The sequence below is a fragment of the Pelobates fuscus genome, chromosome 5 (assembly GCF_036172605.1).
Source record: "Pelobates fuscus isolate aPelFus1 chromosome 5, aPelFus1.pri, whole genome shotgun sequence".
Classification (NCBI taxonomy): Eukaryota; Metazoa; Chordata; class Amphibia; order Anura; family Pelobatidae; genus Pelobates; species Pelobates fuscus.
This window is the reverse complement of record NC_086321.1, coordinates 369,254,943-369,327,031: the sequence shown is the minus strand read 5'-3', so window position 1 is coordinate 369,327,031 and position 72,089 is coordinate 369,254,943. Positions and strand designations below refer to the sequence as shown.

The 72,089-nt window shown below is 42.5% G+C and overlaps 1 protein-coding gene across 4 annotated transcripts; it reads right to left on the bottom strand.

Annotated features, from left to right (window-relative positions):
- Nucleotides 1-37,430: 37,430 nt before the first annotated feature.
- On the bottom strand, nucleotides 37,431-68,992 carry CACNG5 (calcium voltage-gated channel auxiliary subunit gamma 5). Of its 4 annotated transcripts, none has more exons than XM_063456133.1 (6): nucleotides 68,783-68,991; nucleotides 46,260-46,494; nucleotides 43,803-43,913; nucleotides 43,051-43,191; nucleotides 41,577-41,722; nucleotides 37,431-40,985 (listed from the first exon to the last, which is right to left on the bottom strand). In XM_063456133.1, the coding sequence occupies exons 1-6, from the start codon at nucleotides 68,975-68,977 to the stop codon at nucleotides 40,728-40,730; spliced, it is 1,086 nt and encodes a 361-aa protein (XP_063312203.1). In that variant the 5' UTR covers nucleotides 68,978-68,991; the 3' UTR covers nucleotides 37,431-40,727. The 4 variants fall into 4 exon arrangements, with proteins under 4 accessions (XP_063312203.1, XP_063312204.1, XP_063312207.1 ...); XM_063456134.1 differs by having other exon boundaries at nucleotides 43,803-43,889; nucleotides 68,783-68,988; XM_063456137.1 differs by lacking the exon at nucleotides 68,783-68,991 and adding an exon at nucleotides 54,377-54,398.
- Between the last annotated feature and the right edge of the window lie 3,097 nt (nucleotides 68,993-72,089).

Genomic DNA, 72,089 nt, shown 5'->3' with positions numbered 1-72,089 from the left:
TAGGAAGGGTCGTTATATTTATCATCGCGCTGGCAACAGGAAGCCTGAGCGGTTTCTTTCCAAAACAGAGAGAAACAAAGGGAGAATCTCGTTGTAGAGCCGGATTTTGGACGAGTTAGGATTTTTATTTTTTTTTTATTATTGTTTGACGATGCAAATGTTTGATTTTGGATGAGTTACTAACGAACTATTTAATTGTGAAACAGTTTTCCCAATCCCATGACCCCCCCTCCCCTCAGCAGTGCAATCAGTCACATAATCCTCCCCGCTTTTATCTCCCTTCCTACTTCGATTATTGGCTTCCCACCAACATTCCGAGATCCAACACAGAGCTGGTAAGACTCTTAGTCCAACGTATTTTATTATATCTACACGTATGGATCTCAGTGGACAAGCCAACCCTGGCATTGTGCAACACCAAGCTGTCCCATGTATTTAGAATGGACTGGGTCGACACTTCTCAACATACAGAAAAAAAAGTTCCTCAACATGTTGTAGGAACTGGGAACTCTATATACAAAATATAGAGCACTTATTCAAAAAAACAGAGAGAGGAGACACTGAACGTAAGTGATGCACACTGTGCAGCACTGAAATAGGAAGCACCTCTAGTGGCCGTCTGAGGAAATGCAGCTAGCAGTGTTATTAGGCAGCAATGTAAACACTGCCTTTTCTCTATAAAGACAACATTTACATTGAAAAGCCAGCAGGGACAGACTATACACACCAGAATAGTGTCCCTTAAAGCCTTCCAACCAAGGTTTTGGTGCTGTGGAAACCCATGGGAACTGTGTTCCCTTACTATATTGTCAGAGGGAACGGAGTTCCCACCCCTGTTTGTGTCGGAGCAAGGAGTACAGCAGAGTACGGGAGTATTAATGTAAAGCTCTGTATATAAACCTACGTTTCTACCTTCTCCGTTCAGGAGCGAGTACAATGTAATTTTTCCATTTATGGTGAATATTGTGCAATGCCGAATACATGGATTTGAATTGTTCATAATTTGGTATTTAACTGTTAAACTCTCCCCATAACATTCCTTTCTATCCACAGCACATGTATTCATATTTTTCGATTTTATATGTAAAACTGTTTATTTATTCCATATTATTGATTCCTCGATACTAAACAAATTCCCCAAAAGATTTTTTAGGCTATACATTATATTTATATGTTCCTTTATACACACACACCATACCTGCACACAGGGGCAGCAATAAAGGAGATTGGAACGTTCTGGTTTGCCTACGGAGCCAATATATGGCTGGCCCAGTCTGTACTTTGGTTGTCTCTGCCTGGCATTGTTTGTCAGCACAGTATTATATGTGGATATATTATCACAGGATACACAGTCACACATTTTAATTTAGGGAATATTTTACAATGTGGGGAATAGGATTAGGAGCAGGTTGAGGTGGCAAGAGCAATGATGGACCTGAGGAGTACCTATACTAATTATTCTGGGGATTTACCACTGCTCCAAACTGGCCCTTTTCTGGCTACTACTAGACTTCCCTGCCCCCTCGTTTGCAGCACAAATGGTTAATATAAAATAACAATTTTTTTGCTCCTTGGCCGTGGCTCTCCTGTTTCTTCATTGTATTGTCAGAAAAATGACTGGAGGAAGTTGCTTTGCCAGCAATCATCTCCATTTGAATTGACGTTCTTTGCTTGGAAATGGGAGCAGATGAGATAATTTCCCTGAAAACGAGCCCTGACACATCACTTGCAATCTCCATTTCTGCCCATTGATGACAGAGCCCAGTGAAGTCTCCCTTATTCTGTGGGTTTTGAACGGGGCCCAGAGGCTTTCATTGTGAGAGACTGGGCCCCGGGAGCCGAGCAAGGTTCTTGGCTGATTTCTGGGCCTGAAGTCTCTGGGGAGGTTCTGCCAGAGGGCTTGTGTATTTCTTTCATGATCCAACACTTTAACATCACTCAGCAAACGTGTAGGTTCGGGATATTAGCTAAACGATCGTCCCTCTTTGCTCTCTTCCAGCCAGTTATACTGTGGTGGAAGGACTGAAAATTCGATTTTCTCCTCCGTTGAGGTGCAGTCATACAATAGCTGATCCTGCTGCTTGCTAAAGTTGCCATGGGAGCCATGTTTTCTAGACGATGCCTAGTCAGAGTTTGTGGCGTTGAACATCCGACACATACAGGTTTATTCGCTAACACGTGAGCATCCGTAGGTTCCCCTAAGCTAAGCCCTACTGTGCACGGCCAGCTCGTCAACAGAGAGTTTAAGCTCAGTGCCCCCACCTGATCAAGCTCTGTGCAGGAGCATCCGGCCAGCACATAGCGGACCCAGGTAAGTTGTCAAAACATTCCACATGGTTTAACGACTTACCCTGAAGGAAGGGCACTCAGTGGCCATTAGTGGATTAGCTTGGAGTGTTCCTTTTAACAATCAATATTATAGCTAGTGTCTATATTTATTGTCTCCTATTCCTCAAAGATAAGTCATTTATTAATCCCTGTATATGTATCTTACACTGATAGCTGATGATAGGAGTGATATAATGTGGAAAATACGGGATGCATGATGGGCCCATGCTTAGTAAGTTGCTCCACATGGCTGCCCTGAGGACCATAGCCTGTGACTGTCGTACCCATCTCCTTTTCATAAACTAAAGCTGGGTCATTCAAGTTAAGTGACGGTTATAACTGCGACTCTGAATTGTTACAGCCACAAGCATTGCTCATTACTCAGTGAGTGTATGTTGGTGCCCTCTGCTGGTCACTTTCTTGTAATGCAATAAAACCTCTCCGTGATCGAAATTTACAATTATCTCAAACCCTTTAACAAGGTGCATTAGGGTGGAAGTCCCTGAAGACCGAGGAGTGTCAGTATAAATAGGATGATTCTCAGGGTTTAAGGGTGTACATACCAGCCTTGTCTCGTCTCTGGAACCTAGAGAATTGGTGGTATTTCTATTCTAACAGAAAAAAAAATGATGGTGGGGCTATGTATGCAATGCAATTGTGAGCAATCACCATAGAAACCAATGGAATATACCTGCTGTTTTCTCCATGTTTAGAATGTAATCATATTTCTCCTAATTCAAGAACATGCAGTATCTAAATCAGAATTACCCCAGGTGATTACTAAAATTAAAAAAAAAAAATGAATAAGATAAAAAGGCCCATGGGTCCACCAGTCTGGGGTGTGAGTGCTGAGATAGCATTACAGAATGTGTTATTAATTAAACCCTCCACCTCACATTGTGGGTTCCACAGCCCAAGACAATGGCACGGCAACCCGGTATGAATCAGATAGCACATAATGCAAATGGGTATCATTAGTCAGATAGCGCCACGCGACAGCCGGGTATCAGATGGCGCACACTGCAACCAGGTATCAGATAGCACTACACAGCAGGTGGCCTCACGTGGCAACTGGGCATTAGTCAGATAGCACCACGTGGCAGCCAGGTATCAGATAACACCACACAGCAAAGGGGCACCACAAGGCAAGTGGGCACCCGTCAGATGGCACCACATCACAATGGTGTATCAGTCAGCACCACACAGGAACCAGGTATCTGTCAGATAGCACTGCAAAACAACCGCGTGTCAGTCCACACTACACGGCAAATGGGTTTTAGTCAGACAGCACAACGCAACAACAACCGAGCATCCACCAGAACCAAATAATTACAAAGCATCAATGTCCACATATAGCAAAACATTCCTTATATGATCCAATTTTAAACACATAGAAATATTTAGAAACACAATGTAAAATGTTCAATAAATAATTATGACGAAATAAAGGAAACTAAAATTATTACGTAAAGCAGCCCTCGGAGGAACAAATACATCTTTAGAAAAATATATAGAGCCCAATATGGTCCCTAAATTGCAAATATAAATTAAGAAATCAATATAATGTCTGAATACACATTTGTTATTCAGATGCAATGCTGCTTTCTTGATTTATTTTACTAATCTAGATTCCATATTCTGCTCCGTATATTTCTCTAAAAACTCTATTTTCAACCAATTTTAATAATCAGAACAGCAAACTAATAACCATGACCCCCACCGAGACAATTAAAACCAAAAGGCTTGTGTAATTATAATACAATTAGGCCAATGCTGCCAACGATTTCCATATACTAATCTGTACAGATAGGGGCATTTCCCCAGTCTTGCGTACAGAGTGTATTTGTCTTCTTCTGCAATGCCCAAGGCCTGTTTAGGGAGACGTCCTTCAATCTTCAGCTGTTTGTGCTTGCCCAGCCAAATTTCTGCACTTTTATTCCCAGATTCTCATATTCTGTTTATTTCTGTTTATTTCACCTGTTCCTGGAGACCATCTGCGACCGTTCCAAAAACCCTTCTCCCAGACCTCCCCTTTAGACAACTTTTTTTTTCAGTGACTGGCTAGATAGTGTACATGACTTACTCCTAATAAAAAAGTGTGTGTGTGTGTGTGTATGTATGTATATATATATTATTTTTTCATTTTAATTTATTATTTTTTATTTAATATATAAAGATAAAGAAAACGGCTCACTCCGTAAACAGCTTCAAAACTCACAATTAATGATAAAGAAAAACCCCAAAAACGAATTAAGCCAAAATAATGGGGACTTGGTTACAGTATATGAACATACATTGCATAAGCCTGACATTTTGGTCAACTTGACCGCTTGTAACAAGTTGGTTCGATCCTTGGGTACACACCCCTGGACAAAATTCACTAGACTTATTTATTTTTTTCAAACAATTATTCATTTCTAGATGCTATACTGGTTATTTATTACTCAATAACTGCCCAGGTCTTTCGTTCAGTTTTTTTCTGAAAGCCTTTCTCAATCTCAAATGCTCCAGACTAGGCTGCCCCCTCTTATATATCCCGGCTCTTCAACTTCCGTCTTTAGAGCAGAACTTCAAATATGAATAAATTACATTTCCACCCTCTCCGCACCCAAATAAGGCCATCTTGATATCCACTTGATGCTCACCAGTCACCAGGCCAGTCAAATTCCTCCCAGTTTTATGTAACTTGTTTTGGCAATATTGTGATGTGACATACTACAGCGCTAATAACTCCCTCGCTCACCCTTTCAACGTGCCTTTTCACGCAACATCAACAACATTCCCAGTCATTCTCTGATATCACTTACCTTGGTGTTTACATTCCAAAATTATCATCCCCTTACACTATTAAACGGTAAAGGTCTCTCGATTAGAGTTCGTCTGTATGCATAAGGAAGATGGGACTGATCTTAGATGGGCGGGTTTGTAGAAGTGAAGGTGATAGTTCTGCCAAAATAACTTTACATATTCAGAGGATGTTCTCCAGCTCCTCTCCAAAATCCAAAGTTGTCATGAACTCCGGAACCAGACACCGCAAGTGCAGTACCAGTCCTTAGAGTGGCCGGGCTGTGCACACAGAGAGAAGTCAGGATACAAGCCAAAGTCAGAGGGAACCAGAGAGACAGAATAATCGACAAGACAAGCCGAGGTCAAGGGTCAGAGAAAGCAGGATAAACGGTGAGACAAGCCAAGATTCGTTAACCAGACAATCAAACAGAATACACGCGCTATTGGGCTATCAAAAGACCACAACAGGGCAACAAGACACAGAAGAGGTAGGTTTAAGGTTTATGCTTAGGAGGCTTCTGATTGGCTAACTTTCGATTGGAATTATTATAACATGTGGAAAGTTCCACTTTGACCTGTGATGTAATATCTGCACGCCGAGTCAAGTGGCTGACTTGGGCGCCTACTTAAGAACGCTGCACACGAGCTTGCAGCATCCAAAACTCTGCCGGCGGAATTGGAAACCACAGCGAGCGACAAGCAGGTGTGAGAAGCCGCTGCTCGCGGTGGGCAGGAAAGAGAAGTCGCCACAAGCGGCGCACGGGAACCAGAAGCCAACGCTCGCAGAGGGGAGTCAAGTGAGGGTGCCGCGCGCGGCCAGTGGGAGCCGCCTCAAGCGAAAAGCCAGCATGGATCCTGACAAAAGTTAAATTACCATATTCATAAATGAGGCCTAGAAACTCAGGAGAAGGCTGTTCTACCCTGTGCTTTGACCCCGATTATGGCAGTCTGAAAAATCACCTATAACGGGTTGTTAAAAGAGCACTATAGTGTCGGGAATTCAAACATGTAGAGCGTGGAGATGCTGAACGTCAAGACTGCACACTATGCAGTACTGACCCAAGAAGCAACTCTAGTGGCCGTCTTAGTGACGTCCTGTTTTTCTCTGAAAATCCACTGCTTACATTAGGGACCGGCTATGCAGGGACCGGCTATACACACCAAAACAACGCCATTAAGCTGTACTTGTTCTAGTGACTATGATGTTTCTTTTTTACAAGATGCTCTGTTTTTCCTTTATGTTAAAGATTCTGCAAATTACATCACGAACCAGTCCAGTCTCTGACAAACTAGCAATAGTCATTTTTACTTCAATAATAATATTAAAAAGATTGAAAGAGAAGAAATTGTCAGATATTCTGTCGTAGCCAGTTTTATTGCCCTGAAATTTTCTACCATAACTGAAATGGTTAAACATGGGACCCTGGTAACTATATCTATTTATACATTTCTAATGAATTCCCATCAATCTGAATCCTTTTGCACTTAACGTATTGATTCCCAGACAGAGAACAGCGGCTGATGGCGTGTACACCAGCTATTGGCTTCAATTTAATAATATTGCTGCAATTTGTTACACGGAATTCCGGGTAAAACAGCTGTGACTATAGCACTCTTGGAGAATGTTTTCCAAATCTTTTATTTTAGTCTAAATTTTGAAATCTGCAGTGATTTAACCCCTTAAGGACACATGACATGTGTGACATGTCATGATTCCATTTTATTCCAGAAGTTCGGTCCTTAAGGGGTTAAAGTGGTTGTGGTGGTAGGAGTCAGTATGTGCTGTGCTTCTGTTTGAATGACTCCACACCCAGAGATATTTTTAATTGTGTTCCCGGGGTTAGTTGCACCCCCAGCATCCGTGACTTAGGCAGCCCAGAACTTTGTTTCGGGCTGCCTAATGTCAATTCTGTGCATTTGTTATGTCTGTCATCAGCAGGACAGCCTGATGGACATAATAATGTGTGTCCCCATATTATAATAATAATGTCCTGTCTGCCCTCCATCCCACCCCTAACTCCCACCTTCCTCAGTTACTCCTATTTGTTTTTTATAATAAAAAACTCCACCTCTCCCAAAATCCCTCCTCCCCTCGCCAACTCACATTGCACGCATGCACTCTATGAAAAGCCTGTGATTGGACTGCGCATGCGCAAGGCCCCTTGTGACATTGCACAGGGCTTCACCTCGCCCTGGATAGCAGCTAAGTGAAAACTTTATTTTATTTTCATGGTAGCAGCAATGCCTACAAGGACATAGCAAGCCTATGAAGGCAAACCGAGCACAGGGGTTAGAGCAATCCTTTAAGGGTTAATAAGAGTATAGGGGTTCATAAAAATACCCCTTTCTGTCTCATTAGAGAATTTGCCTTTTAGCTCAAAGTAGCGAGTTGCTATGACTTTTTTTTTTTTTAATTCTTTATTTTTGCACTCGATAGGGAAGGCAAGAGCAACACAAACTGGTAGGCTTGCGCAGAAGCCAAAATATGCAGGAACATACAATTAAATACAAATATAACTTCTCTAGCAAATACCGTAACTCACGTTATGCAGTCTGTATCACTCGCCCCCCTTCGAGGGTTTTTCTATTTTGTAGTAACATCAATTAAGTTCCTTATTAGGATATAGGAGAGGCATATCTAAAAGCGAGTTGCTATGACTTTAATGGCCATTGGCGTGATCCTAAAAACCTCCAGTTATTAAAATGTGCATAAAGATTTGGGATAGCGTGGGAGTAACTTTTATTTTTTTGTGTATATATATTTATTTTTATTGTGATTGGGGGTCCAGCACAGCAGAGGTCACTCTAACCGTTTCACTAACGATAGTTACACTAACCGTTCAGCTTTGAAATTGCTAATTTTAGGCAGAAAGAGTTGACGTGCTTCTGAGTCAGATCCCCCGGAGCCCTATGCAGGTTACAAGGGGCCACCATTCATTCTTCACATAGAGATGGTTAATGGGGCAAAACAAATTTATGTTTCTAGGTTCTTATCTAATTCGTTGGCCCTCAATGGTCACCTATGGCCATCTTATGGTTAATCCTGCTCTGATCAGAATTTTCCAATGTTGGCTATTTCCTCTCAAAATTTGCAACTACCTGTCAGTTCTCCACAATTCCCGTGTACTAGACCCCCCTAGTCTGAGAGGGGTCTCCAATTCAAGCAGTATATTGCATAAACTTGCTTAGAGCCTGATTAATATCACAACACTTCCAAATAAAAAGGAACTCACTAAAATAGCATTGGGACCTATTTTGGGGACCTGACCTTGGGGTTAAGAACCAGAGATCAGGTTTATTATTTTGGTCTTTTGAGCCGTATGAAGATCTCTCCTGCCCTCTACTGTCTTGACATCATAATTCAGTTCAGACAAAGAAAAGCCAGGACACACATTGCAAATGAAGAGGATAAATAGCAACATTATTTGAAAAAAATGTTTATAGCACCAGCATATTCCGCAGCGCTGTACAATGGGATTTCTCCCCTTCTCTGTGTGCTCTCTCTATGCTGATTGACAGGGGTAAAGGACTAAATTTATAACAGGGATTGACAGGGAGCTAAGATGGAGGTGCCCCAGTTGAAGAATAACAAATTGCTGATTTCTACATTTAACTTTTTTCACACCTCATCAATACATATTTGCTTATTGCAAGGGTTAGCAAACGTAATATTAAAAAAACAAATTAGGAAGTAACAGTTTCCCTTTAAGAATAATATTTGCAGCTCTGAAATATATCACTATACAATTGGGAAAAACAAAGTATCTGTAAAAAATGCAATTTGGGAAAATGTTATTCCTACTTTATACAGACTAGCACCCATTTGTGAGCACCGTCCAATCTAAATACACATTACTACTGTATAGATCATACCTCTGCAGTCTCACTGCTTAATTCTCCGCCATTTAGGAGTTAAATAACTTTGTTTATAGAGTCCTAGCCACACCTCCCTGCTTGTGACTTGCACAGCCTTCCATAAACACTTCCTGTAAATAGTCATCTAATGTTTACACTTCCTTTACTGCAAATTCTGTTTAATTTAGAATTTCTCATCCCCTGCTCTGTTAATAGCTTGCTGAGCCCTGCGGGAGCTCCCTGTGTGTAATTAAAGTTCAATTTACAGAGCAGGAGATAAAAACTTTTAATGTAAGTTACATCTGAATGAAAATGAAACCATTTTGCTCCTAAATGGCAGATAAATGAGCAGTGAAACTTCAGCGGCATACACCAAAACTGCTTCATTAAGTGTCATAAAGTGTCTTTAATGTTTTCTTTCGGTATCTAACAAAATACTAACATTTGAAGTCCATCGCTAGTGTCAGTGATCAGCAATACGCAAAAGATATATATACATTTATTTTTGTTTAGGTCCCTACGAAGATGTAGCTACCCCTGCATTCAGTGGCTTAACCCCTTAAGGACACATTACATGTGTGACATGTCATGATTCCCTTTTATTCCAGAAGTTTGGTCCTTAAGGGGTTAAAGAGACACCCCATTGCCCAAATAAAAAAAATAAACTGGTTTATAGATTAACCCCATGTAAAAATATTCATCCATTTAATTATTCATTTTACATTGGAATTAAATCTAAAAAACGCTTTTTAAAACTACAGCCTCTCTTTCTTGTTCAACTCAGACTTTCTGTAGCTGTTTAATCATAGACTTCCCAATGCAGCTAAATGAGAAATCTCTGCAAGGCAGGTGCTCTGGGCAATTGCTGCATTTCATGAGTTCAGTAAAAATAAACTAACCAAACCAGGAAGTTAAAGGACTGATTGTCTGATTGACAGCCAGGGGGGTGTAACTCCCAATAGCCAAAGTTGGGGCATCATACCATATACAATACTTTTGTAGGAAAAAAGGAAGCACTGAGAGAGAGAGAGAGAGAGAGAGAGAGGGAGAGATTCTGCTGAAAAGAAAGCATTTTTTTTGGACCATCCAAATTTCAGCCATGTGGTGGATTTGGCCCAGCTAAAGTTAGATAACCAAAAAAGATTTGGGAAAACAAACCAGACAAACAAAAAATGGTCCAATCAGTACTTATTATGTATATATAATTTACAGTACACTGATAGGGGCGTATTCCTGAAACTTGGTTCACAGATCAAATGAAGAAAATGTAACCAATAAGGGAGTAGTAAACAGAAAATCTATATTTATATAGTAAATATAGATTTAAAAAAATATATATAATAATAATTTAAGTGTTTCTCCTTTTTTAAATGTATTGGTCACTGCTTACTTGATCTGTAAATAATATCAATAATAATCTTTTACATTTCTTTTTTTTTTTCTTTTGGCTTCAGGGATGGAATTCAGACTCACAAATCAAAACGAACGTGCTCTGCCATTGCGTGTTTGGCTTGTTTCGTGAATTACCTACATTTTGTCTTGGAGTTTGGAAATCCGAGCAACCATGTGATCGGCACAAATTCGGACAAATTGTAGTCCGTAATCAAATAAGTCTACAAACTAATATTCTTGGGGGGAGATGGGGGAATCTAATTATTTATCAAATAAAAAAACTCTGCACAGCAAACTGCAATCTAACATTACTGCTACAAACAGAACGGCACTTTAAATACAACCAATAAATGTGTTGTATAGGGCAGCGTGCGCCTTTATCTAAAGCTGCACGCAATGCATACTGGGCCGTTCACACTGAGCTATCCTCCAGAACACAGGTTCAATACTACTTGTGTCGGTGGCTGCGATCAATGGAGATGGCTGTTGTTTGTGTCCAGCCATTGACCAGCCCTGTAGCTTTAATCAACTCTGTGTATCCGGGGGAGAATGACAGTATTCCTATCAATCTGCATCGTTCTTCCACCATCGCCCAGAGGCCAAACATTGCATAACTACCGTTTAACACCCTCTGCTCTGCATAATGTGATAAGCAAACCCAGCGTGAACTTGTAAGCAGTATCTGTGCCCAGTTACTATACAGGAGGGTGTATATTATCCTGCATTTATTATAACACCACCCGGTTATTATAAAGGCTCATTATAGAGGATGTATGTTATCCTGCATTTATTATAACAACCCCCAGTTATTATAAAGGTTCATTATAGAGGATGTATGTTATCCTGCATTTATTATAACACCACCCGGTTATTATAAAGGCTCATTATAGAGGATGTATATTATCCTGCATTTATTATAACAACCCCCAGTTATTATAAAGGTTCATTATAGAGGATGTATATTATCCTGCATTTATTATAACAACCCCCAGTTATTATAAAGGTTCATTATAGAGGATGTATGTTATCCTGCATTTATTATAAATCCCTCGGTTATTATAAAGGTTCATTATAGAGGATGTATGTTATCCTGCATTTATTATAACACTGCCCGGTTATTATAAAGGTTCATCAGAGAGGATGTATATTATCCTGCATTTATTATAACAACCCCCAGTTATTATAAAGGTTCATTATAGAGGATGTATGTTATCCTGCATTTATTATAAATCCCTCGGTTATTATAAAGGTTCATTATAGAGGATGTATGTTATCCTGCATTTATTATAACACTGCCCGGTTATTATAAAGGTTCATTAGAGAGGATGTATGTTATCCTGCATTTATTATAACACCCACTCGGTTATTATAAAGGTTCATTATAGAGGATGTATGTTATCCTGCATTTATTATAACACCCCCCGGTTATTATAAAGGTTCATTATAGAGGATGTATGTTATCCTGTATTTATTAGAAACCCCCCGGTTATTATAAAGGCTCATTATAGAGGATGTATGTTATCCTGCATTTATTATAACACCCCCCGGTTATTATAAAGGTTCATTATAGAGGATGTATGTTATCCTGCATTTATTATAACACCCCCCGGTTATTATAAAGGCTCATTATAGAGGATGTATGTTATCCTGCATTTATTAGAAACCCCCCGGTTATTATAGAGGCTCATTATAGAGGATGTATGTTATCCTGCATTTATTATAACACCTCCCGGTTATTATAAAGGTTCATTATAGAGGATGTATGTTATCCTGCATTTATTATAACACCCCCCGGTTATTATAAAGGCTCATTATAGAGGATGTATGTTATCCTGCATTTATTAGAAACCCCCCGGTTATTATAGAGGCTCATTATAGAGGATGTATGTTATCCTGCATTTATTATAACAACCCCCAGTTATTATAAGGTTCATTATAGAGGATGTATGTTATCCTGCATTTATTATAACACCACCCGGTTATTATAAAGGCTCATTATAGAGGATGTATGTTATCCTGCATTTATTATAACACCACCCGGTTATTATAAAGGCTCATTATAGAGGATGTATATTATCCTGCATTTATTATAACAACCCCCAGTTATTATAAAGGTTCATTATAGAGGATGTATGTTATCCTGCATTTATTATAACACCACCCGGTTATTATAAAGGCTCATTATAGAGGATGTATATTATCCTGCATTTATTATAACAACCCCCAGTTATTATAGAGGATGTATGTTATCCTGCATTTATTAGAAACCCCCCGGTTATTATAAAGGCTCATTATAGAGGATGTATGTTATCCTGCATTTATTATAACACCCCCCGGTTATTATAAAGGTTCATTATAGAGGATGTATGTTATCCTGCATTTATTATAACACCCCCCGGTTATTATAAAGGCTCATTATAGAGGATGTATGTTATCCTGCATTTATTAGAAACCCCCCGGTTATTATAGAGGCTCATTATAGAGGATGTATGTTATCCTGCATTTATTATAACACCTCCCGGTTATTATAAAGGTTCATTATAGAGGATGTATGTTATCCTGCATTTATTATAACACCCCCCGGTTATTATAAAGGCTCATTATAGAGGATGTATGTTATCCTGCATTTATTAGAAACCCCCCGGTTATTATAGAGGCTCATTATAGAGGATGTATGTTATCCTGCATTTATTATAACAACCCCCAGTTATTATAAGGTTCATTATAGAGGATGTATGTTATCCTGCATTTATTATAACACCACCCGGTTATTATAAAGGCTCATTATAGAGGATGTATGTTATCCTGCATTTATTATAACACCACCCGGTTATTATAAAGGCTCATTATAGAGGATGTATATTATCCTGCATTTATTATAACAACCCCCAGTTATTATAAAGGTTCATTATAGAGGATGTATGTTATCCTGCATTTATTATAACACCACCCGGTTATTATAAAGGCTCATTATAGAGGATGTATATTATCCTGCATTTATTATAACAACCCCCAGTTATTATAAAGGTTCATTATAGAGGATGTATATTATCCTGCATTTATTATAACAACCCCCAGTTATTATAAAGGTTCATTATAGAGGATGTATGTTATCCTGCATTTATTATAAATCCCTCGGTTATTATAAAGGTTCATTATAGAGGATGTATGTTATCCTGCATTTATTATAACACTGCCCGGTTATTATAAAGGTTCATTAGAGAGGATGTATATTATCCTGCATTTATTATAACAACCCCCAGTTATTATAAAGGTTCATTATAGAGGATGTATGTTATCCTGCATTTATTATAAATCCCTCGGTTATTATAAAGGTTCATTATAGAGGATGTATGTTATCCTGCATTTATTATAACACTGCCCGGTTATTATAAAGGTTCATTAGAGAGGATGTATGTTATCCTGCATTTATTATAACACCCACTCGGTTATTATAAAGGTTCATTATAGAGGATGTATGTTATCCTGCATTTATTATAACACCCCCCGGTTATTATAAAGGTTCATTATAGAGGATGTATGTTATCCTGCATTTATTAGAAACCCCCCGGTTATTATAAAGGCTCATTATAGAGGATGTATGTTATCCTGCATTTATTATAACACCCCCCGGTTATTATAAAGGTTCATTATAGAGGATGTATGTTATCCTGCATTTATTATAACACCCCCCGGTTATTATAAAGGCTCATTATAGAGGATGTATGTTATCCTGCATTTATTAGAAACCCCCCGGTTATTATAGAGGCTCATTATAGAGGATGTATGTTATCCTGCATTTATTATAACACCTCCCGGTTATTATAAAGGTTCATTATAGAGGATGTATGTTATCCTGCATTTATTATAACACCCCCCGGTTATTATAAAGGCTCATTATAGAGGATGTATGTTATCCTGCATTTATTATAAACCCCCCAGTTATTATAGAGGCTCATTATAGAGGATGTATGTTATCCTGCATTTATTATAACACCCCCCGGTTATTATAAAGGCTCAATATAGAGGATGTATGTTATCCTGCATTTATTATAAACCCCCCCAGTTATTATAGAGGCTCATTATAGAGGATGTATGTTATCCTGCATTTATTATAAACCCCTCGGTTATTATAAAGGTTCATTATAGAGGATGTATGTTATCCTGCATTTATTATAACACCCCCCGGTTATTATAAAGGTTCATTATAGAGGATGTATGTTATCCTGCATTTATTATAACACCCCCCCGGTTATTATAGAGGCTCATTATAGAGGATGTATGTTATCCTGCATTTATTATAACACCACCTCGGTTATTATAAAGGTTCATGATAGAGGATGTATGTTATCCTGCATTTATTATAACCCACCCCTGTTATTATAGAGGCTCATTATAGAGGATGTATGTTATCCTGCATTTATTATAACACCCCCTGGTTATTATAGAGGCTCATTATAGAGGATGTAATCTGTCTTGCATTTATTATAACACCCCTCGTTATTTTGGACAGTTGGGTAACCCTGTGTACATTAGAGGGTGTAGGTCACCCTGTATATAATATAGAGGGTTTAGGTCACTCTGTATATATTATAGAAGGTTTAGGTCACTCTTTATATATTATAGATGGTTTAGGTCACTCTGTATATTTTATAGATGGTTTAGGTCACTCTGTATATAATATAGAGGGTTTAGGTCACTCTGTATATATTATAGAGGGTTTAGGTCACCCTGTATATATTATAGAGGGTTTAGGTCACTCTGTATATATTATAGAGGGTTTAGGTCACTCTGTATATATTATAGAGGGTTGTAGGTCACTCTGTATATATTATAGAGGGTTGTAGGTCACTCTGTATATATTATAGAGGGTTTAGGTCACTCTGTATATATTATAGAGGGTTTAGGTCACTCTGTATATATTATAGCGGGTTTAGGTCACCCTGTATATATTATAGAGGGTTTAGGTCACTCTGTATATATTTTAGAGGGTTTAGGTCACCCTGTATATATTATAGAGCGTTTAGGTCACTCTGTATATATTATAGAGGGTTTAGGTCACTCTGTATATATTGTAGAGGGTTTAGGTCACTCTGTATATATTATAGAGGGTTTAGGTCACTCTGTATATATTATAGAGGGTTTAGGTCACTCTGTATATATTATAGAGGGTTTAAGTCACTCTGTATATATTATAGAGGGTTTGGGTCACTCTGTATATATTATAGAGGGTTTAGGTCACCCTGTATATATTATAGAGGGTTTAGGTCACTCTGTATATATTATAGAGGGTTGTAGGTCACTCTGTATATATTATAGAGGGTTTAGGTCACTCTGTATATATTATAGAGGGTTTAGGTCACTCTGTAAATATTATAGAGGGTTTAGGTCACTCTGTATATATTATAGAGGGTTGTAGGTCACTCTGTATATATTATAGAGGGTTGTAGGTCACTCTGTATATATTATAGAGGGTTTAGGTCACTCTGTATATATTATAGAGGGTTTGGGTCACTCTGTATATATTATAGAGGGTTTAGGTCACTCTGTATATATTATAGAGGGTTTGGGTCACTCTGTATATATTATAGAGGGTTTAGGTCACCCTGTATATATTATAGAGGGTTTAGGTCACCCTGTATATATTATAGAGGGTTTAGGTCACTCTGAATATATTATAGAGGGTTTAGGTCACTCTGTATATATTATAGAGGGTTTGGGTCACTCTGTATATATTATAGAGGGTTTAGGTCACCCTGTATATATTATAGAGGGTTTAGGTCACCCTGTATATATTATAGAGGGTTTAGGTCACTCTGAATATATTATAGAGGGTTTAGGTCACTCTGTATATATTATAGAGGGTTGTAGGTTACTCTGTATATATTATAGCGGGTTTAGGTCACCCTGTATATATTATAGAGGGTTTAGGTCACTCTGTATATATTATAGAGGGTTTAGGTCACCCTGTATATATTATAGAGCGTTTAGGTCACTCTGTATATAATATAGAGGGTTTAGGTCACTCTGTATATATTATAGAGGGTTTAGGTCACTCTGTATATATTATAGAGGGTTTAGGTCACCCTGTATATATTATAGAGGGTTTAGGTCACTCTGTATATATTATAGAGGGTTTAGGTCACTCTGTATATATTATAGAGGGTTTAGGTCACTCTGTATATATTATAGAGGGTTTAGGTCACTCTGTATATATTATAGAGGGTTTAGGTCATTCTGTATATATTATAGAGGGTTTGCTCTTCTTTGCTCCTCTCACCCCACCACTTGCCCGCTTGATCCTGTCCCATCTCACCTTATTAGATCTCTCTCCACTTGTCTCGTGCCTTCTCTAACACACATCTTCAACTGCTCGCTCTCTTCTGGCATCGTCCCTGCTGACCTTAAACATGCCACTGTAGTACCTATACTAAAAAAACCATCCCTCGACCCATCCACCCCCTCTAACTACCGTCCCATATCCCTGCTCCCTTTTTCCTCAAAGCTTCTGGAAAGACTTGTCTTTACCCGTGTGTCTCATTTCCTCAATTCCAACTCTCTCCTTGACCCCCTTCAATCTGGCTTCCGCCCTCTCCACTCTACAGAGACTGCCCTTATCAAAGTTACTAACGACCTAATCACAGCTAAATCCAAAGGCCACTACTCCATACTAATTCTTCTTGACCTCTCAGCGGCCTTTGACACCGTTGATCATGCTCTCCTTCTTCAAACTCTTCAATCACTTGGTCTCTGTGACTCTGTCCTCTCATGGTTTTCCTCTTATCTCTCCCAACGCTCATTCAGTGTCTCCTTTTCTAATGATACCTCCTCCCCCTTGCCCTGTCTCGGTTGGAGTTCCCCAAGGCTCCGTCCTTGGTCCCCTTCTATTTTCTCTTTATACTGCCTCTCTTGGCAAACTTATTACCTCTTTTGGATTTCACTACCACCTGTACGCTGATGACACCCAGCTATATCTCTCCTCCCCGGACCTCTCCCCTGCCGTCCTGCAACGTGTCACTGCTTGCCTTTCTTCCATCTCTGACTGGATGTCATCCCGCTTTCTGAAACTCAATCTCTCAAAAACTGAGCTCCTTGTCTTTCCTCCTCCTAATACTGATCCTCCTCTTTCGCTCTCCCTCCAAGTTTGTGGTACCAACATCAGTCCATCCTTGCAAGCACGCTGTCTTGGCGTCATACTTGACTCTGGTCTCACCTTTGAGCCTCACATCCAGCATGTTGCCAAATCCTGTAGATTCCATCTTAAAAACATAGCCCGCATCCGCCCCTTTCTTGCACCAGATACTACCAAGGAGCTTGTCCATGCTCTAGTAATTTCCCGCATGGATTATTGTAACCCTCTCCTGATTGGTCTTCCCAAAAGCCGTACTGCACCCCTACAGTCCGTAATGAACGCTGCTGCTAGACTGATTTTCCTCTCTAGTCGTTTCTCTCACACCTCACCCCTCTGCCAGTCCTTACATTGGCTTCCTGTATGCTATAGGAGTCAATTCAAGGTACTAACTCACACCTATAAAGCACTGAACAACTCTAGCCCCTCTTATATCTCCTCACAGATCCATAGGTATGTCCCTTCTCGGTCTCTCCGTTCTGCCCATGACCACCTCCTGTCCGTTGTCCGCACTCGTACGGCCAACTCGCGCTTGCAGGACTTCTCACGGGCGGCTCCCTTCCTATGGAATAGCCTGCCTACCGCCATCAGACTCTCCCCTAGTCTTGCATCTTTTAAGAAGTGCCTTAAAACCCATCTCTTTAGGAAAGCTTATGGCCTCCAAGACTAACCCTTACCTCACATACCTGTCTCTTGCCCTCTCCTAAAGGGCAGCCCACCTTATTTGATTGTAAATTCCTGTCCTAATGTGTTTTACACCCCACCTCCTATAGAATGTAAGCTCGTTTGAGCAGGGTCCTCTTCAACCTATTGTTCCTGTAAGTTTATTTGTAATTGTCCTATTTATAGTTAAATCCCCCTCTCATAATATTGTAAAGCGCTACGGAATCTGTTGGCGCTATATAAATGGCAATAATAAATAAATAAATAAATATAGAGGGTTTAGGTAACTCTGTATATATTATAGAGGGTTTAGGTCACTCTGTATATATTATAGAGGGTTTAGGTCACTCTGTATATATTATAGAGGGTTTAGGTCACTCTGTATATATTATAGAGGGTTTAGGCCACTCTGTATATATTATAGAGGGTTTAGGTCACTATGTATATATTATAGAGGGTTTAGGTCACTCTGTATATATTATAGCGGGTTTAGGTCACCCTGTATATATTATAGAGGGTTTAGTTCACACTGTATATATTATAGATGGTTTAGGTCACCCTGTATATATTATAGAGGGTTTAGGTCACTATGTATATATTATAGAGGGTTTAGGTCATCCTGTATATATTAAAGGGGGTTTAGGTAACTCTATATATATTATAGATGGTTTAGGTCACCCTGTACATATTATAGAGGATTTAGGTCACTCTGTATATATTATAGAGGGTTTAGGTCACTCTGTATATATTATAGAGGGTTTAGGTCACTATGTATATATTATAGAGGGTTTAGGTCATCCTGTATATATTATAGAGGGTTTAGGTCACTCTGTATATATTATAGAGGGTTTAGGTCACTCTGTATATATTATAGAGGGTTTAGGCCACTCTGTATATATTATAGATGGTTTAGGTCACTCTGTATATATTATAGAGGGTTTAGGTCACCCTGTATATATTATAGAGGGTTTAGGTCACTCTGTATATATTATAGAGGGTTTAGGCCACTCTGTATATATTATAGATGGTTTAGGTCACTCTGTATATATTATAGAGGGTTTAGGTCACTCTATATATATTATAGAGGGTTTAGGTCACCCTGTATATATTATAGAGGGTTTAGGTCACTCTGTATATATTATAGAGGGTTTAGGTCACTCTGTATATTTTATAGATGGTTTAGGTCACTCTGTATATAATATAGAGGGTTTAGGTCACTCTTTATATATTATAGATGGTTTAGGTCACTCTGTATATATTATAGAGGGTTTAGGTCACTCTGTATATATTATAGAGCGTTTAGGTCACTCTGTATATATTATAGAGCGTTTAGGTCACTCTGTATATATTATAGAGGGTTTAGGTCACTCTGTATATATTATAGAGGGTTTAGGTCACTCTGTATATATTATAGAGCGTTTAGGTCACTCTGTATATATTATAGAGGGTTTAGGCCGCCCTGTATATATTATAAAGGGTTTAGCTCACTCTGTATATATTATAGAGCGTTTAGGTCACTCTGTATATATTATAGATGGTTTAGGTCACCCTGTATATATTATAGAGGGTTTAGGTCACTCTGTATATATTATAGAGGGTTTAGGTCACTCTGTATATATTATAGAGGGTTTAGGTCACCCTGTATATATTATAGAGGGTTTAGGTCACTCTGTATATATTATAGATGGTTTAGGTCACTCTGTATATATTATAGAGGGTTTAGATCACTCTGTATATATTATAGAGGGTTTAGGTCACTCTGTATATATTATAGAGCGTTTAGGTCACTCTGTATATATTATAGAGGGTTTAGGCCACCCTGTATATATTATAGAGGGTTTAGGCCACCCTGTATATATTATAGAGGGTTTAGGTCACTCTGTATATATTATAGAGGGTTTAGGTCACTCTGTATATATTATAGAGCGTTTAGGCCACTCTGTATATATTATAGAGGGTTTAGGTCCCTCTGTATATAATATAGAGCGTTTAGGCCACTCTGTATATATTATAGAGCGTTTAGGTCACCCTGTATATATTATAGAGGGGTTAGGTCACTCTGTATATATTATAGAGGGTTTAGGTCACTCTGTATATATTATAGAGGGTTTAGGTCACTATGTATATATTATAGATGGTTTAGGTCACCATGTATATATTATAGAGGGTTTAGGTCAATCTGTAAATATTATAGAGGGTTTAGGTCACTCTGTATATATTATAGAGGGTTTAGGTCACTCTGAACACCCAGACAATGACCTAAAACATTTTACAGAATACATCCATATAACCATGTAACATAGTATAAATACCATAAACATTAACTTAGCCACCCAGGGCATCCATTTCCAATTGTAGGGGCATACCGAGACACCCCTACACCATTATCCCAGCCACCAAAGGCATCCATTTCCAGTGTAGGGGCATACCGAGACACCCCTACACCCCCAGGTTCGGAGCTACCGACGAGCTCGAACCTACCACCAAATCCAAAGGTAAGTATTCCTCCTGACCTATCCCACTTACCAAAAACCGACCTACCCCCCAATTAACCTAATCCATCCCCCGCCGCCGTGACAAAACGGGGAAGTCATACCCCTTGGCCATAAACAAACTGAAATTAGGGAGGGTGGGCAGGACAGCTACCAACAGGTAAGGGATTTTAAAATTAAAATGGAAACTGAATTAAAATGGTGTCTCATTATATGGGACTAGGCCACTCCCCCTAACTGACCTACACCAATCAAGCCACAACTCATTCATAGGCCTGCCTCCTAGCTATGCCAAGGCCCATTCCACCTAGCTTGCTGCTCCATGGGCTTCATGACATGCGCATTATCGTCTTTTTGGCCTATTCCTGTTATAAACCACTTAGAAACCTTCAAGAATTACAGACACATGATTTTTTTTTGGCAAAATATTCCACGGCTTTATTAAATATATAAATAATAAAATATAAATTTAAAAGGTCATTGTCAACAGCGATTAGAAAGACATCCCCCCAATTAACATAACTAAACACCCAGACAATGACCTAAAACATTTTACAGAATACATCCATATAATCATGTAACATAGTATAAATACCATAAACATTAACATAGCCACCCAGGGCAACCATTTCCAATTGTAGGGGCATACCAAGACACCCCTACGCCATTATCACAGCCACCAAGGGCATCCCTTTCCACTGTAGGGGCATACCAAGACACCCCTACACCATTGTCCCAGCCACCAAGGGCATCCATTTCCAGTGTAGGGGCATACCGAGACACCCCTACACCCCCAGGTTCGGAGCTACCGACGAGCTCGAACCTACCACCAAATCCAAAGGTAAGTATTCTTCCTGACCTATCCCACTTACCAAAAACCGACCTACCCCCCAATTAACCTAATCCATCCCCCGCCAGAGTACAGAGCTTGACCACCTCAAGCCACCTGGGCGCCCCCACCCCGAATGAACAACGCCTGTCTCAAACCATCCTGGAAGCCCAAGTTGAGAAAATCTAAACCCTCCTCGGAGAGATGCACGTCATCACGCCTGAAATATCCCGGCAACATATCCTCCAGCTCCCTATGTCTAACTACTACCCCACCAGACCTTTTAATAAAAATCGCCACCAACTTATTAAACTTGCGTCTACATCTTGCCATAGCTGAGAAAACCCGCGCATGGCGCCAATGGAAACGCGGTACCGTTTCCGACCATACAATAACCACCCTGGGGAAGTAAGGACCTCAACTTATCCACGTCCCTCTTTATACAATGAACTAATTCCCTTTGTGGCACCAGACCAAAATCATTCCCCCCTGCGTGGAACAATATGACTTCGGGAACCTCCCCCTGACCGATCTTCCGAAATAATTCCAAACATATGTCTCTCCAACCAAAACCCTGGAAACCAAACCACAACAATCGTAAAACATCTGTCGGAAAGCCAAGCTGCGTGCCTTGTCTCCGAACTGCAGCTCTCCGTTCCGCCCAGTAGACATAGGAATGGCCTACTATCCATGCGACTCCACCTGAAAATGAAAGAAATAACTTATAACCACCGGGCCATCGTAAGTGTACCCCATAACATCAAACTTGCTTTACATTAAACGATCAGGTCGGACATAAGAGCGGAACCTGAGCGATTCCCATCTCCCAATCTTTTTAACTAGATCATCACCTAGGCCCAACCTCGCCGCCTCCGTGGCAGCCCCGATCCTAAACGAGTGGGTGCCAAACTGCGTGGGGTCCAGACCCAAGCGTTCCAAACCCAACTTAAAGACCCTAGTGAACTGAAACTTAGACATCGCCGAACCGTCAGCATGCCGAAAAAACAAACCCTGACCCTTTGGACGAATCTCCACATATCGGCGAGCACAAGCCTCAACCTGAGGTAGTGAAAATAATTTAATCGTACAACCTCTCCCAAAGACATCTGTCTTCGAGTGCCGCAATCGAATAGCTACCTGCTCTACCCCCAATTCCACGTCCGCGAACTGAAGACCACCTTGCCTAGTTCTGCTGCCACTTACAATTTCACTCACCCGAAAAGCCCCGAAAAAAGCCCATACAAAAGCAACTGTAAATAACAAGACGTCAAACGAGGAGAAACATAAGCCTGGCAGGACTCCCAACAGTTGTTGAAGCAAGGCAAAAGACACCGGTCTCCTAGTGTCAGGTTCCAACTTACCCTTACGATAGCCCTTCACTGCCTGCCGCACTATAAAGGACTTTGTCGAATCCTCCCACCCATTGAGCTTGAAGAGGAAAGCCAACGCTGCAAGGTTCCGGACGACCACTGCCGGAGAAGCCCCTGCCGCGAATAGACGGCAAAGCAACCATAATAGTGTATCGAGACGTACCTCTGCAAAGACCAGATCCCCCGTACAGCCCAAAGCTTCGTCCCACCTTTTCCATACTTTACTATACGCTGCAAACGTGCCCGGAGCCAACGAATCCCTGATCAGTCCCCCAAGCAAGAGGTCCCGAGCCGCCACATGTGATCCGGACATGACAGGCCCTCCATTTGTGCGTTCGGAGCCTCCAACCGAAATCTTTCCCACTGAAAGCGAGAAAGCGAATCAGCAATTACGTTCAAGAATCCAGGAACATGACGTGCACGAAAAACAATATTCAACTGCATGCAATAAAAACCAAACCGACGAAGGAGTCGAACCACTGGGACCGATGAAGCCAAAAGATTATTCACCGCCTCCACTACAGCCATATTGTCTGTAAAGAAGACCACTCTCCTATCGCAAAATACCTGGCCCCACAATGAGAGCGCTACCACTAATGGGAATAACTCGAGAAAGGCCAAGTTCCGAATAAGTGGGCTGGCTGCCCAGTGTTCGGGCCACTTCTCCGCACACCAATGACCCGCAAAGTAAGCCCCAAAACCCATGCTTCCTGACGCATCGGTAAAAAGTTCCAACTCGGGGCGATTCAATACTTTTTTCCCTAAAGAAGACCCGACCGTTGAAATCCTTCAGGAAGGTCTCCCACACCCCCAAGTCCTCCCTCATCGGGGCTGTGACCCTGATAAAGTGATGAGGGGACCGCACTCCCGCCGTGGCCTTGGCTAGGAACCGGTTGAATACCCTTCCCACCGGAATAATGCGACATGCAAAATTCAACCGCCCCCCAATAAGGACTGTACAGTCCGTAGTGTCGCCTTTTTTGTCCTGCGCAACTCTGAAATGGCATCACGGAGGGCCTCCAACTTATCCAGTGGTAACCTGCATTCCCCGGCGACCGTATCTATTTCAAGTCCCAGAAAGCTTAGGCATGTAATAGGCCCTACGGTCTTGTCGCGAGCCAGAGGTACCCTAAAAACATGACTCACCCATTTGAGACACCGTAACCCGAAGCGACAAGCGTCAGAGCCGGCTGGCCCGACACACAAGAAATCGTCCAGGTAATGGACCACAAACTTGGTGCCCGCTTCCACCCTCACCACCCATTCCAGGAAGGTACTACATTTTTCAAAGTACGCACATGAAATGGAACATCCCATGGGCAAACACAGATCTACAAAATAATTTCCATCAAGATAACAGCCTAATAAATGGTGACATTTTGGGTGGATGGGCAGAAGGCGAAAAGCCGCTTCTATATCCGCCTTTGCCAACAACGCTCCCCGTCCTACTTCTTTTACCAGCTCGACCGCTTGGTCAAATGATGCATATGAAACAGAACAAAGAGCCCCGTCAATGTCATCATTGACTGATGACCCTTTCGGTACCGCCGCCGTTTTTATACCGCCGCCGTTTTTCTTCCTCTTCCTTCTTGGAATCCTTTTTATCCTCTTCCTTCAAGTCTGGGTATTCCTCTAATGGGAGAAGGGAGAAGATCTTCACAAATTCCCCTTTCCACAGTTTCTCTTTAACCTCCAATTTGAGATGACACCCTAGCGGACCCGCAAACGACACATGCACATTCTGCCGTGCTGCATCTGGTATATCACCCACTAGCAGGTCCCTCTCAGCCACCACTTCTGTGGCTACCGACCCAGCTGACGCCGCCATAACCTCCCCTGTACTGCTCCCTGCCCGTCCTGTGATTGGTTTCTCTCCCGTCCCCAGACCCGACGACCCTGGCAACCAAACCTTGCTAAAGGAAGCCCCCTTATCCAAACCTGAACTTCACGATGTAAGAAACGATTTTAAGCCCTCTAACAAATCTCCCGAGTGTGGTGTACTGTGGGACTCACCAACCAAACCCTGTGGTGTGGCCGATCCTGGGGCTGCTGCCCGAACTCCGCCGTGTGATGGTCCTGGCGAAGCTGCTTGGAAATCCCCGCCCTCCTGAGGCTTCCAGCGGCCCGCCGACCCGACATCCAATGGCCTGTGAACAAAAGAAGCAAACCTGGGGAGGCCGTCATCAGAACCCAGATCCTCCCTGACCTCACCCCTTGCGCCTCTATGCGGACTGCGCCTCCCGGCATCCTGACCCTTGCGGCCGTAACTATCCCCCGAAAATCTTCTGCCCCGCCTGTCGGGGGAGCCCCCGCTCACTGACCTGGATGCACTCCCCTACGAGACTGATCCCCTAACGGGTGAGCCACAGCAACGCCCAGCCACAGACTCCCCACTGCTACTGCGCTGCCTGCTCCGCCGGTTACTCCTGGAGCGATGTCTAGCCCTCCTGTCCCCCCCACTGGCTCTACGCCACCTTGGGGGGCTGGCTGCCCTATCCTGAGTGCGGCTGTCCCTGCCCACCCGCTGGTCTGTTGGCCTACAGCGCCCAGTCCCTGCGCCAATCCGGGAGGGGGCCATGCTGCTGCCTGCTGTGACCCCGCCACCTGTCACCAGCGCCCTGCGCACTGTGCTCTGGCCTGTCACCAGTTTTTTGATTTTTGTTGCCTAAGTTGTGCAATTATTTTTTTTTTAGCCGATCTGGAAAATTAATACGGTGGTCATGCAGTCCACGCTAATGAGCAGAATGGAGTGTGCTTTTTTTTTTTTTCGTTTAATGCTCTTTGTTTATAACAGTGATCTTTCAATGCGTTGCCATGGTGTTGGAAGACGCCTGTTGCCTAGATACGGGAAAGTCAGTAGCAATCATTGGAAAACTTCCAAGCTGTGCTAATTAAAGTGAATTTAAATGAACGGACCTTGAGGGGAGCTCAAATAAACGTGAATAGTTGATTTGCAGCTATCTGGTGTAATTTCCAAATTCCGTGAATTTGTAGGATGAAGAGAATGTTATGATTCATTTAACATTTTCTTCAATGAGTTATGGCATGGACTCGTTAGCCTGCATATCTCTTCCCACATGCCTTGTAAGATCTGGAAGTGATATTATGCACAGCAGAGATATCATGCCGCTCGGAAAGTAATTTCATTCCTTGAATAGAAGCAAATTTAATGGCTTAAATTTTAGAATCAAGCAGAGAGATTTTGGACAGGGAGAGTTGCAAAACTTGACCGATATACTCGAGGTCCATTCTGCTTTCATTTGATGCTTTTGTCCACAGAAGGGCCAGCGATTCTAACAGTCCTTTTATATCTTTTGTCAGCCTCCGCTGGACAATGATTAAATACGACATAATTGCAAGCAGTGATTAAATAAGGGCGCAAAGTTGGTATTCCAATATTAAATCAACGTACTGATTACAATGTGATCCTTTATTCCATAATTCCTTTGTAAATGTAACATATGCACGAGAGGCTGCAGTCAGCCTTCAATAATCTGTCAAACTATTAAAGGGCTAGTCTAAGCACCATAACCACTACAGTCAGTTACAGTGATTAAGGGGCCTAGAGGCTGCGGCGCCATTCTCCAGTTCTGTGTTTTCAAGTGGTTTGGCCTTAATCAAGGGTCCCCAGGAAAGAATCCTCCAGACAGGGGAAACAAATGGGTATAATTTGGAAGTATGTCAGGAAAGGCCATATGTTGTTGGAGCGTAATGTAAGCTATTTCGGGGGTCCTGTGACACAATAAATAAGCCCTATTGATTTTCCATTCAAAGAGACCCCCTGCTATTTACTATTAACCTGTTACCTGTCGCACATTAGGTGAGAATATCGTTATCGGTGGTTTCTCGAGACCCCTCTTATTTCATATTCCCCACCTACACCATACTTTTCTCGAGACTCCCTCCTCACCTGAATAAGCGTGGGACCCTTACTTAACTTTGGGTTTGGAAGATGTCATGGTTGCAGGAAATTTGGAACTACCAGAGGCCCCCCTGTTTTGCTTTTTGTTTTTAAACCCTGATCTCACACCAGTACTGTGTCCCCGTGGTTTATTTGGAGTCCCATAGGCCAAAATGTTTTTTGTTTTTAATACTGTGGAAATGTAACAAGGGGGTCTATTTTTTATAAATACATTAATACTAAATTCATTTTAATTCTGTCTTTCCTGTATAACCCTATAAATCAGGGGTAAACAACCATCAGCACTCCAGATGTTGTGGGCTACATCTCCCCTGATACTTTGCCAGCATTAGGGCTGTTAAGGGCCCAAGGCATTATGGGCAATGTAGTCATCATATGAAGTGTGGAGGTTGCTTACCACTGCTTTACATTTCTTTCTCCAGAAATTCGGTTTCCTTTCTTTAGTGTGATAATTTTATTAGAAGACAGAGGCGAATATTATGCTTATCTCTTCCTTTTAGAAAAATTGCATATACGGTACTTCATTAGAAATTAAAAAAACAAACAAACAATAACCCCTGCAAGCAGGGCCGGACTGGGAATAAAAAGCAGCCCTGGAAAAAAAGTTCTATACCAGCCCCATAATGCATCGCGCCAGCATAATGCGCAGATATGGCAGCGGGAAAAAAAACATAAAACTGAAAACTATCACTCAAACGTGAAAGAAAGCATTCATAGGGCTTGTTATAAGCAGACGTGCATTTGCATAGAATCAATGTTTCAGTCCAACTACCTTGACATATTAAGGAAAGTTTCGTAATTGGACTGAAATTGTGAATGTATGTTATTGCACAGCAGTAAAAAAATGACGTTATCTTGCTCATTCTGAAGTAACAAGAGTGTACTCTTCACTTTGGCTGACAACTGGATGATCTCAGTCAGCGCCAATTTAATTCCCATAGGAAAGCATTGGGAGGCTATTGCGCATGTGTGGCAAAACGCTGTGCTTCACCGCACCAATCAGTATCTCCTCATAGAGATGCATTGCATCAATTTATCTCTATGGGGCGCATTCAGCGCCTCCATGCAGAGCGTGGAGATGCTCAACATAGATGCTGCACACTGTGCAGCACTGGACTAGGAAGCAGCTGTAGTAGCCGTCTGAGTGAATGTCACTAGAGATGTTCCTAGACAGCAATGTAAACACTGCCTTTTCTCTGAAAAGGTAGCATTTACAGTGCTCAGCATACAGGGATAGGTTATAGACACCAGAACCACTACATTAAACTGTAGAAGTTCTGGTGACTATAGCATAACTTTAATACAAAATCTTTCTCTCACCGGTCGACTCTAAATTACAGTGAGAGCAGGAGACAGATATGAAGATGCATTTTGTTTGTGTCTTTCTTCCCCAAGCCCCTTTCGTGTGTCTCTTAGCCCCAGCCCCTTTGTCTCTTTCTACCCTTCCCCACCCCTTCTGTGAGTCTCTTTCCCAGGCCCCAGCACCTCTGTGTGTGTCTTTCCCCACAGCTTCTCTGTGTGTCTCATTCTCCCCTTCTCCAGCCCCTCTATGTGTCTCCTGTTCCCTTTTCCCAGCTACTCTGTCTCTCTCTCCCCAGACCCATCCATGTCTTTTTTTTCTCTCCAGCCTCTCTGTGTGTCTTTTTACTCTCCTTCCCCTCCATGTGTCTCATTCCACCCCCTCCAGCCTTACATGCAGGGCCGGACTGGCCCACCGGGATACCGGGAAATTTCCCGGTGGGCCGCGGCACCTGGGGGCTGCAGAGGTATGTGCCACCGGGTGGCCGGTCCGGTGGCACACTCAGAGGGGGCCGGCCGCTTTCCACGCTGGTGCCGCCGGGCCGGGTGGCAGCCTCGCCGGTCCGGCGGCACTTCTAATGCTGGGGACGGAGCGAGGAGGAGGGAGGAGCATGTCTCTGTACCATGCTCCCTCGCGGTTCCCACAATTCACAGCACAGGAACCGCGAGGGAGCATGGTACAGAGATATGCTCCTCCCTCCTCCTCGCTCCGTCCCCAGCATTAGAAGTGCCGCCGGACCGCCGAGGCTGCCACCCGGCCCGGCGGCACCAGCGTGGAAAGCGGCCAGCCCCCTCTGACTCACTCCTCTCAGGTAAATGGAGGGGAATTATAGAGCCACAAAGGGGGGGGGTGGAGGGGGAATTATAGAGCCGCAAAGGGGGGGAGGGGGAATTATAGAGACACAAAGGGGGGGAGGGGGAATTATAGAGACACAAAGGGGGGGAGGGGGAATTATAGAGACACAAAGGGGGGAGGGGGAATTATAGAGACACAAAGGGGGGGAGGGGGTATTATAGAGACACAAAGGGGGGGGAGGGGGTATTATAGAGACACAAAGGGGGGGTGGGGGTATTATAGAGACACAAAGGGGGGGAGGGGGTATTATAGAGACACAAAGGGGGGGTATTATAGAGACACAAAGGAGGGGAGGGGTATTATAGAGACACAAGGGGGAGTAATATAGAGACACAAGGGGAGGGGGGGAAATAAAACAGAGATAGGGAAGAAAGAGACAGTGGGAGAATAGAGAGAGACAGAGGGGGAGGGAGAGTGAGACACAAGGGGAGAAAGAGGGGGATAGAGAGATGGTAGAGAGGGAGAGAGAGACAGGGAAAAGAGGGAAAAAGAGACAGGGGAAGAGAGAGATACACAAGGGGAGGGGGAGAAAGAGGCAGAGGGGGAAGAGAGTGACTGGGAAGGAGAGGGGTGACATGGACACAGAGGAGCAGAGAGGGGGAGAAAGAAATATATATATATATAATATGACTGGTGGATCCAGGGGGGGGCAACGGGCAATTGCCCTTTCCCCCCAGATGCTCTCCCCTGCTGGCCAATGCAAGGCTGGCACTGTCCAAGCACCATGTGCCTTCACCGACCGGAGGGGAGATCAGAGATCTCCCTCCCTGTTCTGGAGGCACCATGCAGGCAGCCGGCAGGGGAGGGAGGAAGAGAGGACCCGGGAGCTCAGCCTACAGCTCCTCTGGGTCCTTCTTGTGCGAGTACAGAGCGTTGCCGCGGTTACAGTGGCAACGCTCCAGCTCTCGCGAGAGTGAACTCTAGCGCTGGAGCTACGGGCTAGAGTTCACTCTCACCACTGCGACCTCTAGCCCCATACACACACCCAGACCCCCCATACACACATTGCCCCACCCAAACACACATTGCCCCACACACCCTACACACTGAACCTTTCACACAAACTGCACTCCTCACACATTGCACCACTGCTCCTATACCCTACTACAGGCCCATATCCCAGCAGACCCCAGGTAAGTTGTCAAACTGTTCTTAAACAGTTTGACTACTTACTCTGGGAGCGGGTCCCAGCACTCCTGGCACCATAACCACTACACAGAGCAGTAGTGGTTATTGTGCATGGATTATTTCTTTAAATCTATAAGTGCCCCTCCCGAAATCAGGCTCTGGATCCGCCACTGGTGTGCGTGTGTGTGTGTATATATATATCATGTATATTAATGTGTGTATTAGTTATATATATATATATATGCCTATTATATTTACACATATATTAATGTACATATATATATATATATATATATATATATAAAAAATATATATATACGTAATACACAGAGAAATGCAATTGATATGTACCATATGTAATGAGCAGATATTGGCCCAGTCTTGTTGCTAGGTGCATACTCCAGCACAAAACAATATTTAAAGTGAAGAGTGCACCCACAGGACTTCAAAATAAACAAGATATCGTCATTTTTTACAGTTGTGCCCTACATACCATCACCATTTCAGTCCCATTACCAAGCTTTTCTTAATATGTCAAGGTAGTTGGACTGAAACATTGGTTATATGCAAAGGCACGTCTGCTTAAAATAAATCTGCACTCTTGGTTTTTTTTTAAGCCTATATGTGCTTTTTTTCACGTTGGAGTAATCATTTTTAATCTTAAATGATCTTTTCTAACGCTGTATTTGCACACTATGCTGGCGCGACGCATTATGGGGCTGGTAAATAATTTTTTTCCAGGGCTGCTTTTAATTCCCAGTCCGGCCCTGCTTACATGTGTATCATTACCCCTGCCACCCCTCAATGCTTCTAAATCCATCCCCCCAGACCTCCATGTGTCTCAATCCATCCCTCCAGACCTCCATGTGTCTCATTAGCTTCCTCAGCCCTTCAATGTGTCTTACTAGCCCCTCCATGTGTCTTATTAGACCCACAGCCCTCCATGAGTCCCATTAGCCCCCCCATGTGTCCCTATAGCCCCCCTCCCAATCCTCATGTGTCTCATTCCACCCCCTCCAGACTTACATGTGTCTAATTAGCCCCCCATCCCTCCATGTTTCTCAATCCAGCCCTCTATGTGTCTCAATCCATTCCCCCCAGATCCCATGTTCCTTATTATCTCCCTCAGTTCCTCCATAGGTCCCTATACCCCATCCCAGCCCTCCATGCATCCCTATACCCCATCCCAGCCCTTCATGTGTCCTTATCCCCTCTCCCAGTCCTGCATATGTCCCTATAGCCCCCCCAGCCACCATGTGCCCCATTAGTTCCCACCCAGCCACCATGTGTCATATTAGTCCTCCCCATGTGTCCCATTAGTTCCCCCCAAGCCCCCATGTGTCCCATTAGTCCCCCCCAGCTCTCCCTTCACCTTGCTGTAGTGTGGCCGAGCAGGCAGAACATGGTGGAGGAGCTCCTACTCACTGTGAGCACTTCCTGTCAGACCGGGTAGGTGAATAGAAGCTCTTCTACCCGCGGCCTGCCTGCTCGGCCACGCTACATTCTGTGACTGGCAGGAGGGAAGTGTGTCCCCTCCTGCCGGTTACTATGTAATTACGCCGCGTGGCCTGCAAGCCGGGGCGAACTAGATGGCCTCGCACTGGCTTGATAGTGTGCCGGCCCACCGGGAAATTTCCTGGTTTCCCGGTGGGCTAGTCCGGCCCTGCCTGCAAGGGTCAACCATAATACACAGTAGGACTCTGCACATATCCAACCATAAGACCCTCAGGTATTCCTCTTTCTTTGCTGCTGTCTCCTCACTAAGCACCTCACATGCGGCTCTGTCCTGTTTGTTCTATATTTTGCTGATAGAACATTTGCTTTCTATTTCTGTATTGCTGTTTTTTGCATATTTCCCTTTACCTTGATATTGTTATATTTATTTGTCTATTGTCCTTCTCGATTGTGCTTGCTCATATTAAGGGTTCACGCCCCCCTCCCATCCAGGGCTACCAGTTACCCCTGACCCTATGGGAGGCTGTAACACGATTTGTGTTTATTTTATTGTGCTTCCCCTACATGGCCGTATGTGCTTCGATGACGCTTGTGACGCTTTGATGATCTTGTTGATGGGAAGCTTGCTGGTGTCTCCCTCAGATGATTCTTGATGGAACACTCCGTGAGCAAGCCCATGGTTTATCCCATCTGTGCTAGTTAGTTAACTGTACTGGTTACTAGTGAGTGCCTGAGTACTACCAAGCTGCTAAAACCAGTGGACGCATTTCTTTGCAGCAGTGGCTTCATAATTTACCTGGACAAGCTGCTCCTTTCTCCCTGATAGCTCACAGTCTGCTCCATTTGATATGCTATCGAACCTCTCGGATCCATTCAGGACCCCTCAATCATGATTTTCGACCCTCATGGAGATGTCCATCAACATTCCAAGATTACTCCCTCTTTCTTTGGACCTCCTCTTGGACTCCAATGGGAACTCCCATTTCCTTCTGGGTTATGGACATCTCTGACTTTTGGCTTGGCCCGTCTCTGGGGATCCTGCTTTGTTTTGGACGTTCTACCGTCAACTATTGATGTATTATTCTGCATGATATCCTGCAAGCGGGTTTCAAATGCCCAAGCTATGGATATCGATGCATGTTCTTATACTCCTGACAGAGTTTCTTTGATATCACCAGACTGACTAAGATTGCAATTGAATCAGTCTTCTACCCTTGTTTTCCTCTCAAACTGAAGTTATGCCCAGTCTCCTGTCTTAGGGAGTATAAATTTCGAACTGCTGGTTTTTAAAAAAAAATCTTGCTTGTCCGGAGTTGCTCCTTGCTCTACAGAGTCCTCATTGCCTCGTGTCTACGGTCACTCTGGCCTGTTGGGTGCATGGGATCATGACATATGCTGGTGTAGCTACACTTCATGAGAGGTGCCTTGGCGTCTAAAGCTTTCTCCTTGTGTTGCTGACTGGAAGACCTTCTGAAAACAGCTGAGTGGTTGTGAAAATCTACTATTAGGGAGTGTTGGTTCCGTCAATCTCTGCATTTTACTCCTTCTGTTATTTCACAGCTTTGAACTAGATTACCAGATTTTACTATTAACATGACGTAAAGTCATGATTTTACTAAAGACACAGAGGCAAGTGTTAGCCCATCATGATTTTATGTTATTCTGCCCACCACCCTTCCCCATTATTATTACACCTTGTTTTACAGTAAGTCCATACTTGTACATGTTCCTCCTAAGTGATTGTGAAATAGCTTTGCTATACTTATGGTTACTTTAGAAGTTTTCAAATATTTCATCTCATTGATGTCATGATTAATATGATTTGTGGTCTTATTTCCACACCTCTGTTCCAGTTTGACCACATATCTGTCCTCTTGTTTCAGCTTGAGGTCCTGTTTCTGATACGCATAGCTCGTTTTCTCCTGCTGAGTAATTGACTTGGATCTCCATATTTACCTTGTTGGACTTCATCCTCTGTCTTCACTGGAGATTATTATCGATATTTGTTTGCATATTAAAAAAAAAATTATGTTCTTTGCCTACTGTGATATTATGGTTAACCCTTACTAGGGTCATTGGCTTTTGACTTGTTTTGTTTGTTTCTTATGAGTTTTTATAATAATATATATAGTATATATATAATTCTTTCTTTGCCGGTAAGGAAACAAAATAAAGAGATGAGCATAATATTCGCCTCTGTGTCTTTAATAAAATCATGACTTTACGTCACGTTCATAGTAAAATCTGGTAATTTACAAAGTGAAAAAACAAGGATTATTTTTACTTGACTATTATTACCAGCAGGAGGTATTGCTGTCTTTAAATTAATCGTTGAAGAGGCGTGAAATCTTTTCAATAAAAATTGTTTTGTATCAAATGTCGACGCTTCTAATAGCCCAGCATTTAATATGAAACTTAATTAGCTAGATTCATGCAGTGAAAGACGACTCTAGCACTAATATGGATTCCGATGAGGTGAATGGTGACATCAGCTGGAAGCCTGCCCATCTACACTGCGCATTTTATAAAAAGTCAGAATTTAGTTTTCTCACTTATGTATCATTGTATGTAAGAAGCAAACTTGAAAATGGCTGTAATGTTTAATTTAAAGCTCACTCTTCGTAACACTCTCAGCACGGTGCATGGTGTTTCTTGACCCTGATTCTGAAGTCTCGCGATGCACTGTTTGTTAGCCATCTTGTCTCTCTTTTGTGCAGCCATTCATATCAGTCGTTGGGACGCCATTGGGCCCTGTAAGAGTTAACGGTCTGCCTGGAGAATCATAAAATCTATAATGCGTTGGGAGAACAGAACAGACTGTGACCTAGATTAGCCAACCCTACATCCAAGCACCCCTGAATGCTTTCATCTAAGTGTAATCATCTTGCGGTCTGTGCACATGGAGTGTAATTTAACTTGGTGTCTGAAACATGACCTACTTCTCTTTAATAAAAAGCAAACCATGAGGTATTCCTTACTAGCTCAGTGCAACATGTAAATTTTATAGGGTAATTATTCATCATTATCCAGCTGTAGTCAGATTGAGTTGTGCTGCCGGGGATTTCACACATCTCCTAGCCGAGCACAGCCTGCGGAACCATGGATAGCCTACGGAACCTGGCCGTGGATAGCCTACGGAACCTGGCCGTGGATAGCCTAAGGAACCTGGCCGTGGATAGCCTGCGGAACCATGGATAGCCTACGGAACCTGGCCGTGGATAGCCTACGGAACCTGGCCGTGGATAGCCTACGGAACCTGGCCGTGGATAGCCTAAGGAACCTGGCCGTGGATAGCCTACGGAACCTGGCCGTGGATAGCCTACGGAACCTGGCCGTGGATAGCCTACGGAACCTGGCCGTGGATAGCCTACGGAACCTGGCCGTGGATAGCCTACGGAACCTGGCCGTGGATAGCCTACGGAACCTGGCCGTGGATAGCCTACGGAACCTGGCCGTGGATAGCCTACGGAACCTGGCCGTGGATAGCCTACGGAACCTGGCCGTGGATAGGCTACAGAACCTGGCCGTGGTTAGCCTCACCATGACATTAACTAAGTTAGTTAGTTGAAATAAATGGGTAATTATGGGTTTAGTATAACAAAGATGGTGGATAAAATGTCAGCTACACACTCCAGAATTCCCCAAATTAACTTTAGCTTAATGAAGTAGTTTTGGTGTATAGAGCATGCCCCTGCAATCTCGCTGTTGTTCTATCTGCCACTTATGAGTTAAATCACTTTGTTTATGCACAACTTTTTGCATGTGACTCACACAGCCTTCATAAACTCTTCCTGTAAAGCAGTGCTCGAGTCCTGCAGGAACACGTGGGAACGGGTTCCTGCACTTTTTTCACAGCAGGAACCCTGTTCCCATTAGTAGTCCTACAGGCAGGGCCCCTGTTATCATAATGCGGCCCTGGGGGTGCAATCTGCATGGGCGAGCGGGTGGACCGCGACCTACCCGGTTTGACAGGAAATACAACAAACTACTTCCTGTCAGACCAGGACAGGAAACTGGATCCTCCGTGGACTGCCTGCTCAGCCTCATCGATGGAGGTGCAGTGGACACAATGAGAGGTATGAAGAACGACGGGGGGAGGGGGGACAATAACTGGTATGGGAGGGGGGACAATAATAAGTAGATAAGCGGAGGGGGGCAATAAAAGTCATAGGAGGGTGGGGGAACAATAATAGGTACAGGAGGGAGACCATAATAGGTACAGGAGGAGAGGGGGGGCATAAAAAATGACAGGAGGGGAGGGGGGGGACAATAAGTAAATAAGCGGAGAGGGGGCAATAAAAGTTACAGGAGGGGAGGGGGGAGAATAATAGGTACAATAGTTTCTTTTTATACACTATTTGTTTTAGAAATTCCCTGCAAGGGGAAGATCATCACACATGGTGGTGATTATTCTCTTAGTATGACATACAAGTTAACTTATGTTGTTGTTACAACTGTTCTATATTTATTCGTTTATTGCATATTTAACTTATTTTGTTACAACTGTTCTATATTTATTCGTTTATTGCAAAGTTAATCTATTTTGTTACAACTGTTCTATATTTATCCGTTTATTGCATAGTGAATTTTGGAGATGTCTTTGTAAACTGGCACTTTACAATAAATGTTGCACTGTATTTTCTGAGAAATATATATATGCATACGAGCGTATTTTTTTTTTTTGGGGGGGTGGTGGATCTTGGGTGAGTTCCCACACTTTTTTCCTCAGGACTTTTCCCCGATTGGGGAACTGCAGTCAGATCTGAGTGATCTTATATCTCATTAAAATAATTTTCTTTATGTAACAGTATGAAAACTCTCCCTCGAGGGGAAAGTTGTACGCGAATCACAATGGAAATAAATATGGGAAATAAAACGCTGACCCCCTCCAGGGGAACACAAATATGAAAAAATGACTTTCTTAGAGATAATGTGGAACACAGTTTTTGTGTTTTTTTTAATCTTCTGGTTGGTATTGCGCAATTTATCAAACTGGAGAAAAATCCATGTTCCTTTAATCTACGTTTTATTGGCTGGTTGGACGAAGCAACACAAATTGCGTATGACGTCTTTTTAAATTTTTTTTTACGGAAAACTGTATCATGTTGTTTTCAGATTATTGCTGCATTGTGAAGCATATGCTTTCATACTGTTTATTAAATAAAGATGGTCCGTGTACGAGCTTACATAGATGCAATTATCTGTAACAGATTAATTTACATTCCCCACGTCAATGTAAGCGTTATTACCGTATGTTCTGTTTGGAAGATGAGCTGCAAATCTGTTTGCTATTTCTTTCTTTCTCTTTTTTTTTATAGATTACAAACACCACGGGAAATACACTTTGGCTCAAATGTGATAAAGAATGTATTCACTCGCATCGTTATTCACTTCACTCCAAATTTCAGCGAATTAAATATCCGAATGGTGGAATCGACGGTAAAGTAGCCAATCCATGACAATAGCTCGGCTGGAGAATTTTTCCGATTGAGCCATTTGGAGTTTAATCAATAAACCTCTTACCTGGAAATTGAGGAAAATTGACAAGAGCGTTGCGCACTTTAGACAAAAAATAAATAATAATAATTCAACTGTAAAGAATCCCTAACCTGGCTATTTCCCAGCTCTGCTATTTTGGTTTAATACTTGCAATGTCCCTATCAAGTGTTTGCAAGTTCTGGTTTAGTGAATACATTTTACAAGTGTGTAGCTGCACATTTATTGTAAGGACCTGATCTGTGAGGAATTTATGTTCTATACGGTTAATTAATTATCTGTAAATCCTAGCGACTAGAGAACTTAATTACGATAATATTTTTTCAATATACTGATTTTTTTTTTTCACCTGTACATTGTGTATGAGAGGTTACTAGCTTAATATTCCATTTAGCAACTAGAATTCTGCCAATATGGAGTTGGGCATATTTGAACTTTGCAGTTTATGACATCGCTTTCACAGCTTATGACATCACAAGTGACACAATGGTTGCTGGGACAGTACTGGGCAGGTAAAGCCATTTGTAGCTGGATAGGTACTGGAGAAGGTTGCAAGCTAAGCACACTTTATTTAAATAAATTGTTTACTAATTATTACATGATTTCTTTAAATGGACCGATAAGGAAGTGAAGGTGTTACTGGGGTAAGTCTACTTATATGGCTGGTAAAGTGATTGTGTGATATAATGTTTGCCGTGTCTGAAGGGATGTGGAGCCTGCAAAGTATGTCCAAAATCGGCGAACACAATGGTTTGGTAGAAAGAACTGCGTGGGATTATAATATCAAAATATACGCAATTGACATGTACAAGATCTCTCATATTGTCTGACGTGAGTGACGCATATTGTGACATTAAATAATCTTTGTGCCACCTGCTCTTTGGGCAGCGAGAGGAAAATTTTTAAAGAGTTGTCCTGTGATCACGAAACACATTTAAACGCCTGAAGATTTTTTTTTTAATACTGACCACTGCAGTACGGAATTATCTTTCTTTTTCATTGTATGGTGTTCTAAAACAATTTATTGCGTGTAAATAATATTCTTTCTATTTAAATGTATGAATATCTCTTCATTACGCCGTAGCTATCATCCAATTGTATACGTTAGTCTTTCTCCAATTGTCGTCTATTTGCAATGCACATAGTGATATAATATTTACACTGCCAGGAGTGCTTAGACTCTTAATTTAATTTGCACGCATTATATACTGTTGTTAGACTCTCCTTGTGTGTGACCGTCATTACTCTCCTGATTTAAAACATACACTTATTAGACTACTTGATTTAATATCTCTGCAAAGTGCAGCCATTTAGACTCTTTGCCACACAGTCGTTGAACATAGTCATCAGGTTACGCAGATTTTATATTTAAGTGACTTGCATTTCTTAGAGCCCTGAGTTTATATTCATACAATGTGTGGTTGTTAGACCCCCTGACTTCACATATACGCAATAGGCAGTCATTAGACCCCCTGACTTTATATTTACGCAATAGGCAGTCATTAGACCCCCTGACTTCACATATATGCAGTATTATTATTATTGCCATTTATATAGCACCAACAGATTCCGCAGCGCTTATGGACGGTGATTAGACCCCCTGACTTTACATTTACGTAAAAGGCAGTCATTAGACCCCCTGACTTTACATTTACACAATAGGCAGTCATTAGATCCCACTGACTTTACATTTACACAATAGGCAGTCATTAGACCCCCTGACTTTACATTTACACAATAGGCAGTCATTAGACCCCCTGACTTTACATTTATGCAATAGACTTTGTTTACGTTAGGTATTTATTAGGCTCCCTGCTTTTATATTTATACAGTGTGCAGTCAGTTGGATTTTGCTTGATTCTCCTAAATCTAATTTCTATACAATGTGTCTTCAATAGCGCTTCTTTGTATAATTTGGGCGCAACATATAACCGATGCAGTAATAAAGTAGGTTTTCTCGTGGGTACTTTTTTTTTATATCTGATAAAAGCTTAGATTTGGGGTGAATGGCCTTGGCGAGATCACGTAAATAAATCCCTAGACGTGCTTGGTATAAAAACACTTTGACATACACGTCCCTGGATTCAGCAGTCTTTCTACTCTGTGGATAGAATATTATGCATTTTACTGAGTGAAATGAGTCGGGAATGTTGAACAGAGTTTGGATATTAAACATTATAACGACATTTCCCAAATTACATTTTTTAATGTTCACACTTGCTCCAAGTACAGTCTAGTATGTCATGTTCTCATATCCCTTAATTGTCCAGATTTTATATATATACATTCACCCTAATACCTGGTAATATAATGACTGCCACATCCATGGGCCTACAATGTCTTACTGTATATTCGTTATTACAGCTTCTATGTAACAATACATTAAGCATTAATAGGAAGGCCAGGTAATTGAGGGACTCCCACCTCCCAAATCCTGCAGTCCATTCTATTCGGCTATCCTCACTTTAAATAATTTAGACCATTGCAAACCCCTCCTTTTCTGTAATTGAGACTGTTACAACCCCCGTTTTTTCCCTTTCACCTAATTAATACGAAGATCACCGCTTTAAAAACTTCAGTTGTTCAAAAACAAAAATGTCCAATCTGTAGTTTTGGTTATTATAAAATCTAAATTCTGCAGTTTGATTGTCACTTTCTTTAATTTAGGATAGGATGAGATCCTCCTATTCTGTAATGTAGGATAGGATGAGATCCCCCTATTCTGTGATGTAGGATAGGATGAGATCCCCCTATTCTGTGATGTAGGATAGGATGAGATCCCCCTATTCTGTGATGTAGGATAGGATGAGATCCCCTTATTCTGTGATGTAGGATAGGATGAGATCCCCCTATTCTGTAATGTAGGATAGGATGTGATCCCCCATTATGTATTCTGTAGTATAGGATTGGATGTGGATGTGATAACCCCCCATTAACTTAGGAACTTATGAGATGTCCAACCCCCAACCCTCGATTTGTAATTTAGACTATTACAAGATCACCCATTTCTGTAATTTAATATATTCTAAGATCCCCTTTAATTTAGAATATTGTGATATTTATTTAGAATATTGTGAGATCCCCCTCCCCATTTTGAAATGTGGGATTGGTTTTGATCTCACACTCAGTAATGCAGGATAGTGTGAAATCCCCCTGTTCTGTACTGTAGAATAGGATGAGATTCCCCCTTTCTGTAATTTAATATACTATGAGATCCCCTTTAATTTAGAATATTGTGATAAGCACCCAACCCCCCCTTTCTGTAATTTAGAATATTGTAGCTTTCTGTAATTCTGGCTATTGTGATATTTCCCCTCTGCCTTTCTGGATTTTTGGTTATTATTAGATCCCCGTCCCTTTCTGGAGTTATTTTGTAAAAGGCATATTATCATGAATCTGCCTCTAGCCACCACAAGGACTGTGTGATATAAATGGCAATAACTGATTTGTAAAATTCGGACAATATGTTTCTGAAACGCACAACGTGTTCTGGAACACAAATTAAACTTTTTTACATTTTACCTTCCCATGTTGCGTTAACCACAACTAATAGACCACATTTTCACTAATCTACCGTGGCACAATTCAATGAGCTTGTGACTCCTATTAGCTGATAATAAGTGTTTATCAGATATACGGTTACGCTGAAGGAGAGGACGGGTAAGATCTGCGCGAGTGTCTTTCAGATTACTGATACAGTGTCAGGCGGCAATGTATGCCATGTTATCAGCAGGGTGACGAAGACATCTGGTCGTAATCGGGGCACTTGAGCAAGGCTGGGTAGTTGGAATTCATCTGTAGAGAAGCTTCGCTGGAAATATCCGATGGACTGCGTCCACGAACCCAAGCCTCGGGGTGCAGAAACTGGCCTGAATAGTCAGAGCAGTTACTGAGTCGCGGACGGTAGAAGCCTGGATGGGGCCTATAGGCATCTTCTGCTGTGTATCGTTTCATGAACAGGTAGACCGACATAACACCTGCGCTCTGTAGGAAGAGGAAAACTGGTTAAATGGAGTCACCTTTAACAATTGGATAAGTCATTTTTGTTGGCACTTTCAATAAGCTGATGTTGAATATTAACCCTGGCTAAGAACCCAAAAATGTGGTTCCTATTGGTTGCAATGGATGTACTATATTAATTGGCCATCGGCGTCTGCTAAAAAATTATTTACTGTAGTGGCACTGATTTCCCAATGCAACGGAGACCAGCTGGCCACTTGATTGACTAATGAAGGTATTCTGAGAATCTGACCGGACACCAGCGGGATTTGGCAGCTGAAACGTTGCTTCCGTACACCTTAAGAAACCGCCTTTGCAGTATTAGGTGTTTCAGTAAAGCATCACAACACTTGGGAAAACATGACCAATGAGTGCTCTCTTTATTTTCTTTTTGTGTATATTAGGGCATTTTGGAGTAGTGGGGAGCTAAACGTATGTCTGTCTATGCGTGTTGTGGTGTAGCTTCCTCTGAAATTTGTTATTGAAATCTTTATAGCCAGTAGACTGTATGGCTGGTTCCATTTGGTATGCAATGTCTGTGACATGATGTCATTGGGGGCATAAAGGCCAAATTACCTCTGTCAGAAGGAATGATATGGCTGCAAAGGCGAAGGACCATCCATACTTGTAGCTGAAATAGGTCTCAGAGTCTTTGGTCCTGTTTAAAATCTCATCATTAATGCTCGATATGTAGAGGACAAGACCCACGACCAAGGATAAACCTGCAAAAAAATAAAAATTCAATATTTGTGTACTACACTATGACCAAACCCCAAAGCAACAGCTATGGAGTCACCTGAAACATAGCATTTAGCGCCAAGGTACCAGCGAATGGCAAATTATTTGATGCACGTCGTTGATAGTGGCCAAATCTTGCAATGTTAACTGATATGAAGAGCGCCCTATTTAAAAGGACACTCAAATGATCAATTGTGCTCAGAAGTCTTTAGCCCCTCCAACTATAAGCCTTCTTCCTCTCTCAAAGTCATCGCAGGAGGAAGTTATGCTTCCCTGTGTCAGTACAAGTACTTGTACAGAGGTCATTTACATGCTGCGCAAGTGTCTACCTCCACTAAGAGACTCTGTCATCGATTTAAATCCATGATCGTCAAGGCTAATGGACAGGGGTGCTGAAAAAGGTAGATCCCCAGATGTTTTAGAACAGGCTAACCCAAACTCCAGCCCTCCAGATGTTGCTGAACTACAACTCCCATGATTCTATTAATGAAATAGGCTGAGCATCATGGGAGTTGTAGTTCAGCAACATCTGGAGGGCCAGAGTTTGGGGAAGCCTGTTTTGGAACTTTCAGAACTGTCATACCAAGAATCAACTCTAACTCAAGCTTGGAGTGTCCTTTTACATATCTGGATTGTAATTATTTTGAGATAACAGAGATATCCTGTTACTGTTTTCTCTCCCATCCTACGTATCTAGGTTAAACTAGAAAATATTCCATTACAGAAATTCACTTGTATTCACATCACTAAGCCCAGCCACTGAATGACTTTTAATATATAATTCAGGTTGCATTTTCTCTCTTTATTTATGCGTACAGTATGGTACATTCACACTTGTAAATACAGTATCTTTCTCTGTCAGTTCTCAGATTTACATTTAAATCTAGATTTGCAGATAAAGAAAAGCCAAGTCTATTTTCTGTTACTGGCAAATCCATCTGTGTCCTGTGCCATCCACTGTGAGCAAGACCTACAATGCACAGTTTACATACGTGGCCAGTGGATTAGTGAGGTTACAGCGATGGTAGGGCGAGATACAGCAAGCCAGAGAGGCATCATGGGTCAAGCAGCCTCAAGCAGAAGACAATTTCCTCGCTTCACTGATTCCATTAAAACTCTGTATTTTTCTGCATCAAATAATCTAAATTCGTTTAAATGGAATTCTTACTGAAGTGCCGCACTTGAAATACATGTTTTTCCGACGTGCGCAGAATACTAAATGGACATCCTGCAAACTGAAAAGCTTGGAACAGGCATCCGGCCATTTCAGAAGTGTCTAGTACAATCTAAATATAGTTAGAAGAGTACAAACCAGAGAGAATAAAGAAAATCCCTGACACGAAGGCCAGAATAGTCCGATGGGGGCGAATGTGGCCAACGTTGTTAAGGATAAACCCAATAAACATGAAGAAAAGGCTGACCAGGGGAAACGGAGTCGCCGAGCGAATCATTTCTAAACAGAAGAGATCAAATTATTACAAAAATAAACTATTAAACTGCAACAAGCTACCTACTACAATATGTTACCCTGTGTTACAGAATACAATGCGCGTATAATGTCACATCAGCCTGTTTGTGTATTTTTTTGCGTATGTATATCTCTGTGTGTACAAATTTATGCGCAAATGTCTCTATTCAATAGACCTCCTGGATTACGCTTCCTTTGTGGTGACGGCCATCTTAATGTCCTCCCTGGATGGAAGGACTGCTTGTCCGAAGATCACTAAAATTAGAATGGCTGGAAGCATCACTGTGCGTGTTTTACAGACGTGTTGCTTGCACACGGAGACAGGGTTTTCATAAACAAGCTCTTGGTTACCCGCATGGTTTTTGTTTAGAAAATCAGAGCTTCTAACAAAAGAGGACAAGATGGCCACCCTGACAGAGCGAGTGTAGGCCAGGAGATGTACGTGAATTAGGTCTTTTCTTACATACCTGCATTACAAAATAATGCAAGGAAACTATAAAACAGTCATCTTCTCCCCCGTGATATCAAATGACAGGTTTAAGAACCAGTACTCCCCATTAAACAAATCAATATATTCACCGGTGCCTTTTACTCACTCAATACGCTGATCGTCGATTCAGATGTCATCTGCATGTTCATGGGCATCACATATTCTATGGTGAAGCAGCGGCCTTGTTCCTCCCCTGCAGTTAGAGATAGCTCTGTCACTGGACCACACAAATGTTCCTTTAGTTTCAAAAAGTCTCACGGTTCATCAAATTCTTTTCATTACATATTTTATACTACTTTTTAAATATCACCTACCTGTTCTTAAGCGATTTTAGAAAAGTGTGCCTGTCGTTAATGTTTTGACTTGTCAATACCATTCTCTTATATATCTTTTCATTCATTGTTTACGATAACATGTTGATTGATACATGACAAGTGTCCTGGATCCTGTTGGACAGTCCTGATCTGGGGCCAATGTCTTACTCTAGCGTGATTCTTCTCTGGTGCCCTGTTTCTTAGCAATCCACTCAAGTAGACATAGTGTATCCTTGACCTCACTTGCTATGGAAGAACTTCAGGCACGTGCAAATTGTTGGCAAATGGGTATTAGTGCAGCATGCCGGATGGGCATGATGCCCTTTGCCAGCAGCATCCCCTCGGTAGCATTAATGGCACATCCTTTATTGGCATTTGTAACACCCTTTAACATTCTTGTGTCATGTATATTGGCTCTGAAAATCTGGTGTAGATCTTGAGATAACTGTAATAAATATTAACTGATATAGCCCAGAGAGGCTGAAATAAAGCTATGCAATAATATACCCCACCACACAAAGCAACGTATTGTTGAATATATTGCTTATAACCAGTAAACCACTTCCTGCATTGACCTCACTTGCAGTAATCATTTTAACTGGCTGCAGACTCCCTGCCATGTTAGATTTACAATATGGAGGCCATCGTAGCTCCCCCTGGGTACGGCGTCTTTGTAGACAGACCTCTCGTGAGTGCAGAGTTTCCCCTTGGAATTCAGTGCATAAGCTGACAGAGCTTTATATATAATGAGAGGTGTTTTATGAGGCACTAAAAATATCAGAGAAATACGGGTCAGGAAGAGCACATAATGGCCAAATAACATCTCTCTTGCTCTCTCTGCTAAAGTTATCTTTTAGTCATTTTAAAACTGCTTTTACGCAGTAATTTGACTTGGAGGAGGTAGAGAAAAGAAAATGTGACGAGTCAAGACAATGTCAGATTTTCATGGTGCATGGAGCATGTACTATGGAGCAGTAACTCTTTGTTACCCATTACCCAGAGACCTTTACGCTTTGTTACCCATTACCCAGAGCTCTCATCTGTAGATGGCTGATGGCCTATGTTATTTTGCGTGCCATTACCCAGAGTCCTCTACTGTAATCACATGATAAGCTACCAGGAACGCTTTGTGTGCCATTACCCAGAGTCCTCTGCTGTAATCACATGATAAGCTACCAGGAACCATAGACATAGAATACATAGACGCTGCACGTCTATGGAATTCTGTGCTGAGTGGCGAGAAATGTGGCAGGACTGGCAGCCATCTTGGACCGGTCGCCGCTCTACTGAAGCTATTGAAGAACACTTGGAAAGCCCATCTCACTAAAGGTAAGTGAAGGACTTGGGGCACTTATAGCCCTTAATGCCCCTACCCCTTAATACCCCTACCCCATGTCATTAATGCCCCTACCCCTACCCCACGTCATTAATGCCCCTAGCTCTAATCCTTAATACTTTTACACACACAATGTTAATACCCCTATCCCTAGTCCTTAATACCCCTACCCCTATGGTGTTAATACCCCTACCCCTACAGTGTTAATACCCCTACCCCTACAGTGTTAATACCCCTGTGCTGGGGTAGGGGTATTAAGGACTATGTGTGCTGGGATAGGGGTATTAACACTGTGTGTGTAAGGGTATTAAGGATTAGGGGTAGGGGCATTAATGACATGGGGTAGGGGTAGGGGTATTAAGGGGTAGGGGCATTAAGGGGTATAAGTGCCCCCAAGTCCTTCACTTACCTTTAGTGAGATGGGCTTTCCAAGGGATCCTCAATAGTTTCAGTAGAGCGTCGACCGGTCCAAGATGGCTGCCGCATTTCTCGCCGCTCAGCACAGAGTAAGCGTCTATGTATTCTATGTATATGCCAGGAACGCTTTGTATGCCATTACCCAGAGTCCTCTGCTGAAATCACATGATAAGCTACCAGGAACGCTATATGTCCCATTACCCAGAGTCCTCTGCTGTAATCACAATATAAGATACCAGGAACGCTTTGTGTGCCATTACCCAGAGTCCTCTACTGTAATCACATGATAAGCTACCAGGAACGCTTTGTGTGCCATTACCCAGACTCCTCTACTGTAATCAAATATAAGCTACCAACCAATATCTAATGTGAAATTTTCTAATGCATTTTGAACAATAATTATAATTTGTTGCCATTTTCCCCTGATACAATTGTTCGGCACACCTGAATAACAAATTCACAAATGAATAATTGAATGATTTGCTTAGTCCGGTACCTGCTAGGAAGCAGACTCTCCACAGTCCTGAGTGCAGGGACATCTTGATCTCTGTGGTCTGGTTTTGGGGGAGAATTATACCTTCTTCTAGATAGAGCCAGTAGTCCGTGCTGACTGCAATTCCCAGTAGCCCCAGGCCACACACTGCGAATACGCTGCTGAGGAGTGTGAGTGCTTTTCTACTGCATGCCCCCATCCCACAAAGCATCAGGTCTGAGATGGTACAAGAGAAGATCTGTAGAAGACATGCAATATGAGTGATGATGATGAATACCAAATCTACAGCCACACATTTCCAAGGAGGTCATTAAAAAAAATAAAAAATCATCTCTATAAATGAATGAATAGTTATGTTTTCACCACTTTTACATTTGGGTTTGTTTTTTTTGTTTTTTTCCAATTTATAGTTTTTATTGAGTTATTATACGCTGTACATAACTAAATTGATATATAAGAGCATTGAAGTGTACAATGGTAATCAACATATAATACGTGGTTTGTGCATAGTACAACATAACATGGCACTTGTCATCTGCCTACTGCAGCCAGGTGCCCGCCGCCATGTGTTGCGGCCCGGCCCGTGCGGTGTAACCATCGAGGGGGGGGCCCACGGATCAGTTTTCGCAACGGGGCCCCATGGATCGTGTGTACGCCACTGCCTCCAGATACCTGAATTTGTTAAAAAGCATCTTCCCTAGCTGTGGTACTGCCACCCTATTGGGACATTGACCTTATGGGTTGATATTGAGTGTATAGCACCCCACATAATATTATCTTATATTACAAACCCTAATTTGGTTACTATTACTCAGTAGATCCGACTTGAGGAACTTATGTTCTGCTTGTTGTCCTCTCTTTGTGGGAACGATATAAACATAAAATGTGTTCATCATTCCAACTGTCTCAAGCTGTTCCTGTAACGATTCTTCCTATATCATTCTGACTTACAGTTTGAGTTATTAGACCAATGCCGGTAGAACTTCTTTCACTCAGATATTTTACAAGTTACAATTTATCTCATTTTAAAACACTGCAAATCAAATACCACCTTTCAAACAAAGACCAGCATTACAATTTTCAATTAAAGAGATACTAAAGGCATCATAACAACGTTGGCTTAATGAAGCAGTTTGGGTGTATAGATAGGGTTAGCAGAGGACCCAGATTGACTGGTATTGTCCCTGTTCAGAATCGCTGTCCTGGCGTCCCGCGGTTGGTAGTTCTGTCTCCGCCAGGGGGGCTGCACTGGAGCCCACACGCTACTTGGGCCAATCAGGAGTCATTAAAGGGACACTCCAGTGCCAGGAAAACAATCTGTTCTCCTGGCACTGCAGGACCCCTCTCCCTCCCACCCCCAATCCACGGTTGCTGAAGGGGTGAAAATGAAGAATGGCTGCAGAGAGGAGTCGTAGAGATAGAGGAAGAAGCAGGCTCCCAGCAACCCCAGACTCCCATCACCCTTAGACTGAAGGGCCTACTGGACCTCAAGGAAGCCACCCTCCTGCACCCAAATGGTATGGTAACAGGATGGTGGCTAGAGATATGGCAGTAATCACTTGCGTTTGTATATTTGTATGTATCTGTCAGTATCTATGTGTGTGTGTCAGTGTGTTTGTGTATCTATGTAGTTATGTGTGTATCTGCGTATGTGTGTGTTTACCTGTGTGTGTCAGTGAGTATATGTATGTGTACCTCTGCCAGTATGTGTGTATCTGTTTCCACAATGAAGATGTTACACTCCACCCAGTGCAGTGCCTGGTGGCACTCCAATTGGTTCCAATTTCTACTCTAAAAATTATGGTAAGCCTATGTATAGCTCATGCCCCTGCAGTATCACTGCTCAATTCTCTGCCATTTAGGAGTTAAATCCCTTTGTTACGGTCCATGCGGCTCTAGCCACACCTCCCCTGGCTGTGACTGACACAGCTTGCTTGAAAAAATTGTTTCATTTTCAATCAGGTGTTAACTTACTTTAGACGTTTTTATCTCCTGCTCTGTAAATTAAGCTTTAATCAAGCACAAGAGACCCCTGGAGGGTCTAGCAGGCTATTAACAGAGCAGGAGATAACAAATTCTAAATTAAACAGAATTTGCAATAAAGGGAGGGTAAAACATTAGATCTCTCTTCACAGGAAGTGTTTAGGAACGCTGTGTAAGTAACATGCAGGGAGGTGTGGCTAGGGCTGCATAAACAAAGTGATTTAACTAAATGTTAAAGAATTGAACAGTGCAACTGCAAGGGAATGATCTATTAACCAAAACTGCTTCATTAAGCTAAAGTTATTTCGGTGCCTATAGCGTCCCTTTAAGTAGGGATCGACCAATTATCGGTTTTACCGATATAATCGGCCGATATTCGGTATTTTCGGCAATATCGGTATCGGCCAATAGGGATACCGATATTGCCGATAATACCTCCCAGGACCGCCAAGCTCATTACAAGCCCGGCGGTCCTGGGGAGAGCGGGCAGCAAGCGTTTACTCACCTCCCAGCAGCTCCTCCAGCTCCCCAGTGTAAATCTCGCGAGACCTGCGGCCAGCTCTGACGGCCGCGGGTCTCGCGAGATTTACACTGGGGAGCTGGAGGAGCTGCTGGGAGGTGAGTAAACGCTTGCTGCCCCCCCTCCCACAGCTAAGCCAATGCCACTGGACCACCAGGGATTAACATACCCCCCTCCCTGGCAAGGCAACAAGCAGGGAGGGGGGACAACAAAAAACAAGTAATAATAATTAAATATATATATATATATATATATATATATATATATATATAAAAACATTTTTTAATATAAAAAAAAAAAAAAATATTTAATAAAAAAATGCCCCTCACACATACACTCTATTATTATACACATACTGTGTATAATAATGCAGTGTGTGTTTGTATAGTGTGTGTGTGTGTATAATGCACACTACACAAACACACTGCATTATAAACACACACACACTACATTATATACACACGCACACTATACAAACACACAGCATTATATACACACACACACTATACAAACACACACTGCATTATATACACACACACTATACAAACACACTGCATTATATACACACATTATACAAACACACTGCATTATATACACAGTGTGTTTGTGTAGTGTGTTTATATAATTCAGTGTGTGTTTGTGTAGTATGTTTATATAATTCAGTGTGTGTTTGTGTAGTGTGTTTATATAATGCACACTACACACACACTCTGCATTATATACATACACTATACAAACACACACACTCTGCATTATATAAACACACTACATTCACTATACACACACTACACAAATACACACACTCTGCATTCCTTATATACACACACTACACAAACATGCACACTTTGCATTTAGAATATACCGCATTCACTTTACGCACACACTGCATTCACTTTACGCACACTACCTACACACTACACAAACACTCTGCTTTCATTATATACACACTAGACAAATATACACTGCATCCACTACACACACTAGACAAATACACTGTCTCCACTACACAAACACACACTGCATCCACAACACTCACACTACACAAACACACACTGCATCCACAACACTCACACTGCATCCACTACACACACACTGCATCCACTACACACACACTACACAAACACTGCATCCACTACACACACACTGCATCCACTACACGTGGCATGTATATTTTGTGCATTTACCTTTAGAAATAGTTTTTATTTTCCAAAATGGTAAATGTACAGAATATCGGCAAATTATATCGGCTATCGGCCTAAAAGTTCACAGAATATCGGTATCGGTATCGGCTTTAAAAAATCAATATCGGTCGATCCCTACCTTTAAGATCATATTATAATTTACTAAATATCTCTACCTTGAGCTATTTCTCAGCCTCTGTTTTTCTGTTTCCGTTTGATCATTATATATGCACTGAATCACTATGATTGTTTTTATTTTATTTGAAATTGTCTAGCTCATCCTAGCTCTGAATGCCTGTATTTTGCCGATTTTTTTATTTTTTATTTATTATTTTTCAGACAGAAAAAATTGATGAAAACAAAAGACTTGAATCCCTCAAGTTCCAAATTGTCTGCAATTTGCTGTAGGCTGCTGCTTGTTGTGTTTTATGAGCTCACCCTGCATTGACCTTAACTCGCAAGCACGGCTCACAACAAAACGCGCTAATTTGCAAGCTATGCATAGGCAATCATGGAAACACACACATCTTAACGTTCAGATTCAGGCATCAAAGGCAGTAACTTCAGTAGGATTTATTGGGATGACTATGACTAACTACTATTAAATAGCAGGACCAGGCAGAATTCCGACTAAATAAACCGATATTAACAGAACATTGTCAGAAACGCGTTTGTTCGCTACCGGCTGCACGGATAAACCTTTTGCGTTTCGCCTCCTTAAGTCGTTGAGTATCTGCTTATGTGTTTTTGCTTTTGTATTTTTTTTCTTTACCACAATGACTGCTGCAGACTCTATACTCGATTAAGCAATCTTTCCACGATTATATCCTTAACGTCTTTCTCATTACGTAAAATGCAACAAATGCTCCGTTCATTTGCCATTACTTGGCTCTGGCCCTCTAACCCCAATTAAGCCGGACCTACTGAAGTCTTAATAATGAGATGTGGGGTATTGATTTCACGCAGAGTGATCATGCATACTAACAAGCCAGCATCATCCTTTCGCCTCGGAATAATTTATCCTAAAAATGAGGAGAACATTACAGATGTGGGCTGCATAAAGTAAACGTATTCTGGAGCAAAATGACTTGTACTGTATTAAGGAAAAAGGCCCAGAAACGAACACCCTGGGGTGATTATGTTTTACAGATGGGAGGATGGTGAATAATTTATTCATGTGGTAGATTTGGGTGAGGACATTGACCTGGAAAATGTTGATTATCCAAAAGCAATCAGAGCTAAGCCATTGTTGTGGAGGCCACGAGGGCAATTATTTTAGAACCATTTTTTTGTCAGGGATTTGGGAATAGGGTTGTTAAATTCTTTCATAGTTCATTGTTCTGGTCAACCTGTTATTTATATATTTTTTTTAACATTACCTGTTAAATTGCCTGTTAAATTTCAACTTACGTTACGTTAACCTATTTATGTGAAAACTATAGAATAATAGGTCATGGATTAGAATTATGGTTATCTCAATGTAGTGTTCTGGGTGACATGCCCCCACAAGGATTAAATGCCTCTAATGGCTGTCACTCACTCAGGCAGCCGCTAGAGCAGAGGTTCCCAATTATTTTTTCCCGTGGAACCCTTTTACATAGTGTATCAACATCGTGGAACCCCCCACCCCCAAGAAAAACAAATAACAAAAACCAATTTTGCGCCGTTGCATGAACCTTTTTTTTTGTATGTGCTAGTGTGTGTCTGTGTATTAAGGTGTGTGTATCTGTGTTTGTATGTGCCGGTGTGTGTATCAGTGTGTGTCTGTATTTGTGTGTGTGTGTATGTATCTCTCACACAGATACACACACACTGGCACATAGTGGCACACAGATACACACACCTTGACACACAGTGTGTATCTGTGTGTGTGTATGTATCTGTGTGTCGAAGTGTGTGCATCTGTGTTTGTATGTGCCGGTGTGAGTCAAGGTGTGTGTACGTGTGTTTGTATGTGCCAGTGTGTGTATCTGTGTGTGTATCTGACACACAGATACACACACACTGGCACATAGAGGCACACAGATACACACACGTGCATGTGCATGATGGGAATTTTGGACTTTGAACATAAATCACTCATACTGTTATTAACAATAATGCATCTAGCCAACAGGACCCCCAATACTTTTTATAATTCAAGATCACGCGTTACAACAGCCACTTAATCTACGAGAAAATTATAGGGGTGAGGAGGGAGTGATATTTCTCCGCTATGGTAAATACGAATTGCTTTAGAGGGGAGTAGTTGATTTATCCTGACAGGAGTTCTGGAATTATTATTATTAGTTTGAAAATTGTGGAACTGTTTTAAAAAATGGAAACAAGACAATAATATTAATGTGTGCTTGTCTGTAGCAGGGGAATAAGCACGTTATCTCGTATTTAGTGGCTCGCACTGCGCAGTGGGTAATGCAAGGAAGACATGTTGGGTTAATTATTGGGGGAGATAGAAGAAAAAATAGGTCACACGACAAGGATTAAAATTCAAACCTCATGATTTAACCCTTTTTTATGCAATGATATAGCTGCCATTACTCAGTTATATAACACCTTCTGCCAATTCTGTCACAAGTCGTGCTGTGAAAATCACAGTTACAAAGCTCCAAAAATCACACAATCCGAGAATCTCACCATTTCAATTCTGGGCTAAAACAAGCAATTCTCGCTTCCGTAAGTGAACTAAAAAGGTAACCGGAAAACCTGGGCAAAACACTGCAGATAATGGCTGCTCACAAGCTGGTTTCCAGGTAACAACCCTTAACGCGTGCTTTGCTTGACGACGATTAGCCTGCGTGGACTTTGTGTTTTACTAACAGATAACCGAATGGCAAGATTTAGGCAAAATAGACAAACTTTAATTGCAGAGAACTAAATTTAACAATTTAGTTTTAAATTGACGACAATTTAGCGCTTAGTGATTAAACCCCTACATTTTACAAAATTCTTGCTTACTGTGCCCACCCGTGAAACCTGGACATTTTTAACAGGCCGTAATATCACAAGTGAAATCCTAAAACTCTGAGGGAAAATAAATGTAACACATTTCACTCTGGCCTATCATCATACAAAGTTCTTTGAGATTTGTGGGAGGAAATGTCTTTTCCCAAGATTTATAAAACTATATATCGTCATTCCCCTATTTTACCAAATATCTCTTCTAAACCTGTATTTACACACTCACACCCTCAGTGAACACTATTCTAGCAACCCTAGTTTTCTACTCTACCCTTACCTTTTGTGTCACTATACCCCACTCCCTCTAGCATGTAAGCTCATTGAACAGGGCCCTCAACCCCTCTGTTCTTGTACGTCCATCTTGTCTGGTTTCAACGACGTGTCTGTTGGTCCACGTATTGTACAGTGCTGCGGAGTCTGTTGGCGCTTTAATAATAATCTGTAACCAATGCATTGAGTGCCCCGTGTGTGCCAGGACTGAAGTTGATTGTGAAAACGGCACGTGGAGGGCGGTGTGGCAAAATTTAAGCCAACATTTCCGAAACTGGAACAACCGGCGTCTTTTGATAAATTAAGCGTGGCAATTCTTCCCTAATTTTTCCTTTTGACGGTCAATGCAGCAGTCTGTAAAACTTACAGTTTAGTAAATTTACACGTCTGCGTAGGGCTGTTCAGCCTGGGTTTTTAAAGGACCGGTGCCCCGCCTGCCACAGACGCGTGAGCTCCACAATCAGCAGTGCGCAGTTTGTAAAGAGATGAGAGAAATTACCATTCAGCGTGCAGTCGGAGAGATTCTTGCAATCAGCCTCAAGTGCTCGACACTTTCAGCAAGGTCAAGAATATCATAAATCCGCTTCGCGTTAAGGGGAAGTGCTGGCGAGAATTCGCTTGTCCTTTGTTCGCTAACAAAAGACATTGATTCTGCTACAAGTGAATCTTTAATAATTGGTGTAAAGTGCTGAAATTTTTGAGGTGGTCTTGTTTCTCTGCATCTGCCCGTGGCGATGACGGTATCAAACAAAGGAGCGTTGCGTGTTGCATTGGCATTAAATCGTCTGTAATGCCCCGAGCAGAACTCCTGAGGGTGATTGCTGCCTATTATACTTTTAAAACACAACTGAATGTACTATCATCCCATGATCCCAGAATGCCAAGCTCTCCTTCATGCTTGCATTGATGTTACACATCGAAAAGGTGAAATAATGCCAATCCCTAATGTGTCATCGGTGCCAAGACTATGTGGAAGCCAGGTGACCCAGTGACGTCAACCACAGGGTAGGGGGCTACAGTACACGTTTACCTTGGCAAGCTGGCTGCAGTAATGATATAATTTGGCATCAAGGATGAAGTGAGAGTGGTGATACAAGGATATCATGGCATACAGCAAGAGTCAGGTGTCCCCACTGTATGCAGCAAGTCAGACAGGAAATGTTTATCCTGCCTATTAACCTGTAATTACACTAATATGGAACACTTACCTGCACATATAGTCTATCACAATTGTATATTTCTGTATAGTGGTATATTTCTGTGACTATCTGCACACATACACACACTGGCTGCAAAGTGTTCAAGGAGTTATAAGAACCTCTCCCATTCCTCTGTGCCAGTCACCTCAATCCTTCCATCTTTGTGCCAGTCACCCAGATCCTTCCATCCCTCTGTGCCAGTCACCCCAATCCTTCCATCCCTCTGTGCCAGTCACCCCAATCCTTCCATCCCTCTGTGCCAGTCACCCCAATCCTTCCATCCCTCTGTGCCAGTCACCCCAATCCTTCCATCCCTCTGTGCCAGTCACCCCAATCCTTCCATCCCTCTGTGCCTGTCACCCCGATCCTTTCATCTTTGTGCCAGTCACCCCAATCCTTCCATCCCTCTGTGCCAGTCACCCCGATCCTTCCATCTTTGTGCCAGTCACCCAGATCCTTCCATCCCTCTGTGCCAGTCACCCCAATCCTTCCATCCCTCTGTGCCTGTCACCCCGATCCTTTCATCTTTGTGCCAGTCACCCTGATCCTTCCATCCCTTTGTGCCATTCACCCAGATCCTTCTATCTCTGTGCCAGTCACCCAGATCCTTCCATCTCTGTGCCAGTCACCCTGATCCTTCCATCTCTGTGTGCCAGTCACTCAGATCCTACTATCTGTGTGCCAGTAACCCCAATCCTTCCATCCCTCTGTGCCAGTCACCCTGATCCTTCCATCCCTCTGTGCCATTCACCCAGATCCTTCCATCTCTGTGCCAGTAACCCCAATCCTTCCATCCCTCTGTGCCAGTCAGCCAGATCCTTCCATCTTTGTGCCAGTCACCCCGATCCTTCCATCCCTCTGTTCTAGTCACCCCAATCCTTCCATCCCTCTGTCCCACTCACCCCAATCCTTCCATGCCTGTGCCAGTCTGACATTATTTCCTCTCCCTTCAGCTATATATCTGTGCTGAGGTTGGTTAGCATTGTGTCTTTTTTTTTTTTCTGCTGGTTACATCACAATCAGAAAGGATTTTCTCTATGGATGTTTCATCATCTCCTCTATATCCCATTTAAATATTATATTAAAATTTTGATTTTATTGGAGATCTACGAGCAACCAATGGTGGATTTATTGTTTGATGGTTTTGAAGCTGAAACATATGATGAGCCTAGCGGGAGACGTAGAATTTTCATTATCTCGGTTGTTATGGAGTGTTTGACACGTAGCAGACATCCTGCTGACCCCTGGATTCTCCCTCTGTGTGATGTCACACATCTGGTCATGAACCTGCGCACATTACGGGCTGGAAAGCCATGAATAAAATTATAGTTTAATACATAATAATTGGAGCATCACAGTAGCGGCAGCGGTCCGTTTATTGTATAATAAATAAATAAAAACTCTTACCATTTATATTTGAGCATTTTTTTTAAAGGGGCTGCTGCTCCAATAGCCCCTATGCTAACTGGTCCTGCAAGCAATCGTGCCAAATTTCAGCTTCCTACCTTACAGAAAATTAATTGAGTGAAGGCTTGGTGTATATGTGTGTGCGCATGTATAAGTATATATAATATAGAGGGAGAGAGAGAAAGAGGGAAGTTTAGTTCGAAGAAAGTGGTGTAAACACACAGTAGGCTACATTAAGTTAAAGTGGTTTTATATGTAAGCAGGCTTGAATCTGACAGAGGCTGTTACACGGGCTATTTAAAGGCCAAGGCCTCTCTTTGTCTGTACGTCAAGTGTAACAGCATCATTTCAAACCGGGAGGAAGGAAATGGCTGTGCCGGCTGATTGCAATTCATGGCTGGACGTTCCTCTCAGAATCAGCTAGAGCAATACAATGTCTTAATTAAACCCTTAACTCGCTAACGATTCCTCACTTTTCTGTCTGTGCCATGTACCAAATGTTCGTCTTGCATCAGGCACCAATCACAGCGGGACGTGTAACTTGACCGAGAAAAATGTAAAACAAACGGATTATGTCTCTTCTTATTCAAAGGATAATCACGCTGCCATGTGGAATTAAAGAAACACAGTGTAACCCCTTGCAGACTGGCAGGAAAACGATGTTAACAGACAGAAATACTGCCTCCTATGTTACACGGCCCCGTATCTGCAAACAAATGTTTTCGAATCAAAACCATCCAATGGGCAAACACGACCATTTACCGTCAGGTCTGTTAGAGGAGAATATATTTTCAGGTTATTTGAGGTCATTGCTGGATGGTTATTTTTTTTATTTTATTTTTTATATATATAAATATATTTAGAATTTAGGTTATCCCATCACAAGGCAGCCCAATCTTTACATTGCACGTATTGTATATATTCCTCACGACTTTTCACAAACCTTTCCACAAAAACGGGTGATCATTTTTTATCTAATGTCCAAAAAGGCAGAAAAGCAAGATTCATGTTCCAACCACATCATTTAGGAATAGTGAAGATTCTGTCTTTGTCAAGCTCGAACGATTGATGAGAAAGGAACAGGGGCGTATCTGGAGCATTTAGCACCAGGGGAGGATTCTATATTTGCCCCCCCGCCCACCTCCCCCAACTTGCGCATGCGCATTACGTCTCCCCATAGGAAAGCATTGAAAAATAATTTCAATGCTTTCCTATGGGGAAATGAGCGACGCTGGAGGTCCTCACACAGCGTGAGGACGTCCAGCGACGCTCTAGCACAGGTTTCCTGTGCAATAGAGCAGGAAGTTCCCTCTAGTGGCTGTCTAGTAGACAGCCACTAGAGGTTGAGTTAACCCTGCAAGGTAATTATTGCAGTTTATAAAAAACTGCAATAATTACACCTGCAGGGTTAGGAGTAGTGGGAGTTGGCACCCAGACCACTCCAATGGGCAGAAGTGGTCTGGGTGCCTGGAGTGTCCCTTTAAACATATTCCGAAGGCTTGAATTTAACATCCAAAGTGTGAGTGGCCAATTGTATCTAACACGACTTTCTTTAATAACACATTTAAGCACTATGTTGTGCCTTTCTTTTTATTTTCCCCATAAGATCTACCCCTATCCCTATATATATATATATATATATATATATATAAATAAAAAATAAAGATCTCTTGCACTCACGCTGTAAATGTCCCTTGTTTGCCGGGTGCTAAGCCAGGGCTTGGTTATCCAAATATCCAAAGAGGTAGCAGCACTCACGGAGTTTAAAAATTCCAGTCTTTATTTATTCATATTAAAAATCACGATCAACGTTTCAGTCCTCTCTATGGGACTTTCTTCAGGATCAATACCACTTTCTTTAATAACACATTTAAGCACTATGTTGTGCCTTTCTTTTTATTTTCCACATAAGATCTACCCCTATCCCTATATATATATATATATATATATATATATATATAAAAAGTTGCAAGAAAAATATGTGAACCCTTTGGAATGATATGGATTTCTGCACAAATTGGTCATAAAATGTGATCTGATCATCATCTAAGTCACAACAATAGAAAATCACAGTCTGCTTAAACTAATAACACACAAAGAATGAAATGTTGCCATGTTTTTATTGCACACACCATGTAAACATTCACAGTGCAGGTGGAAAAAGTATGTGAACCCTTGGATTTAATAACTGGTTGAACCTCCTTTGGCAGCAATAACTTCAACCAAACGTTTCCTGTAGTTGCAGATCAGACGTGCACAACGGTCAGGAGTAATTCTTGACCATTCCTCTTTACAGAACTGTTTCAGTTCAGCAATATTCTTGGGATGTCTGGTGTAAATCGCTTTCTTGAGGTCATGCCACAGCATCTCAATCGGGTTGAGGTCAGGACTCTGACTGGGCCACTTCAGAAGGCGTATTTTCTGCTGTTGATTTACTTCTATGCTTTGGGTCATTGTCCTGTTGCAACACCCATCTTCTGTTGAGCTTCAGCTGGTAGACAGATGGCCTTAAGTTCTCCTGCAAAATGTATTGATAAACTTGGGAATTCATTTATCCTTCGATGATAGCAATCCGTCCATGCCCTGACGCAGCAAAGCAGCCCCAAACCATGATGCCCCCACCACCATACTTCACAGTCGGGATGAGGTTTTGATGTTGGTGTGCTGTGCCTCTTTTTCGCCACACATAGTGTTGTGTGTTTCTTCCAAACAACTCAACTTTGGTTTCATCTGTCCACAGAATATTTTGCCAGTACTGCTGTGGAACATCCAGGTGCTCTTGTGCAAACTGTAAACGTGCAGCAATGTTTTGTTTGGATAGCAGTGGCTTCCTCTTTGGTATCCTCCCATGAAATCCATTCTTGTGTTTTACGTATTGTAGATTCACGAACAGGGATGTTAGCATTTGACAGTGACTTTTGTAAGTCTTTAGCTGACACTCTAGGATTCATTGAGCAGTCTGCGCTGTGCTCTTGCAGTCATCTTTACAGGATGGCCACTCCTAGGGAGAGTAGCAGCAGTGCTGAACTTTCTCCATTTATAGACAATTTGTCTTACCGTGGACTGATGAAAAGCAAGGCTTTTCGAGATACTTTTATAACCCTTTCCAGCTTTATGCAAGTCAACAATTCTTAATCGTAGGTCTTCTGAGAGCTCTTTTGTGCGAGGCATCATTCACATCAGGCAATGCTTCTTGTGAAAAGCAAACCCAGAACTGGTGTGTGTTTTTTATAGGGCAGGGCAGCTGTAACCAACACCTCCAATCTCATCTCATTGATTGGACTCCAGTTGGCTGACATCTCACTCCAATTAGCTCTTGGAGATGTCATTAGTCTAGGGGTTCACATACTTTTTCCACCTGCACTGTGAATGTTTACATTGTGTGGTCAATAAAAACATGGCAACATTTCATTCTTTGTGTGTTATTAGTTTAAGCAGACTGTGATTGTCTATTGTTGTGACTTAGATGATGATCAGATCACATTTTATGACCAATTTGTGCAGAAATCCATATCATTCCAAAGGGTTCACATACTTTTTCTTGCAACTGTATGTATATTGGTGTTTGAAGATTGAGAAAGTTTTCGGGGTTGTAATTACTATAAAAGAAAAGTCTTATTTATGAAAATATTTTTTTATATATTTTTTCCTAATTTCTTGCGCAGTTCCATTTCTAATAGGATTGTGATTGTCAATTTGTATCTCTACAGTCCAAGACTGTGTCTGATTCTTGGAGCTTGCAATCTGGTTCATGGAAACAATAAGGCTATGTTTGGCTGTAGATGGTTTGTAGGTAGAAAAGCAGTGGTTCATTTATGGGGAGTTGAGTTTCCAATTAATCATAGGACAGGAAGTCATTGTTAACCTGCACTCCAATATGAAGCATGATCCTGGGTATCTGACAACATTAACACCACTAAGGGTCTGGATCGAGGTGTCATTTCCAATCAGAGCTCTGTCTTTGGACCATCAGCATTGTTTAGCCAACGCCAGCGTGTCAGAGCTCGTTATTCACTAAATTTCATACTGTAGCGAATTATAACTCGAATGGCAACATTTGGGCTAACCAAGTTGTAAATACAGCTGACTTCGAGAATGTTTTCAGATCAGCTAGATTTGCCAATGAAGCTATAAAGAGACCTCTCTTACAGTGAAATGTTCCTTGTGGCTGTTGAAGTACAGACGATTGAGACTCTCAGTAATGATATAAAACATTACCACGGCACTCTCAATAACACTCATTCCTGTGAATTCCTGATCGTAGATCTCTGCCCATTGTCTTTTCTGGTCAATCGTTTGTTTTCCATTGTGTAACTGTGACCATGATTTATTTTCATTCCTGGTCACCGTGACCCTATTTTCTGCTCACTGTCTGTCATGGTGACCCTGGTTTCTGCAATATCTTTTACTTCTAACTATGCTCCCATATTATTTTGGCCCACGTAGCACGCTGAACCAGCTTCCCATGGCTGATAATTGTATGCATGATTAATATTTTGTAGAATGTGTTATTCTGAATACCTCTCGATTTGGCTGAAGGATCACAAGTTTTATTGGAACTATGAACCCAGTCATGCAACATGGACATTAGAGCATGCCTTGTGATGACTATAGTTTTGGAGAAATCATCTAACGTGATGTTAATATGAAATGATACCGCTGTTTGACACACTCCGGGGGTTTCCAATTAACTTGAGGAGTCTAAATGAAGGATATTACTGGGCAACTTAACCCCTTAAGGACACATGACATGTGTGACATGTCATGATTCCCTTTTATTCCAGAAGTTTGGTCCTTAAGGGGTTAAACATTCCGAATATTCATTTTCCCAGAATAAGAACGTAAGATCTGATTGTTTTAGAATTGCTCAGAAACTAAAGTATAAGGAATCTTTGAGAAGCGGCACTGTACCAAACTCACTGGCACGCACCAATAACCTCCCTATACTCTCCGGCTCAGGCGATCGACAGAAATGTTTTAGTTAATTTCCACCTTCTGACATGCTGACAGCAATGTGTGCGGGAGACGCAGTCCTAACATGTCACATCTTGTGTCTTCATTATTATTATTTATAAAAAAACAATGTATTCTGCAACCCTGTATAATTTATTCCACCGTATCCACCACCAGTCTGAATCAAACTGTGGCCTTATAGATGTTGTTAAACTACAATTCCCATAATTCCCTGCAAACCTGTAGCTCCCAAGGAATAACCTGGAGACAGGGGCACAATTCTATATTCTGTCCTGTTGTAGGGTTTAACATTTGTCTACAATCCCCTATTTAGTGTAGAAATTCACATTTGTGTACCTTTGGGTTCCTCTATGTTCATCATATTCCAAAATAGGTATTAACGTCTAACTCTCAGCCATCACCTTTAGGCTATCAGAGGGGTGTGCGCTGCTCAGCCCCTTAAATGAGACATCTGATTATACTCCCCCAAAACTACCACAGCAGAGAATGCTTTTGTATGCAATGGCCAATCATAGTGACATGGCAATGCTGTCCGTCCATCATTTACCAATCACTGTCTTTATTTACAGGTGACCTGGTCAAGATCCATGTGCAAAAAAAATTGTCTGGAGGAGAAATGTGCCGGGACAATTGCAGAAGATGAGCCATGTGTACAAGTAAGTCACAGTATGTACCATCTATAAGGTGAATTACCATGTTTTGCATTGGGAGTCCAGAGGAAAACGTAAATAGGTATTTATTAAGGCAAGTCATTTGTTGCTCATATACGGCATGTTAAATATGTTCAGAAAATGTGGATTGTAAAATGTATCATATCCCGTTAGCGTAAAGTCAACGCGTTCTGCAAACCTAGACGCGGTATCCAAATAATTACGGGGCAGAATATAACACAACCCCATTGGAAACGGGTGGGAAATTCTGGTACATTTTCTTGGATACCATGGTGATTGCTCCACTTAAAGAATTTCCCCCCTCTTTTGTGTTAGCGACCCTTTTCTAAGTGGAATAATCCCCATTGGTTTCCGTGGCAACTGCAACATTTAAAAAATATATATATTTCTGCACTCTTTTGCATTCGCAAAAAGTCTCTCGCCAAACTGTCAGAAAAGAGTGGAAATGTAAAATGAATCTTCTAAAAATGCATCGATGTATTATTGTGTTTCTGATGCTATGATTGTGAGATAAACGAAGCAGACTATCGCCAACATTGACCTGCGCATTGTGCCCGCCTTCCGAAGCCCTCTCCCCGTTCCACAGACATTTATTTTAATGCAATGATACATCCTGAACTGTTGGCTTTTCCATGGTCTCTCTTTATGAAAAGGTTATCTCTTAGGCTACAAGGGAGGAATAAACTGTTGTTGAAAGAGTTGGTATCGGAGGAACATGAGATGATATTTAGTTTGTCTTGACATTCAGAGAAGCTGAGAAATTCTCATAGAGTGATCCTTGCTCTGACTTCACATTTTGAAGTCTGCGTTGCCAATCTCAGGGTTCCTATCCTGTCCCTTATCTTGTCTTCATAGTGAATGCAGTGAGGCGTATCTACTAAACCCCAAATTGGAGCTGATGGAGATTTGACAGGAGAAATGTGACTGTATCTGAATTTGCCATTCCAGACCTGCCTTCCTTATGTTGGCATAATTGGAGATCTATCTAATCAGCTGCAGTTACAGAGATGTGAGGGTGGACATTGAACTTTTTTAGCCTCCATTACTATGTAACACGTAGGCTTTGTAGCTTTGCACTCTGGCATTTTCACTAAAGTGGGAATTTGGGGGAATTTTGGCCACAATAGCTGAACTAAATATAATATGCTATGCAGCGCTAGATTAAGGTTTCCCAGAGTCGGTGGGTGAGCTGGAATTCTGTTGGTTCGGTGCAGTGTGAGCTAGGTTCCTGATGGTGCAGTGCAGTGTGAGCTGGATTCCTGGTGGTCCAGTGCAGTGTGAGCTGGATTCCTGGTGGCCCAGTGCAGTGTGAGCTGGATTCCTGGTGGCCCAGTGCAGTGTGAGCTGGGTTCCTGGTGGTCCAGTGCAGTGTGAGCTGGATTCCTGGTGGCCCAGGCCCCAGTGCAGTGTGAGCTGGGTTCCTGGTGGTTCAGTGCAGTGTGAGCTGGGTTTTTGGTGGCCCAGTGCAGGGTGAGCTGGGTTCCTGGTGGTTCAGTGCAGTGTGAGCTGGATTCCTGGTGGCCCAGTGCAGGGTGAGCTGGGTTCCTGGTGGCCCAGTGCAGGGTGAGCTGGATTCCTGGTGGCCCAGTGCAGGGTGAGCTGGGTTCCTGGTGGTTCAGTGCAGTGTGAGCTGGGTTCCTGGTGGTTCAGTGCAGTGTGAGCTGGGTTCCTGGTGGCCCAGTGCAGTGTGAGCTGGGTTCCTGGTGATTCAGTGCAGTGTGAGCTGGGTTCCTGGTGGTTCAGTTCAGTGTGAGCTGGGTTCCTGGTGGTTCAGTACAGTGTGAGCTGGATTCCTGGTGGCCCAGTGCAGGGTGAGCTGGGTTCCTGGTGGTTCAGTGCAGGGTGAGCTGGGTTTCTGGTGGCCCAGTGCAGTGTGAGCTGGGTTCCTGGTGGCCCAGTGCAGTGTGAGCTGGGTTCCTGGTGGCCCCTGGAGCTCCATCATCTCTACTAATATCAGGAACAGGTCACTTTAAGAGCGAGGGCACTCCTGGAGCGCTTTGTACCTGATATACCTGAGACCATAACGCAGAGCAGAGTGAGGAGGACCAGGGTTGTGTCTCCTAATGGGTACCAGTTCTGCCGCTCTGTTTTTAGTTTGGCTACTTTGGCCTGAAATGTTACATTCACTTTGAATTCCTGTCATTTCACACTGTATTGAATAAGATTTTCCCTGAGATTAATGTAATCAGAGAGATTGTGAATTAGCATGAACCCTCACTAACAGGCGTGTGATTGAACGTTGCTTCCAGCTGTCCCCCATTCCACAGACATGGACACTGATTGCCCTCAACGTGACATTAACCGCTCGCTGTGACCACACATTCAACCCAAAACATTTTACTAGAAACAGGTCAGAGATCTGACGTTCCCTCAAACTCATTCAAAATGAATGATCTTTCATCACAAACTTTGCGGGACAATCTCACATTGCTTTTTATGCCGGCCAAATTTCTATGAATAATTATATCATACTTTATCACCACTGCAGGGTACCTTACATCTAATACTCTCATGGGACAGATACCCTTCCATTATCTCTCAGCAAACACCTAAAATCTAAGTACGGTATACTTATATAGAATGTTCCTCGTTGTAGTTAGACTTCATCATTTGCTATCAATGTATATGCAGCCATTTGTGTTCATTCAAGGGACCGAGACAGGTGGCAGAAAGCTCATTGGGGTGGACACACAGGGGAGAAATAACATTGGGGGGGGGGGGGGGTGACACATTGGGGAGAAATAACATGGGGGGGAGACACATGAGGAGAAATAACATTGTTGGGAGAGACAGGGGAGAAAGAACATTGGGGGAAGACACAGGGGAGCAATAACATTGGGGGAAGACACAGGGGAGCAAGAATATTCGGGAGGAGACACATGGGAGCAAGAACATTCGGGGGGAAACACATGGGAGCAAGAACATTCGGGGCAGACACAGGGGAGAAAGAACATTGGAGGGGAGACACAGGGGAGAGAGAATATAGAATGGAAGACGTATACTGAAGAGATATACTAAGGGAAATACAAGGGAGAAATGCTGGAAAAGACAAAAGAGAAAATGGGGAAATTAAAATAATTGGAGAAATAAGAATGATTGAAATACACGTCGTGACCACTTCATCTCAGGAGATGATATATTTACCACTTCTCTGGAAATTAGAACATTAAATAAAAAATTAAAATCACTATAAGTTGTTATTGCTTCATGTGAGGCTCTATTTTCGTTTATATTTCTAAGAGAGATTTTAGCAAATGTCTTTAAAACACCGCTCAGTCCTGGCACGGCCAGGGCACTGATTGCAAATGAGGGGAAGAAATTGAAACATTGTTTCATCTCTTGTCTTTATCTTTCTCTATGCTGAGCTAAGATGTAGTCGCCCAGATGCAGGATAAAAAGATGTGGATTTCTACAGTGAATTTTATTTTTCACACCTTGTAAATTCATATTTGTGTCAGATCGCTTAACATAATTTTATTAAGCAGGAAGTGACAGCTCCCCTTTAATAGGCGTTAGATTTCAGGATAGTACTGACTTATGAATAAATAAACCATATTCTAGTCAGTTGATACAGCTTCTCAGTTCTGGAATACTTTTACCTCCGTCTCAGATATTTGTGCTTATATGAGTGGTACTGTATATTTCTTCTTACTGAGCAGGCCATTTGTATAGTAATTCATCAGAATGGCTGCACGACTCCCGTGCTCCTCTGACAAGTTGGCCTCGGGGGTCCAGGACTTCCACAGCTGGTTTTCAGAATTTCATTAACAAGCTGCAGGTGGATTTGTCAAACACATTAATCCATGTTCACTCATGCTGGGTAATCCAGGAAATCTGTACAGGTGGCAAGCCCTGAGGACCTGTACATATGGGATGCTTGTGGACCTGTATTCTGGGGGAACCCGGAAAATGCACAGGTGGGGATGTCGGTGGATGATTGGACCTGCTCCAGTGGGGAACTGGACAAGTGAGGAGGTCAGTGGACCTGCACAGGTGGGGAGATCAGTGGACCTGCACAGGTGGGGAGATCAGTGGACCTGCACAGGTGGGGAGATCAGTGGACCTGGACAGGTGGGGGAAGTCAATGGAACTGCTCCAGTATGAACCTGCACACGTGGGGATGACGGTGGACCTGCTTTAGTGGGGAACTGCACAAGTGGATAGGTATCGGAACATGTAGATTGTAAGCTCACGGGCTATCTAGCTAAGCACTTTGTATAAAAGAGCTTAAATGGCTAGATCTCAGCTTACGGGCAGGGCCCTCTCAACCTTTTGTATTTGTCTGTGTATATTGTATGTTCTCCACTAATTGTACAGCGCCACGGAATCTGTTGGCGCTTTATAAATACCAGTAATAAATAAATAAATAATGTACCCTTTTAGTTGTCCTATTGCGATATTCGGAACGCATATAATAAGTACATTTGTTGTGCAACAGCTGAATGAGGTGCTTGCATACAGATGACAGTACTGATGGTGTGTACGAAGAATGCCACAATTGTGATGCGCAGTATTTATTTAGATAGATTGGCGCAGATAAATAAGGTAGGTGGTAGTAGATGTTAAATACTGTGTGTTTGTCTCTCCCCTCCTATCCAGCCCCCACACTGCACAGTTTAAGTGAAATTATATTTATCTATAACTTGTATTTACTGTGTAATGCGGATTAGGAGAGATAATATCTTGTATAATCCCCCAGAGAGTTCCACTTTTTAACTCCGAAATACCTCTTCTCTACCAGGCTAGGCTGACCCTCATTTATTGTACAGATAATACATGGTTCCTTTACAAATTGCTGGGACACAGGGTCAGCGGACTTCTTCATCCAACAACCTTCGTGAAGACCATTGGGTGTTGGATGCTTAGAGCGTCCCTTTCAGCATCACTTGTAATAAATAACAAAAAAAAGTCCAGCCCTCCTGTGGATGCTCAGCAGGTTCGAAGCCAGTTTGATTCTTGTTCAGTGTTTGTTTGTTCTTCAAATACCCCACAGCTCCTGTAAGTGAGGTTTAGCCATTGTGTCTAGATTTATACTGTCTCGTTCTGCTGCATCCTGCTAATACGTCCAATTCCTGTCTGATCGCATGGGTATCGATCCGCAGCAAGCTTTTACGTAATTCAAGGCCAAATGGTTGTTTGGCCAGAATGGCTGTGGGTGACAGCTTGCCGGGGAAATGGATGGACTTCTCAAGGTTCCACGTCCCGTACTTTGGTGTGGGTCCAAAATATTTGAAGGACACATAATAGAGTGAATTCAATCGTTTATAGAAGCTGTGCCCAGACTGCAGTGCCCGAGCTTTATATAAAATCAGCGTTGGAAAGGCAAATGTCTGATAAGCTTCAATTTAGACCATACATTTCAGATGACTCGATTTATATTGATCAGTTCCCAGAGCGGTGGGATTTACGTTCTCGCACAATACAGATAGCTACACTACCCAAGTGTCCCTGTTTAGGTTGGATAGTCCCATATTGTTATTCACTGAAGGGTCCTTGTAGTCCGGCTATGTAGTATATTTTTGTATATTTATAATCCTAGTCGGATGTACAGAAATCCCTCCTAGCAAAACGAATGTATGTATTTGTGTGTACTACTTTAGCACAGCCTGTACACACTATATATTACAACACTGTCTGCATACACACTTTGTATTACTGTCTGTACATATTGACAGCAGTATTGCAATCAGTACACACAATTTATTATAGTCTGTACACGCCATGTACTATAGTCTGTATACACTGACAGCACATTGCATGTACCAGCCCCTACATCACTAGCACTGCATACTCACTGACAGCTGCGGACAGTATATCTTAATCTGGGTGCACTCACAGCATGTACCAGACCGTCTGTACACAATGACAACATGGCACAGCAAGTATCAGAGACTGGTATGCAAACTATAACCCCACATGCTGTGTATTAGTCAAGCTGTATACAATGACATCAGCCTGTATACAAAAATAGCAGCACACAGCTTATATCAAACTTTGTGTACTCTTATAGAACAACCTGTACACACTAACACAGCCGGCAGCAGGTATCAAACATTATGTACCCTTATAGATCAACCTGCACACACTGCTATCCGCAAACAGTTTGTATCACACTCTGTGCGCACTTACAGTATATATTATCTACATACAGAAACAGTACACGTCACGCTATGACCCAGAGTGTGCATATATACCCCTATAGTATATATTTTGTACATTGACAACAGTACAATCCACAGTATGTACCCTTAAACACATCCCATACACACTAGCAGAAATACATTCATGTATCTGACATTGTGTATACCCTATAGTACATCCCATGTATCTGACATTGTGTATACCCTATAGTACATCCCATGTAGCTGACATTGTATATACCCTATAGTACATCCCATGTAGCTGACATTGTGTATACCCTATAGTACATCCCATGTAGCTGACATTGTGTATACCCTATAGTACATCCCATTTATCTCACATTGTGTATACCCTATAGTACACCCCATGTATCAGACATTGTGTATACCCTATAGTACATCCCATGTAGCTGACATTGTGTATACCCTATAGTACATCCCATTTATCTCACATTGTGTATACCATATAGTACACCCCATGCATACGCTCTATATAGTACACACCATGTATCACACGCATACATTCTATATAGTACACACTATATAAACTCTGTATAAGAACACACTGTACACACTCTATATAGTACAAACTGTATACACTTTATATAGTACACACTGTACTCGCTCTATATAGTACACCCCATGTATCACACACTGTGCACTCTATATAGTACACACTGTATACTCTCTATACAGTACACCCCATGTATTACACACCTTGCACTCTATATAGTACACACTGTATACACTCTATATACTACACACTGCATACAGTACAAACTATATACACAATATAGTACACCCCATATCTACACTCTATATAGTATACGTCATATATACTCTATATAGTACACCCCATATATACACTCTGTATAGTACACCCCATGTATCACACGCTTTGCACTCTATAGAATAAATACTATATACACTCTATATAGTACACACTGTATACAGTACACCCCATATATACAATCTATATAGTACACACTGTATACACACTCTATATAGTACACCCCATATACAGACTCTATATAGTACGCACTGTATACATTCTATATAGTACACACTCTATACAGTACACCCATATATATATACTCTATATAGTACACTGTAAACACTCTATATAGTACATCCCATGTATCACACTCCATGTAGTACACACTTATAGTACACACTGTATACAATCCATATAGCAGTACACCCCATGTACATGCACAGCTTACCTCTGTAACGTGGAGAAGGCTGATCTCCCGGATAATGTTCTGTATAAACTTCGCTGCTTTACCTCCTGCCAGAAACCTGCTTCCCCAGAGCAACAATCTGCACCAGCGCATGGGGGGGCGAGGAGCAGGGTGGGGGGCTGTGCTGGAGCTGGGGGGCTCCAGAGAGGGCTGCTTGCAGACAGCCAGCGGTGGCATGGGAATGGGCTGTGTTAGTGGCAGTGTGTGCATCCCCAGCTCATTGCATTCAGCTCCTCCTCCTGTAATGGGGGTCTGGGGGGGAGAGGGGGGACACTGCCTGCAGGGGGCTGGATAGGGAGAGCTGGGAGGGGTACACTGCTGGCAGGGACTGAGTAGGGAGGCTTTGGGGGGAGCTGGGAGGGGTACACTGCTCGCAGGGACTGAGTAGGGAGGCTTTGGGGGGAGCTGTGGGGTGATAATGCCTAATATCTCCTCACTTTGGGGCTATGTGCCCCTCTCCTAGCTGTATAGATCACTGCCCCCAGACCTTTAACTTATATAGAGCTACAATGTATCATTCTATAGTGTATCCCAATGCCAGATCAGACACCCCCAAACCACAGCTGTGTACCCCCCAATATTATGTCAAACTAATCTGTTTTTAAAGCTATGTTAACATGAGCTAAACTGTAATCTGCCAACATATTCCGTATCGTTGTACAATGAGTACACACGCAGTATAACAGCCTCAGACATGGAGCTCGCAATCTGTCCTGTAATTCTACATCGGATAGTGAATCCCTCCATTTTCATTAAACTGAGCCACGTACTCAGAAACTCATCTCGATCAAACAATGTCTGGTGAAGGTTCAGCACCTGGACAGCTCCGCAATGTGCTAAATCCCTGCTTCCATTTACTGTCTGTAACACTCACTCACCTGGCACTGCCCAGCTCTACTGACCTAACCTGGCACTGCCCAGCCCTACTGACCTAACCTGGCACTGCACAGCCCTAATGACCTAATCTTGCACTACCCAGCTCTACTTACCTAACCTGGCCCTGCCCAACTGTACAGCACTTGCCTAGTCTGGCACGGCACTACCCAGCTCTACTGCCCTAAACTGGCACTGCCCAACTGTACAGCACTTGCCTAGTCTGGCACGGCACTACCCAGCTCTACTGACCTAACCTTGCACTGCCCAGCCCTACTGACCTAACCTGGCACTGCCCAGCTCTACTGACCTAACCTGGCACTGCCCAGCCCTACTGGCCTAACCTGGCACTGCCCAGCCCTACTGACCTAACCTGGCACTGCCCAGCCCTACTGGCCTAACCTGGCACTGCCCAGCCCTACGGACCTAACCTGGCACTGCCCAGCTCTACTGCCCTAACCTGGCACTGCCATCTCTACTGACCTAGCCTGGCACTGCCCAGCTCTACTGACCTAACCTGGCCCTTCCCAGCCCTATTACCTAACCTGGCACTGCCCAGCCCTACTGACCTAACCTGGCGCTTCCCGTGCATAACAGTACTTACCTAACCTTGCACTACCCAGCTCTACTTACCTAACCTGGCCCTGCCCAACTGTACAGCACTTGCCTAGTCTGGCACGGCACTACCCAGCTCTACTGACCTAACCTGGCACTGCCCAGCTCTACTGCCCTAAACTGGCACTGCCAGCTCTACTGACCTAACCTTGCACTGCCCAGCTCTACTGACCTAACCTGGCACTGCCCAGCTCTACTGACCCAAACTGGCACTGCCCAGCCCTACTGACCTAACCTGGCACTGCCCAGCTCTACTGACCTAAACTGGCACTGCCCAGCCCTACTGACCTAACCTGGCACTGCCAGCTCTACTGACCTAGCCTAGCACTACCCAGCTCTACTGACCTAAACTAGCACTGCCCAGCCCTACTGACCTAACCTGGCACTGCCAGCTCTACTGACCTAGCCTGGCACTACCCAGCTCTACCGCCCTAACCTGGCACTGCCATCTCTACTGACCTAACTTGACACTGCCAGCTCTACTGACCTAGCCTGGCACTGCCCAGCTCTACTGACCTAGCCTGGCACTGCCCTGCTCTACTGACCTAACCTGGCACTGCCAGCCCTTCTGACCTAATCTGGCACTGCCCAGCCCTATTACCTAACCTGGCACTGCCCAGCCCTACTGACCTAACCTGGCGCTGCCCTGCATAACAGCACTTACCTAACCTGGCACTGCCCAGCTCTACTGACATAACCTGGCACTGCCCAGCTCTACTGACCAAACCTGGCACTGCCCAGCTCTACAGCACTTGCCTAGCCTGGCACTACCCAGCCCTACTGACCTAGCCTGGCACTGCCAGCTCTACTGACCTAGCCTGGCACTACCCAGCTCTACCGCCTTAACCTGGCACTGCCAGCTCTACTGACCTAGCCTGGCACTGCCCAGCTCTACTGACCTAACCTGGCACTGCCCAGCCCTACTGACCTAGCTTGGCACTGCCAGCTCTACTGACCTAACCTGGCGCTGCCCTGCATAACAGCACTTACCTAACCTGGCACTGCCCAGCTCTACTGACCTAACCTGGCACTGCCCAACTCTACAGCACTTGCCTAGCCTGGCACTACCCAGCTCTCCTGACCTAACCTGGCACTGCCCAGCTCTCCTGGCCAAACCAGGCACTGCCCAGCTCTCCTGACCAAACCAGGCACTGCCGAGCTCTACCGACCTAACCTGGCACTGCACAGCCCTACTGACCTAATCTGGCACTACCCAGCTCTACTTACCTAACCTGGCCCTGCCCAACTGTACAGCACTTGCCTAGTCTGGCACGGCACTGCCCAGCTCTACTGACCTAACCTGGCACTGCCCAGCTCTACAGCACTTGCCTAGCCTGGCACTACCCAGCTCTACTGACCTAACCTGGCACTGCCCTGACGTACAGCAATTACATAACCTGGCATTGCCCTGCTCTATAGCATTTACCTAACTTGGCACTGAGCTACTCTACAACATTTAGTGTACTTATAAAGGACCTCTCTAGAACAATCATTGTAAATGTGACGTCACTGCTGTTAAACAGTTGTTTTGCCTGCGATAATACAGCCACTGTACCTGGGATTGTCCTGCTCTACAGAACTTATTGAAGCACGAATTTATCACTCAAAATACTGATTCACACATCTGCTCCCCAGCCCTTATTACCCAATATATCCCTGGATAATCTGCTCCCCAGTCCTTATTACCCACTATTTCCCTGGATAAACTGCTCCCCAGCCCTTATTACCCAATATATCCCTTAATAATCTGCTCCTCAACTCATATTACACAATATATCCCTATATAATATGCTCCCCTGCT

What these genes read in the sequence shown, in the direction of transcription:
- CACNG5 (XM_063456133.1), bottom strand. Translation starts at nt 68,977, where the DNA reads ATGCCACCGCTGGCTGTCTGCAAGCAGCCCTCTCTGGAGCCCCCCAGC. An exon ending in ATCGACGATCAGCGTATTGA is followed by an intron (nt 43,192 to 43,802) that starts GTGAGTAAAAGG and finishes TCTTCTGTTTAG; the next exon opens with AAATGATTCGCTCGGCGACT. An exon ending in TATCATTCCTTCTGACAGAG is followed by an intron (nt 40,986 to 41,576) that starts GTAATTTGGCCT and finishes CTCTTCCTACAG; the next exon opens with AGCGCAGGTGTTATGTCGGT.